The sequence below is a fragment of the Pelodiscus sinensis genome, chromosome 13, assembly GCF_052426305.1.
Source record: "Pelodiscus sinensis isolate ZL-2025 chromosome 13, ASM5242630v1, whole genome shotgun sequence".
NCBI classification, from domain to species: Eukaryota; Metazoa; Chordata; order Testudines; family Trionychidae; genus Pelodiscus; species Pelodiscus sinensis.
In genome coordinates, this window is record NC_143064.1 from 9,715,239 (window position 1) to 9,787,327 (window position 72,089).

The following is a 72,089-nucleotide window of genomic DNA, read 5'->3' on the forward strand; positions in this document are numbered from 1 at the left end:
TACACGACTGATGGAGATAACTTCTCATGACAACAAACATTTTAGTTGTCTGTTCCTTTTTCTTTTTAATAAGGAACAGAAATAATCTAACAATTCTTACATCTAATGGTTACAGCAGAAAGGCTGAGAAAAGTCTATGGCCTACATAACAATATCCTGGACACATTTTAAATGAATTGTTCAGGTATTTTAGGAGCTCATTGTATTAAAAAAAACCAAACATTTATGTAGTACTGTGGAGTTATATGTAACTTCTTTTAAGAGGTATGCAAATGCACTGGCTTTTGTTATGCAAGAACTCAGCCTTTTGAATCATTACGTTGAAGGGGAGGCCACTGTTTGGCTGAATACTTATTTATAGCTTCCCCCAAGGTGGGTTATGGAGGGATTCATTGACTTGTTAGTGTGTTGCCTGAGCGTATGTCTACACTACCAAGTTTTGTTGCCAAAAACTGCCTTTTGGGGACAAAACAGTGGGAGGCATTCACACTGCAAGGAAATGTGTATCCGGAAAAACACCCAGTTTCAGTCACAATAAACTTCCACTCCCTGAGAGAGACTTTTTGTTTTCTTTTCCCCTCCCTTTATTGTTGATAAAGAGCCAATGGAGACACTGCTGTTTGTTTTTTCCAGAGAACTGGCTTCCACTAGTATCCCACAATGCCTGCCCTGATCCCTCTGCTTGGTGTTTTGATCTCTGAAGAGCTCACAGAGCTACTCATAATGCCACTCCCAGAAGCAGGGCTGGCCCACAACATTTTGGCACCTGAGGCGGGGAGCTTAAATGACGTCCCCATGTCTCCTCACTTGGGCCAAAACTTTGAAAGGTCTTAATTCTGCCTTCTTTCTATTCTATTTGGCTACGTCTACACTGGCATGATTTTTCCGAAAATGCTTTTAACGGAAAAGTTTTCCATTAAAAGCATTTTTGGAAAAGCACATCTAGATTGGCAGGATGCTTTTCTGCAAAAGCACTTTTTGCGGAAAAGCGTCCATGGCCAATCTAGACGCGGTTTTCCACAAAAAAGCCCCGATCGCCATTTTCGCGATTGGGGCTTTTTTGTGGAAAACAGTACTATGCTCTCTATACTGGCTCTCTTGCGCAAAAGTCTTTCAGAAAAAGACTTTTGCCCGAACGGGAGCAGCATAGTATTTCCGCAAGAACACAGACGATCTTACATGAGATCGTCGGTGTTCTTGAGGAAATTCAAGTGTAGACAGCTGGCAAGTATTTCTGCAAAATCAGATGATTTTTGCAGAAAAACTTGCCAGTCTAGACACAGCCCTTATCTCTTGCCAGTCTAGACACAGCTCTGCTACCTACATATGCACCAGCAGCAGACACAATTTTCTACATGCTGGCTCCTAGTGATGCCCCCCCCACAGTCTGGCATCTGAGGCGGCCGCTTCAGTTCACCTCATGGTAAGGCCAGCCCTGCCCAGAAGTTGAGAAGGCTGTGGGAGAGCTCCATCAGGAATCTCAAGTTGTCCAAGGATCAGCTCTTCCTCCCCACAACATGGCACTATGGGATACATATCCACAATGCACTGCTCAGACTGTTGATGATAGCAGCCCACAGTGGGGGAAATTATCTGTCAACAGCGGGACAAGTACAAATCCCCTCTGGCAATATTTGTTTTGTTTTGTCAACTTTTGGGTGTCAACCTAAGTTTTGTCAACAAAACATGGTAGTGTAGACATACCCTTTTTCTGAGCTGAAGCTATGATTAACTTGTAACCACAGCATAAGTGTTGGAAGTGGTTTCCATTGTACACAGAGTTTACAGTGTGGGTCAGTGGGTCTCAGTCCCCCTCTATTTGTGCGTCAAGTTTTTTTCAGATTTCTTTTACCTTAAGAACAAATATACTTGCATAAGAATGAACTGTGGGAACTTGACTGTGGTAATTCCATAGTTTACTGCCTCTTAGGAGAAAAGTAAAGCAGGCCTATTTAGGCAGCTTAAAAGAAGTTTATGAGGAAGAGAGATACTGATTTCTGCCAAGAGAGAAGATGAGTAGAGGAAGCAGGAGCTTAGAGTGGGTGTCTCTGCTGGACCATAGAGAGAGAATATAGGTGTAGTTTGACTTCTATATTGAGGGCCTGGGGGGGCAGCTTCATCCAGGCAAACAGGGCCACATGGTGGGTAAATTCCACATCTGTCTGAGGCCTGCATTTGTGGAAGGGCAATTGCCCCCAGGACTATGCCATGAATACAGTTACCCTGGACTCACACATCTACCAGCTGCCAAGGACTTGCATAGCTCTTCTTCAAGTACTCTGCGAGAACCTGCTATAGTACAGAAATCCAGTCCCCATCTGGTCACACACCACTAGCTATCACCTACCCTCCCACACTAGAACCCCTATGGAGCATCATTAAGCAATTACAATCCATACTGGATGGGGGGCCCTCTTGTGAAAGAAAGCGTTCCTGAACCCCCTCTTCTGGCCTTCAAAACATTTCCCCAACTATTGCAAGCTCTTGATGAGAAGCTAGCGTGCCAGAAACCAGCACATATCAATTCAAAACAGCACCAGTGCCTGCTAGAAGAGCAGATGCAAAAGCAGATACATCTCCACAGTTGCAATGATGTGCCCTCCCCACAATGCACTTTCACAGAGGTAGGGTGGTGGGGTGAGTTGTAGAGTGGCCTAGTAGATAGGGCAGTTGCCTAGGGAATGCAAGGTGGTGCGCTTCAGTCCTGCCTCCTCATCTCCACCAACACCAGTTTACCCTGGGATGGAGCAGGCTGTAGCATTACAAAGACAGGCTATAAGATACCCTGAAAACAGGGTCATGGGTTGGGTTCGGGAGTGGCATAATGGCTAGGTTATTCACCTGGGGAGCACTGAGTAGTAGGTTCAAGTCTTATGTATGCCTGTCACTGTATGGGCTGTGCCCACCCAGAGAACCAAATGTCCCAATAAAAATTATGGGGGTAAAACTTGGCAACCATATGAACTCCCACAGGAGAAAAAAAAACACTTCCTCCCAGAATGATCACTCTGTAGCTCCAACAATGTCCATCCTCAAAGGAAACCTGCACAACAATTCTAAAGACTCACCTGGAAGTTTAAATTCGTAACTCTGCTGTATGATAAAATCATAGTCTTAATAAAAATGCTGGCTGGATAGCTCAGTAACTCTCCTTTTAGCCTACTATAACAGTGGTGTCAACGGGCCTTTTCACCTTTCATGATGTCTTAGCCTTAGAAGAAATCCTAACTACTTATTCTAAACTGTTTGTATTTAACTGCAGCACTTCATCCATGTCTACACTTAAGAGCTTGTCTATGCTGGTACTTTAGTGCCCTGTAACTTTCTCCCTCAGGGGTGTAAAAAAACCACCGCCGAGTGCAGCAAGGTATAATGCTGTAAAGGCCAGTGTAAATAGGCTCCCAGTGCTGCGAACTGCTCCCCTCACAGAGGTGGCGAACGGCGAGCACTGGAAGAGCTCACTTCCATGTGTGCCATGACCACATTGGCATTTTAAAGCATGACCACAGCTGTGCTTTACACTTACGTGCAGACAAAGCCCTACAAGCTTACGCTGGCACAGCTGTGCCAACGCAACTGTGCCCATGTAAGCGCACTTATAAAATGATGTTCCATGGCTACAGCATCATAATAAAACCAGCAAAACAAGCGGCAGTAGCTGTGTTGGCGGCAGAGCATCGGGCACATACGCACGTGTGCCTGAAAAAATTCTGTGGCCGAGATCGACATGGTTTTGACCTGCCCAGAACTCTTCCCCAGGCCTGAGAAAGGTACTCAGCCCATATCGACACTCGCACTTACGTTGGCAACTTACATCTAGACTATCCTCGGCTTCCAAAAGAAGATATGCAAATTAGGCATGAATTTGTCTCTCTTCTTCCAATCCCTTTTTCGGAAGAGGTTTTTTTTTGGTTTGTTTTTTTTAAAAAGCAGGCTCGATGGGGTTTTTTTTGAAACCCCCCCCTTTTTTTTTGAAAGAACCCTTAGTGCTCAAAAAATGAAGCTTACAGGGTTCTTTCGAAAAAGGGTTTTTTTTGCATGAACACCCCCATCAAGACTGCTTATTTTTTTCTTCCAAAAGCTAGCCGAGGGCTGTGCTTAAAGGGTCCCGACCCCCACCCCGGACAGACAGTTCTCAGGGGTGTCCTGCTTGCAAAGCAGTCCTGGCTTGGATTACCCGGAGTACCCACACTGGGCACATCACAGCACTCGGCCGCAGGCTGCCATCTGAGGAGAGGGGGCAATTGGGGGGCTGCAGGAGAGCTTCCACCCCCAGAAGCCCGCAGAGCCAGCCCAGTCCTCCCCATCGGGGGTGCATACCCCACTCCTCCCTCACCTCCTTCCACTTACCCTTCCCTAGCCCCTCTTCTTGATGTACAAAATAAAGGACAATTGTGTTCAAAAATGGAATCTGTCTTTATTAAACAAAACTGGGGGAGACTGGGAAAAGGAGGTGGGAGAGGGGAAGAGAGAGGGGAGGGCAACTAAAATGATCAGGGGTTGGGAACAGGGCCCATATGAAGAGAGGCTAAAGAGACTGGGACTTTTCAGCTTAGAAAAGAGGAGACGGAGGGGGGACAGGATAGAGGTCTCTAAAAGCAGGAGTTGGGTGGAGAGGGTGCATCAAGAAAAGTTCTTCATTAGTTCCCATAAAGAAGGACTAGAGGACACCAAAGGAAAGGAATGGGTAGCAGGCTTCAAACTAGTAACAGAAAGTTGTTCTTCACAAAGCAAAGAGTCAACCTGTGGAACTCCTTGCTGCAGGAGGCTGTGAAGGCTACAACTAGAACAGAGTTTAAAGGGAAGTGAGATCAAGTCATGGAGGTTGGGTCCATGGAGTGCTATTAGCCAGGGGGTAGGAGTGGTGTCCCTGCCCAAGGTTTGTGGAAGGCTGGAGAGGGATGACACGAGACAAATGGCTTGGTCACTATCTTCGGTACATCCCCTCCAGGGTCCCTAGGATAGGTTGCTGTCAGCAGACAGGCTACTGAGCTAGATGGACCTTTGGTCTGACCCAGTATGGCCATTGTAAACTCAGGGTTCAATGCTCAGGGCAAGCTCCCGGGAGCCTCCAGCCTGGTCCCGGGAAGAGGGTGAGGGCTGGGGGGCATCCGGTGGGTGGCTCGATCCGTGCCAGGTGCAGGGTCTGCTGGCTGGGTGCTGGCAGGCTTGCACCTGGCACGGGCACCATAGCCAGCCCGTGCCCCTTTAAGGGGGCCGGGGCCGGGAGGGCAGACGAGTTTCCCTGGTGTTGGTCAGAGTGGCCACCAGGGAAAGCTGGGGAGGGCTAGCCTCCCACTAGTTCGAATTAAGGGGCTACACAGCCCTTAATTCGAACTAGCTAGTTCGAACTAGGCTTAATCCTCGTAAAATGAGGTTTTCCTAGTTCGAACTAAGCGCTCCGCTAGTTCGAGAGCGCTAGTGTAGCGCCTATTAAAGTTAGTTCGAACTAACGTCCGTTAGTTCGAACTAACTTTGTAGTGTAGACATACCCCATCTCTCTGTCACCAGAGAGGGGTAGTCTAGACATAGCCTTTGGGTTTGTGTGTTTGTTTTACTCTCTAGTGAAACAGCCACTAAATTTGTAACCACATGGATTCTAGGGATTTGGCTAATGCTTGATAGAACTGATTCCTGTAGCAGGAAAACACGGTGGAAAGAAAACGATCTCCCTTGACTGTGAAGAAGGGTCGCTAAAAGTACAACTTTTGGATGAGATATATTCATGGTAATTACTATTTTTCCTGGAGTCAGCAGTCTGGCAGTATATTTTTACATTAATTAAGTAAATATACGCTGGATCTTTTTGTACCATTTGCTGAACTAGCGCCAGGAGTGGCTGGTGGGCTATGTGAGGGTTAATGAGATCAAAATATACTCTCCTTGAAGAAGAAATAGCCAGTCCTGTAGTGTAATAAGAATACTCTGAAGGACAAAGCATCTAACGTGACAAATCAGACAGTGGTCACAGCATAGTGAGTGCCCTTTCAGGTGCACAAGGACCTTCCCAGCCTTCTCTCTAACATAACCCTATTTTCTCTGTGCTGCATAGCAACTCCTCCTGACGACAGCTGGTATAATTGTCCAAACAAGCTCCAGTGCAGAATGGGATTCAGTTACCATGAAATCAAAACAGATTTTCCAGTTTCCATGCATGCCAAAAGTGAGGTTATAGACATAAAGAGATTGCTCTTGCATGTGCAATTTTCTGAAGCATTTCCACCAATTATTATTATTATAAGGCCAAACCTACTGGGCTAGATGGACCTTTGGTCTGACCCAGTATGGCCATTGTAAACTCAGGGTTCAATGCTCAGGGCAAGCTCCCGGGAGCCTCCAGCCTGGTCCCGGGAAGAGGGTGAGGGCTGGGGGGCATCCGGTGGGTGGCTCGATCCGTGCCAGGTGCAGGGTCTGCTGGCTGGGTGCTGGCAGGCTTGCACCTGGCACGGGCACCATAGCCAGCCCGTGCCCCTTTAAGGGGTCCGGGGCCGGGAGGGCAGACGAGTTTCCCTGGTGTTGGTCAGAGTGGCCACCAGGGAAAGCTGGGGAGGGCTAGCCTCCCACTAGAAAACGATCTCCCTTGACTGTGAAGAAGGGTCGCTAAAAGTACAACTTTTGGATGAGATATATTCATGGTAATTACTATTGATTACTGACTGTTGTACGGTAAATCGAGGCAGTCCATGGTATCTTGCTGAGAACTGACAAACTCAAATCTGAAAGTATCAGGCCAAGCCTGAGAAGCATACAGTACAGCAGTTACTGTGACCCTGGTTCCCCTGGCAACTGCATTCCAAAAGGGCCTCACTTTGATAAGACCGGTACCAAACAACCAAACAACCGGGCGGGATTGTTTTTCATTGTCTGCTTTGTTCCTAGAAAATAAGCTTGGATCCCAAAGATCACGCCAAGGCAATACTACCCCCACAGTAGACGCATTATATTTTTGGCTGACAAAATGACCATCAACATGACTTTGTTTATGTTGGCTTATTTAGCTTGTTAGGAATAACTACCTGTATTATTGATATCATGTTTAATTGGCAATGGGCGGAGGTACTGTGTAACTGTTGTAGACCATTGGCTTATGTGCATATCTCACTTTCGCTGCTAGATCTATCAAATCACTTCTCCTCCGTCCATCTGCTACCTATATAATCTAATGTATGTTTTGTTTAAGTTAGTGCTCACTGGGTTAACCCCGATGAGTACTCCACCAGCTGTGTGAACCAATAAATCCTCTGCTTGTTTTCACCTGCACCCAGCGTGTCCAAGAAATTATTCCCTACAACTGTCCTATTTCATTCTCCACACTTTACCTATTCATGGACAGGAAATAGACACCCAGATCACCCCTTTGGAAGTGGCATGAGTGACTTGGTTGCCTAAGGATGATGTTTTCAAATCCATTAGTCGAGGGGCACATTTAGGCCCATGTTGGGGAACATTACCACCCTTGTAATATGCTGTATCTTCATACAATGTAAGAAATTACAAGGATCAATATGTGTTCCAGTCTGAGCATGAGCTTTTATGACTTAAGTCCTCTTTGCTAATCTCACTTCAGATGTACTTAGATACAAATTAATGTGATGCACAGTACTGTTCCCTTTCAGGCTTTTGGATTTTTTAAAAGCTTAGCGCTCATGAAAGGTGCCAGGTTGACACCTTTCTGCATCCTTTTTGTTGTTAACTGGCAGTAAATCCCTACTCTGGGTAAATCTAAAAGAGATGTTTGAGCTGGCAATGGTGCTCCCTGTAAGCTCCGGAAAAAAGTGCCAGTCTATTCCTTTTTTTAAGAGGAATAAGGGATCTTTCGGAAAAGGCTTTCTTTTCCGAAAGATCCCCGTCTAGACTGGCGCTTTTTTCCGGCAAAGCTCCAAGCCGGAAAAAAGCGGCAGCCATGTTTATGCAAATGAAGCGGGGGGAATTTAAATCCCCGCTTCATTTGCAATTGCAATGTGTCTAATTTGCATCCCTTTTACGGAAAAGGGATGCAGTCTAGACACAGCCATAGTGTGTGAAAAAAAATGAATCTTTATCTTTATTCAAGATGTACATGCAGCCAATGAAATTGAAAATACTTGTTTTCTAAAATAATCAGCCTGGAATTTTCTGAAGATACAGATTTAGCATACTGTGTGAGTTAAAAGAACACTGGAACTGTATATACTATATATCATAGTTGTATTTGCAGACCCAGCACATTGTCCTTTCACAATCTTTTCTAAGGATCTTTAGGGAAAATATACATTGATATTAATGATAGTGCCAATATCCCCCAGTTAGGGATCAGGAAATCATTGTGCTAGGTGTATAGAAGGAGAACAAAAGAAAGACATTCTGAATCAGAGACAGGGTTCCCGATAAGCTGAATGCGTGTGCGGCAACTTAGGAGGGATTCTAATGTCTCCCAGCTGATTAGCAGAGCATCCACAGCTGGATTTGTATTTCTAGTGGTGGTGCACACTCACACGTGCCTCAGTGCACATAAAATTTATTCCACACATGACTAGAAAAGATTAGAGGGAACATTGCCCAGAGACCTTAAAGCAGTGTTTCTTAAATTGTCATTTGTGGTCCACCGGTGTGCCGCAAGGCAGCTGGAGTTGTGCCACAGAAAACAGAATTCAAAATGGCTGCCCTTAAAGGGGCAGGCACCAGGCATCTCCCACACCTTTTTTTTTTTTTTTTTTTTTTTTTGCTCAACCAAAAATCCTTGGTGTTCCTCATTAAAAAAAATATTGTTTGGTGTTCTTCGGTCTTAAAAAGGTTAAGAAACACTGCCTTAAAGTCTAAGATTCTTTAGTTTCCAGTTACTTGATTGCTATCCTCGAGGGTGCTGAAACCAAGTGCCTGATTCTTATTCAGTTGTTGCCAGGTTGCTCTTGGTGACTTTTCAACAGGAGCAGAAGCAGGACAAAAAGGAGAACTTCTGGCAGTCTTAAGATACCAGTTCAAGTGTTTTCATTTTTATTTATTTCAAAATATCTCCACAATCAAGTCCTTTGTGTTGCCTTTATGAGTATTGACTACAGCCTACATAAAAGTATGGACTTAATGTAAATGGAAAACCGCTTTAGTTCTAAAGAAGAGATTTTCCCCACACAGTCTTTAAAATGTAAACCCCAATATGGGAAAAGAGATACAGTTACAACTTATACTATTACCCTTGCTGGATTTTAGTACAATTGTTTTATTTGTAACAGAAAACAGCTGCTGATTTTTTATTAGTGTGTGCCCAGTTTTTACCTGAGGCTGGCTAGGATGTAAAGCTCTGAAAAGCTATCACTTTAAAGAGTGAAAAACACACATTCCAGCGATTTTCTGATCCATTGGCTTAGCTAAATTCAGAGTCTACATCTCTGACTTGTGTTTCCTAAACCCTACAGTCAATGAACCAGATCATCAACTGATGTCTTTTTGTTACTCCACCAAAAGGCTATGCTTTTCACGCATCCCAGCTACCGGCTACCATATAGTGTATGTACAATAATATTTCTCAGACTTCCTGTTAATCACACAGTCAAAAAAGCAATTGTAAATAAATTGGATAATGTTCCTCTTTAAGCTGATTCAGTCTAACTTCAGTGTGGTTGTTACTAGTCTATAAAAGAAAAGAATTTGAACTGTAGCATTTTGTTCACGTGCTACCTACCACCAGTGTAAACTCCTTGGCTACATCTACACTGGCCCCTTTTCCGAAAGGGGCATGCTAATTTCACAGGTCGTAATAGGGAAATCCGCGGGGGATTTAAATATCCCCCGCGGCATTTAAATAAAAATGTCCGCCGCTTTTTTCCGGCTTTTAGAAAAGACCGTCTAAGTAGGAATAAGAGATCCTCCAGAAAAGGGCTTTTTTCCGGAGGATCGGGGCCAGTGTAGATGCTCTTTTCCGGCTTTTCTAAAAGCCAGAAAAAAGCGGCGGACATTTTTATTTAAATGCCGCGGGGGATATTTAAATCCCCCGCGGATTTCCCTATTACGACCTGTGAAATTAGCATGCCCCTTTCGGAAAAGGGGCCAGTGTAGACGAGCCCCTTATTTTCCATCCTGACACCTTGTTTGGGATAAACTAAACTAGACCGCCAATTTAGCACTTTCCTCTCTAAAAAAAATTGCACCACATCAGCATCATGGGAGTTCTGACCAAATGCATCAGACATATTCCTGATGCTCACATGTCTATACTGCACAGTTATTTTAAAATAAACTATTCCAGAATAGTTATTCCAAAATAGCTTATTTGGAAATGACACATCTACATTGCAGGGAAGCCTTGAAATTAGTCTGAGACTAGTCTGAGACAGACTTCCCTAATGTAGAGGTGCTATCTGCCCCAGGAAGAATTACTTACAATGGCCCTGGCGAGGGGCTAGTTCGAAATAGCAGAAGTGGAGCATCTACACGCGCCTTATTTTGAGATAGCTATTTCGGAATAGGCATTATTCTTCGTAGAATGAAGTTTACAGAAGTTGGAATAAGCCATTTGTTATTTAAAAATTATTTTGAAATAACGGAATTGCTGTATAGATGCTCGCAAAGTTATTTTGGAATAATGTCAATTATTCTGCAATAACTTTGCTGTGTAGACACACCCATAAAGATTTAAGGCCATTTTGAATAGACAGCTTGTTAAGAGAGTGTGATAACGAGTATTTTGGCCTGCCCACGATATTTTCATAAAGAATGTGAAATTGTTTGCCTGCCATAAAATGTGATTACGTTTAGAAGATTGCTCATTTTAGAAAATAACACTTTCTGCTTACAACAGTAAGAAATTGCTGTATAATTCCTCTAACTATTTCTAATGGTTAATGATGCAGGCTAATGTTACCTCAGTGCACTGTTCATCACCTCCATGATAGATCTTATTAACTGGGAAAGAAAATGTTCTGACTTAATACAATATAAATAGAATGCAACTCATGAAGTAAGATCCTTGAATATTCTAGGACGTATTTCACCAGGACCTAGTGACATCTAACTTGTCTAAGTAATTTTTAACTTGTTCTTTTCCTATTTTAGCCTCAGATCTTATTTCATTGTCACTGGAATTCACCGTGTTAGATGTCCAATCACTACTAACCTTTTTTTGGTGAAAACTGAAATAAAGTCATTTAGGACAATTGTCATGTCCACGTTTTCTGTTATTGGTTTTGTCCTCTCTCGTTGAATGACAGGCCTACCCTGTCCTTGGTCTTCCTCTTACTTCTAATGTATTTGTAGAATGTTTTCTTGTTACCCTTTGTTGCCTCTGGATAGTTTAATCTCATTTTGGGCCTTGGCCTTTCTAATATTGTCCCAACATATTTGTGTTTTTGTTTATATTTATGCTTTGCTCTAGTTTCCACATTTTGTAGGGCTCTTTTTTGAATTTCTGATCATTGAGATCATGATCAGTGTTCCCTGTAAGCTTAGAGGCCCCCCTGGAAAGATTCAAATGCCACCCAAGCTGATTAGAAGAGCACTCACAGCCAGCAGCATGTGTTTCTATGGGTAGTGCACATCCACACATACCTCAGTACACATACAAAATATATTCAGCACATGGATGAAAAGAAACAGAGGGAACTCTGGTCATGACTGTGAGGGAATACTAGCCAGGGATGTCAAAGCTGAGCAGTTTTAATGGGTTTCTTTCTCTTAAGTACCAAATAGAAGCGTAAAGAGGTAGGATGGGAAACAACAGCGCGTCTCAAAGAAGAATCTCAATGTCACATAGAAGTTTGTAAAGAGATAAAGAAATGCAGAAGTAGAACGGGAGCAGTGAACTGCTCTGTAGAGTTGTAATGCTAGACCCTAGCCTAATTCTCCATGAAAATAAGGGAACAGACCTACATGTTGAATTAAGTCAAAATGGCCAAGTATGTTGTTGTGGTGCGGGATTAGGTTTAAATTGTAAAACTGCCTGTTAAATTAAAACATAATTTACAAGATGAACATCATACCCTCATAATTTCTTTAGTGGTGATTAAGCAGGAGTGCCATTGTTCCAGAAAATAAGATATTGTGTGCTTTCATCAACATTCACCATTGCTTTTCTAGTTTTGTTTAAAACTAGAAAAAAATGCAACTCCTGTTGGAGATCATCCTTTATTCCTTGGCTTCCCACCACTTCAAAGGGTGGAAGAAATGAAGGGGAGATCCCAGCAAAAAACTAACGAGTTGCTTAGATGCTGTTGTGATACTGTTCTGTGCCTGAGATTAAAACAGAATGAGCGAATCCACAGCAATATTCAGACTTTTATTCCTTCCTCCATTTACATAGCTCGCTCTCTCTCTTATGAAGCTCTTGCTGAAAGTGGAGGTCTCTAAGGGTACATCTACACTTGCTCCCTAGTTCGAACTAGGGATGCAAATGTAGCCGACCGAAATTGCTAATGAAGTGGGGATTTAAATATCCCATGCTTCATTAGCATAATCTCGCCCATGCGCTAGTCCGCTCACCAGCTGATTCAAACCAGGAAGTGCACTCCGGGATGCGTTAGTTTGAATCAAATCCGTTGGTTCGAACTAACATTACTGCTCCCAAAAAATGCAGTCCCGGAGCACATTTCCTGGTTTGAAATCGGCTGGCGAGCAGAATAGCATGCGGGCGAGATTATGCTACTGAAGAGCAGGATAGTTAAATCCCCGCTTTGTTAGCAATTTCAGTCAGCTACATTTGCATCCCTAGTTCAAACTAGGGAGCAAGTGTAGATATAATACCCTTTGTTCCTAGACATTGACCTGTTGCAATGCTGTACCTCACCCTGTTGGGAAAGTATCTATCATCACCAATACTATGGTTCTGATCCCCCAGTTGGATCTCTGAAAGTGGTCCCTGGCACCTGTGAAGATCCCCACAGATTTGAATGTGTCTCTCTCTGCCTGGGTGTGATTATAGCCCCAAGACCAATATTTTTCCCCTTAGCCTTTGACGAGGGTTTTTTCTTCCACTGTGTTTAACCTTTGTGCTACTTTTGGGTGCCTCATTGATAAGCTCCTTGTTTGATGAACGCCCATGAGCAGATTGCAATGGTCTTTATTTTAGTCAGTACTCAGAGTGATGCTTCTGATAATCATCTCTCCATAGCTCATGCACAAGCAGGGCTCAGGAGGATTCAGGATTTGAAATGTGGGCTGTTTTTTGTTGGATGTAGTTATCACTTTTCATCCAGAGAGACACACTGGAATTTTTCCGAGAAGCCTATGGGTTAGGCCGTTTAGAAGAACGACTCACCAGCCACACCCTCGTGGCTAGATGTGACCTCACATGTTCTCCTTTGGCACCCCCTGCCGTCAGCCACTTTGCTTCTGTGGAAGGCAGCTGCTCCTATGACTTGCCTTCCCTTCTGGCGTGAGAGTCTAATCAAGCAATGGTCCAATGGCTCTACCGCTGATCTTCAGCCTGACTCACGCAGCTCAACAATCCTAGCACCTCTCATGTTAGGGGATTTTCACACCAAGCCTCAGTGGCTGCTTGATAAACCCAGGCCAGTCCTTCTTTCTAGTCTGGGTTCCAGTCCAACAGCCCCATAGCAAGCAGCTGTCTTCCTGGCCCATTTCTTACCCAAGTCTGCCTTTACGCTCTTTTTCTCTAGCCCCTTCTTGCACTCTGCAGTTATTTCCTACTGTTGTACCAAGAAAGTGCTCCCAAAACTTTCTCCCTGAAGACCCAACTCCTATCTTCTCCTTCAAATGCTTTCTGTGGGTCCATGTCTCTTCCCTCCAGAAATCCAACCCCCTGCCTGCCTCCCTGTGCTCTTCTGTCAAAGATCATCACTGCTTGCTCCCCACCAGACCTATGCTTCCCTAAGGCTCTTCTGGACCTTTCCAGAGTTCCTTTCTCAAAAGAAGATCCCAAGGCCTACCTTTCTTGAAGGTCTCCTACCTTCTTTCTACTGCCCTGAAGTCCTTCCTTTGTTAGTCACCACACTCCACCCAACTGGAACTCATTTTTATTTCAGCCACCTGTGTTCTCCCCATTTGGGCTTAGTCCTAAATTGGGCCTGGCTCAACCTGGATGCACTCATTGCTCTCCAGCTCCAGTTAACTTTTTCTCTGAGAATGGGGAATATGTGCTCTATCACAGGACCACTAGCCCCACTAAAATTCATTAAGTCTCTTTGAAAAATCAAATAGGTCCTGTTGAAAAGCCTTAGGACCTGTTTCTGTATTTGGACACAGGACAGAAAATATAAAGAAGAAAAATTATTTATATTTTCGATCAGAATGATTTGACCTGTCAACATTATTTTTTTTCAAAAGGTGGACTAAAAAAAAATATAACAGATTCATTGAGTGTGACACTTTTTCTGTCAAATATTTTGTATGTGAAATGTTTCAGTCAGCTGTAATATATACAAAGAAAGAAGCAGATTGTTCCAAAGAATACTGAATGTGAGCTGTTTGATCCTTGGTGCCAAACACTGGATATGACATAGTAAGTCACAAAAATTGTGAGATTTAAAAAAAAAAATTGTATTAGGTTTTCTGATGTTCTTCTTACAAGAGATACAGTGAAATTCTTCACTAATAAAAGTCACTTTTCGTCTCCCTGGGAGGACATAAGATTGAGTTTGTCTTTCTTACAGGTAGAATACTAAGAGGGTGAAGTAATATCAAGCTCACCGACGGGAGGAGGGGAGGGAGGAAGGTGAGGAGCAAAAAGGCAACTGTCCTGAAACCCAGTGATTCAAAAGGACCCGGGGATCCTCACCACTGCTACTGTGGGATTGGCAGCGGCCAGAGCCCCAGGCCTTTAAATCGTTGTCAGTGTCTCATGTTGGCAATTTCAGGCGGTGCTGAAGGCTGCCTGTGATAGGTGTGGCGTGCTACAGGTGGCGCTGAGGGACGGTGTGTGGGGAGGCACAGTGCCCTCCAGCCAATGCTGAGACTCCCTAGGGGAAGCTAGTCCAGCCCCGCCCCTTCTTCCTGGGGCCCTGCCCCTTCTGGGGTAGGAAGCCAGGCCATCCTCAGCCTTGCTTCAGGGGTGAGTCTGTCATCCCCGCTGGGGAATATCTTTTGTTGAACTTACTTCTGTTGGTGACAGAGATAAGCTTTTGTGTTTACACCGATGCACGGCTTTCAAGCTTACCCAGAGAAACTTGTTTCGCCAACAGAAGTTGGTCCATAAAATACAACACCTCACCCATCGTATCGCTCTAATATCCTCAGACTGGCATGGCTATTGCACTGCATATTTCTAGCTGTAGTCGCATTTAACTTTTGATCCATTTCTAGTCAAAGGCAGATGCTGCAACTATAATTGCATTGTACCTTTGTGTTTACAGAATACCAATTGCCAGACCTGAGGCTGTAGAAAAAAGGCACTAGATACAATGCACATAGTATGCGCAAACTTAAGTGCTATTGATAATAAATATCTTGCACACAACACAGCTAGGTATGATTACAAGACAAAATTTCAAGATGGTCACCCTATCTACAATAATCCCTACCTTAGAGAAAGGAGATTGGTTGTCAACCCTCTACTGGCAAGATGCTACTTTTATGCATTCATTCATCCTGCATACTGAAAATACCTTTGCTTTGTGGTGAACAACAAACATTTTCAATACAAGGTGCTCCACTTTGGACTCTCCACAGTACCACGGGTCTTTTCCAAAGTATTGGCCATCATGGCAGCATACTTCTGCACATGGAGATTCACCATTTTTCTGTATCTTGATGACTGAGTGCCTGTTAAAAGCACAGACATGTCAAGAGGCAGAAGCAGTCAACCTCACCATGTCAACGTTTCACAGTCTACGTTTACAGATAAATCAGCAGAAATGCAAACTAACACTGACACAAAAATTAGAGTTCATAGTAGCTCACCTGGACTGCACAGTGGTGATAGCCTCACTTCCACAACAAATGTGGTGCTAGTTCTGGGCACCACATTTCAAGAAAGATGTGGCGAAATTAGAGAAGGTCCAGAAAAAAGCAAAAAAAAAAAATGATTAAAGGTTTAGAACAGTGGTCCCCAACCTTTTTGGATGTCAGGTGCCACGCGAGGCTGCCGGGTCTCCCGGAGGCGGGGCTGCGTATGTGCCGCGCGCCCGGGGGTAGGGGCCACGCATGTGCCGTGCTCCCATGGGCGGCGCTAGGCAGGCACACATAAATGCCCCGGCAGGCGCCATGGCGCCCCCAGGCACCACGTTGGGGACCGCTGGTCTAGAAAACATGACCTATGAGGGAAAACAAAGACATGCTCCTGATAGGCAGAGGTATATGTTTGGCTAGAATCAGGCCTGACATGGACAAACAAGAAGAATATGATTGTGAAGCTGACATACTTCCATTAAATATTCATTCATTAATCCCTAAGGGGGAAACTCACCGCTGTGCAGGAAGCTAGGCATGTTCACAAGTGAAATGCCACTTAATCCTATTAGGGGATTTACACATATTTTGTGTGTGCAGGAGTGAGTTGCATCCATTGTTAAAACGTACCTCTTTACAGAACTAGGTTTTCTGTTTTCTTATGACTGGAATACTGATGTTGGCTGAACTAAACATAATTCTTCCTTCCTCTTCTCTCTTGCACTCCCTCCCCCGGAACCTGAGTCATGTTCATCCAGAGGATAAAAGAGCGGGTGTAGATGTAAGACGCATGTTATGACACATTATTTTAAGCAACATGTACTTGGCACGCAGAGCTGCGGAGGCAATTGCTTTCTGTAGAATCCTTTACTAGTATTCTGAAAAACAACAACAGAAAGAATTGTAGTTAACAGTAGTAAAATAAAAAACTTAAAAAACAACCAATAGTCTGGTAGCACTTTAAAGACTAACAAACAAAAAATATTCTTTCATATCCATCTTCCCATGTTGATCGTTACATATGCATTCATCTAAATCATACTGGAATGTCTCCATGTGGTGTGCAACTTTTTTTTAAAGGGCAGAACAATTTTCATGGTAATTATATGTCAGATTTGTGCGACTCATCTCAGGAACATCATGTTTGTGAAACATCTGAATCATGCACTTCATGACAGTGGAACAAAATCCAAAGCATTTAAGACATTAAAATAACAGGCTGTGACTTCACTCAGAGGCAAAGCTAAGTTTCCCATTCTGCTTGCATTCATTAATGAATATGGTTGGCTTCAGATCTGTGCAGGAGCGGATTCATCATGAGAGTATGTCTACACAGCAAAGTTATTTTGAAATAACTTTCCTAGCATCTACACAAACCAACTGCTATTTCGAAATTAATTCGAAATTGCGGAAGGCTTATTTTGAAATTGGTAAACCTCATTCCACGAGGAATAGCGCTAATTTTGAAATTGCTATTTCGAAATAAGTGCTGTGTAAATGCTTATTTCAAAATAGAGAGCCTCCAGCCTTTCTCAGGGTGTCCTGCTGGCCGCCCTGGCCACAAGGTAACTTCTGACCAGATGCCCTGCCGGAACCAGCATTCTGGCTGGCCTTAAATGCGATTCAGCATCCAATCAGTGTAGACACGCTATTTCGAAATAGCAGAAAGCTATTTCGAAATGCATTTTGTGTGTAGACACGTTATTTTGAAATAAGATATCTCAAAATAACGCTGTAATGTAGATACCCTTAAATCCAATGTTTGGGGGCACAGGGCTCCTGACGGGAGGGAGGGCCCCAAAGGTAGGAAAGTAGCAGAGCTCATGCAGATGGCCTGACTGCAAGCCCTGGCTGGTGGCTAAGTGCTGCTCCTGGAAGCAGCCAGCATGTCCTGGCAGGGGGACAGCTCCACATGCTGCCTCCTCTCCAGAGCAGGACAACTGTTGTCCTCCTACCCCGAAGGGGCATGAAGAAATGTGCTGGAAGCTGCTCTGCAGGGCTATGGCAGCTCCCTTCCCACTTTGGTTCCCTCCCTCCGCACTGCTCCCAGAAGCAGCCAGAGTGTCCCTTCAGAGCCTGTACTGAGGGGGCGTATCTGCGCATTGCCCCTACACTGACTCCACAGCTCCCATTGGCTGGTAACTGCAGCAAATGGGAGCTGCAGGGGTAGTGCCTATGGGAAGTGATGCACAGAGATGCCCTGGTTCCTGTCTCCTAGGAGCCACTGCCAGACACATGTGACATTCACTTTGGGAGCCATGTTGCCCAAGATAAGCTCCACCCCCCCCGATCTCCTCCTGCATTCCAACCCTCTGCCCCAGCCCAGAGCTTGCACTCTGCACCCAAACTTCCTCCCAGAAACTGAGTCATGCATCCTTTCCTGCACCCTAACTCCTTGCCCCAATAAAGGTGCCTCACTTTATTTTCATTTACCTAATATAGGAAGAGGATGGGGGAAAAATAATGAAAAATGGGGAAGATAAGAGAAAATGTTCTTTTTTTTGTCTGGATACCAAGTGCAGGCAGGCTGGTGCTAAAAATGAGAGCAGCACACAATATAAATATAATGGAGATTGCTTATCTCCTAGAACTGGAAGGGACCTTGAAAGGTCATCAAGTCCAGTCCCCTACCTTCTCAGCAGGACCAAGTACCATCCCTCATGGATTTTTGCCCCAAATGGCCTCTGCAAGGATTGAACTCACAATCGTGGGTTTAGCAGACCAATGCTCAAACCACTGAGCTATCCCTCCCCCAGCTTACACTAAATCTACTACTGGATCTGTGACTATATCTAGGTTTAGGTGAGAACTAACTGGTGGGGAAGTTTTGACCAGTTTCTCATTTTAAAAAAAATGAAACAAAACTCTTTACAAACCAGCATTAGTTTCAACAACTCTCCCAACATGAACAACTTTTTGCAAAAAGTTTCAAAATTGTCAACATGTTTTGCACTGACATTTTTAAATGAACATTTCCAGTTTGAAATGACTTTTTATTTTGAAATGTAAATTAATGAGACCGAAAATGAGACCGAAAAAAGAGAATACAAAGAAAACAGGTCAAACACTTTTCAAAATTATCGAAATGATACCTTGTGACTGTGCCCTTCTCTGAGTATTTGGTGTTTGGTTAAAAATTGGGACTTTCTTCCAGATTTTTGGATGGAAACATTTTTCAACTCTCAGAAATAGTCACAGGATGGGAAACTAAGGTCAGAGTTGAAAATTCTAAACTGTTGTGAACAATCTTGTACTTGTTGGGGGTATTTATTTCTCATCATAAACTTTCCCATTTCTATTCATATTTGTTGAGGGGAAAAATGCTAAAGAACATATGGTTAATTCATTTCTGAACAGCTCTCAGCTTCCTGAGCCAGATGGCCTCTTCACATTCTTCAACAATTACTAGTTATGGAATCATTCATTTCATGCAATGGAAGGTTGGTGGCACATTTTTGTCATTTGATTAGGAATGGAAAATGCGCCTTTTTGAGTCTTAGGCTACGTCTAAACTATGATCGTCTTGCAGAAGAGCAAATGCAAATGGAGGGCTCATTTACATATGTTGTGCTCTCATTTGCATTTCCTCTTCCTTTCCCTTTTGCGCAAATGGTTTTTGTGCAAAAAAGTGATGTATAGACTGTGCCTTTTTGCACAAAAACCCCCTTTTGCATAAGAGCTGTTCTTCCTCAAAAAATGAGGAAAAAGGGGTCTACACAGCACTTTTTTGTGCAAAAACTTCTTGCACAAAAGGGAAAGCAAGAGGAAATGCAAGTGAGAGCGTGACATATGCAAATGAGCGCTCCATTTGCATTTGCTCTTCCGCAAGAGGATCATAGTTTAGATGTAGCCTCTGATCAGACCCAGCAGAACAACTCATGGGACTGCAAAGTCAAACCCTAGAATGCAAATGCTTTCATGGTTTCAGTGTTCCAGTTTTGTTCCTTTTTTGGGTAATAATAAATTAGCAAAAGACCAACCTTGATTTTAGAGACCTGTGAGTTACAGCTTGAACTATTGTGCAAATGAGTTTTCATAAAAAACATGTATTTGTGTTATTTTTAATTGTTTCCATATACATTTCAGGTACATAGTCCATAGCTGGCATAGAGAGTCACATAGTTCAACTATTTCACCCAGGAAACTCTGCAGATCCTTGCCACTGAACTTGCATTTACAGATTTTGCAGGCAGTGCTTAGCTGTCACGGAGCTAAATGGAATATAAATATACTAAAACAAATAAATGTATGGTATTCGGCTATGTACAGGACAGCGCTCCAAAGAAAGCATTCTCATTATTCAACTCTGTATCTCAATTTTCTGCTCTGAGACAAATACAATTTTCTTTTCACGGACAAATGATGAAAATGATTTGAAAGGAGAACATGTCTGTCCCCAGTGCGTTGGAGAAACTCTTCCAGAACAATTCATCTTTATGTTAATCTTACCCATAATATTCTGCCAAGGTTACCTCAGTCAGATCTTGAATATGCAATTTGAGTGCAGATCATATAACACAAGTGAAAGCTTTGTGAGGGCATCTAATATTATCTAGATTTATATTCACCTGTGAAGGGGCAGCCTTCCATTATTTAAAAAAAAAAATCATTCCATTTTATATGTAACTTCTAAATGCCCATGTGAAAAAGTGTCTCCTTTAAACAATGAATAACCATCCTTGGTGAGTAATGCCAATTTCATGTAAATTCTGCAAAGTGGTTGGTTTACGTGATTTTCTCCAATACAATGATGCGTGAGTGCTGTCAGTTGTCTGAGAACACAGCCTTTGATTATTTTAATTGTGCTAGGAATTTTTAGAGGAAAAAATGCCGTAGTTAGAAATAAATGCTAGTCCTAAAAAAAAGTTACAATTCATATTTTCCATACAGTGAAGGTATGTCATAATTGGAGGGTTCAACTCATCTGCTTAAAACTCCCTTGAATATTATATTCAAATTCCTTAAACAACTAAAGCATAGGGCATCTTATATTGTCTATTTCAGTGTTTCCCAGTTTCGTTTGGCCACAGAACCCTTTTAAACTCAAAATAATTTTGTGGCACCCCTAATAACAGTCTTAGGTATGGAGCTGAAAAAGTAGACCACAAATAAGTGAGGATAATAATAAACAAATCCTAAACAAGGTCATGATATCTACTATTAGTTTAATTGCACATAATTAAAAACATAAATCACATTTAATGTGTACAAAAATATTATTTTTTAAATCATAAAACGTTATTGTAATGGAATTTTCTCATTATGTTTTCCCTTATGTTTACTTCGAGGAACCCCTGGGTTCCGCGGTATACCATTTGGGAAACACTGGTCTATTTAAATAACTTTCGATGCAGATCTCCAATCTCATGGATAGGATGCGAAAAAAAATATTTAAAAAACAATTAAACATCAAGCAATTAATCTATATAAAACTAGTAGCTCACAAACAGTGGGCTTTTTCAAAGCATACTTCCTAGCTGTACTGAATTCGCTAGATAACTGCTAAACTTTTAAAGACCTTTCTTCTTTCTTTTATGAAGAAATGCAGTAGACTGTATTGAAGACAGAGAGGGCAAGTGATAGCAAACAAGATTAAATTATTAATTCAGTGACATTATTTACTTTTGCAATGAAGCTGAATATTGAAGAAGAGAATTTCTAAACACGGCAGCTAAAATTGCATGTCCATAGGCAAAATACTTAAGTAGAGTTTCTACAAGCAAAAGATAATAATGCCTTCTGAGCTCTCCAAATCCTGATCTACACTAGGGTTTTATTTCGAAATAACCCCCCTTAAGTCGAATTGATAAATGGAGCATCCACACTATCAAGCCCATTATTTTGAAATATGGGGCTTCTTATTTTGAAATCTGTAGTCCTGCTTTTCTCGGGGAATAACACTAATTTTGAAATATTTATCCACTATAGTGTGGATGCTCCAGTGCCACTATTTCAAAATGACTACTCCCCAGAGTCATTCAAACTAATTACTCCCCAGTACTTTCTGGTGCTCTAAGGCAAGGTAGTGCATCTACGTTAATAGAGCCTGCCTTGGACCAATTTTGAGGTCCAATTGGGCCATGTCTACACTAGGACATTATTTCAAAATTACTAATTTTGACTTAACTCCCAAATTAACAAAATCGAACTAGTGTCTCCCACTACAGGACTATACTTCAGGTATCTGTTGGCAGAGAGTATGCTAATGAAGCACTCATGAGTATTTGTCGCGTTGTCATTTGCACATCTCTGCCGACGCTTTTTGCGCAAGAGGTTTTTGTGCAAAAACAAGCAGTGTAGACGGGTTAGTTTTGCGTAAAAAACCCTTTGCACAAGATCCCTTATGCCTCAAAAAAGGAGGCATACAGGATCTTGCGCAAAAGGGGTTTTTTTGGCCCAAAACGGCCCATTTTACACTGCTTGTTTTTGTGCAAAAACCTCTTGCGCAAAAAGCATCGGTACAGATATGCAAATGATAGTGCAACAAATGCTAATGAGTGCTTCATTAGCATATGCTCTGCTGGAAAAAAAAACAGTGTAGATGTAGCCTCAGTAAATCACTCAAGATCTGCCTGGACCAAAGAGCTCCTAATTCAAATTCACACATTACAAACAAACAAACAAACAAACAAACAAACAAACAAACACGGTCAAACCATCTCTGCAACTATCTATCTCCAGTCAAAGAAATGGTAACAGCAGACAGACATTCAGATATTCACCCCACCAGCTCACAACATAGCCCCCCCTCTGCTACTGCAGCACTCACCATAGGTCATCTCAGATGGTTCCCAGGCAAACTACCCCTGTCATCGGGTAGAAGAAGAAACATCATTTTTAAGACTCCACAGGTCTTAAATTAAATTAAAATACATTAAACTAAATTGGAACAGCATTAGGTCTACAACAGAAGTTGATGTGTCTTAGGCCTCATAAGCTGAAATATTTAGAGATGGTTTTAAAATATTAATTATGCAGACTCTTAACACTTGCTTCCTTCTAATACTGCATCATATCTTTCTTCGTCGGGCATCAAAAAGCCCATCATTCACTATGGCAACAGAGCGGGACTTCTATTTAGGATAGGATCTCTCAGAAAAGTATGATGGCTCCTAAAAATAGAGAAAAAAAAAAAAGAGAGAGAGAGGCTGATTCTCTTTTGTTCCGCATTCTTCTCAGCACAGAAATGGAGGGACTGTCAGAGAATTTGATTACGGAGCTGCCCTGGCCCTGGAATAAATTAGAACAGTTAATAGGCTGTTCTAATTTATGAAAGTTGGCTATGATACACCAAGGGTATACATGAGCTGCAGATTGACACAGGGTAACTATGCGCCCCACACCCTCAGCACATCCCATTCACTAGCATGCAACGGGGAGAAAAGGAGGAGACAGCACAGAATCTGGATTTTCCAACTTGATATAATCTGAGAGCTCTCTGATGGCTCAGGAAACTCATGGACGGATATTTGCAGTCAGATTTGGGCCCATTGTACTGCTCAGGAGGCAAAAAAGCTGACACACAGGTAAAGAATTGGTCACAAATTATGTTACTATAATGGCCTTATTTTAATTTAAATTTGCCTGTAATTTATACATTAAAACTAAGCTATATGACACCATAATCTTAACTTTAGTAATGCTCTGTTCTTTCTCTCAGCTTGTGAACATGAAAATGTACAAAATAGCAGAACCCACTGAGGAAATTACTGCTAAATTCACTGTAATTACTGCACAGATTTTAGAAATGCATTGGCAATAATTTACAGCAATACTTCTGGTTTGTGAGCCAATGTATCAAAATAAATCATATACTAATATTGATGAATATGAATCATGTATAGGTCTCTTAGCTGAAAATCTATACAAAAGGTCACGTTGACTCTGCCTAGCACGTAAAGACCCAACGATACTTTTCATGAGACTTGGAATCCTTTTCCAAAACTCTGTGACGAATTCTACCATTTGAGAACTAAGACTTGTAAAAACTAACCTGCTCGATTTCTGCACCATTAGACCCATGCTCTAATGGAGATCAACATGTTTTCTCCCCGATCCAATAGAAATATCATGCTTGAACATAATTTGATAGTTACACCACACTGATTCTCATACGCTTACTCATGCTTAATAGACTGCTTGAATTCATAACCTCATTGATTTTACTCACTAGTGAGTCAGTGACTTCTCATGGGCTGCGTCTAGACTGGCAAGATTTTGCACAAATACTTTTAACGGAAACATTTTTCCATTAAAAGTATTTACACAAGAGAGCATCTACACTGGCACAGACATCTTTTGTGCAAAAGCATCTGTGCCAGTGTAGACGCTCTCTTGAGCAAGAAAGCTCCGATAGCCATTTTAGCCATCGGGCTTTCTTGCACAAGAAATTAACTTGGATGTCTACGCTGCCCCTCTTGCGCAAGAATACTTGAGCAAGAGGGCTTATCCCTGAGTAGCAGCGTCGGAGTATTTGCACAAAAACCACTGATTTTGTACAGTACAAAGTCAGCGTTGCGCAAATACTTGCGGCCAGTGTAGACAGGCGGTAAGATTTGGCGCAAAAGCAAGCGCTTTTGCACCAAATCTTGCCAGTCTAGACACAGCCATGGAGTAAGGGACTATCTGATACGAGCAAGCCTTTCAGAATCTGGCTCAGTAAGAATAATCACTGCCACATGGCCAGTCTGTGTCATGAAAAGTCCTGAGTCTGCAAATCTACTTAAGAGATTGGTAATTAACAGCTCCAGAAATATTAACCTTCATTAATTGAGGAATTTCTCTTTTTTAGAATCAACAGGCAGATTTACCCAGAGTTGCTTGGGTCCTTAACTCATTTTTTTTTTAAATAAAAGGAAAATGTACATGCTTTATTGAAATGATTGTATTTTTTCCAAAAAATACAGAGCTATTTTTCTGAAGTTAATTTTAGTCAATATTTTTAAATGGTAATTCCATCACATGTATTTTTTTTCTTTATCCCCCTTATCATAGAATCAGAACACTAGAACTGGAAGGGACCTCGAGAGGTCATCGAGTCCAGTCCCCTACCCTCACGACAGGACTCAGTACCATCTAGACCATCCCTGATAGATGTCTATCTAACGCCTATTCCAAGTTCTTGGTATTTTTCTGGGTCATCTAACTTCAGTCTCTTTCAACATTTGCTCAGTTTTGTCAATTTTGAGGATTGTACTTGATTTGGTGATTCTGTCTCTCTTCTGTTTGGTTTTATGAGAAGCAATCCCATTCCAGGCACATCCCATTTCCCTGGCACAACCAAGCCCTTATGTCACTTTAAGTTATAAGAGGAAGCTGTAAACTGAATTTGGTGGTCCTGGCTCTTACCGTTAGGAGGAGTCCTTGATCAAACAAGCAAATAAACCAACCAACCCTCTAAAATATATCATAGATCAATCCTCGGTCTGGGACTACCAAGACACAGGCTAAATTTGACCAGTCTTTGACCTATACTTTTCAAAGCTCATATAAATTGTGTACCTACATGGTTTATCCATTCACTCAACTAGTCCGATTTAGAAGACCAGCTCCTCCACTTATATAGATTGACGTAGTTCCAGTTGAGGGACTGAGAGTTGACACAGAATGCAGTTACTGACTGTTATATGGTGCAACTTTCATGACAGGGGATAGAAAACTGGAGTAAAAGCAACCAGCAAGAAATTGTAAAATAAAGGGTTGCTTGAAACTGCTTGATCATCTCCTGTTGGCTGATTGCATGTCATTATTCCCTTCTTTTGTTTCCTCTGTATTGAAATCAGGCAATCTTAAATTAATGCTGGCATAGTGAAACACACTTTCCACCTTCTGTGTCTCCTCTCACTGCCTGGCATATCCAGATACAAAAAAGAGATCTCGCCATCATGTTTGAATGATATGCACTCCGGTATCCAGCTTATTGTGGATATCCAATGTCGTTTTTCCCAGAGGCCAGCAAGGAGCAAACTGTTCTACTGGCATCCCAAAGACGGCTGGAAGCAGAAAACATTTGTGCATCTTATTACTCAAGAGCTGCATATCATTCCCAGAGGCAAATGGGAGCATTCAAAGGAGACTACTGACCCGTGCACATGTACACTGAGCTTTCAGTAATGTGTTCAGAGCAATGTCAGCCTGGTGACAGGACCACTCATTCTTTGTATCTAGATTATGCTGCCGGCGTCCTAAAACCCCCCAAGCGTTAAGGGATTCTAGAATTATTTTATTTAGTTCCGTGTTATTTTTTCAGTGCATGTAATGTTACATTATCTCTGTGTGTAGGCATATTTATCCAGAACAGTGTTTCCCAAATAGTGCTCTGCCATTTTCAAGGGGCCGCTAGACACTGCAGTCTCAGGGGTGGGCCAGCTTTTTCTTTTATCTTGACAGTTTAACTTTTTTTTTTTTTGGTTAACCAGTTTCCTGGGCAGTTTTTTTTAAAGGGTTCCATGGCCAAATAAAATTGGGAAACACAGATCCAGGACATTACTTAGACTTAAACCTGTTTTTATAACACATAGAAATATGGCATGTGACATAGTCCAGAAGGCACCGACTCTGGCTTCAAGACATCTTAATTTCGAGGAAGCATTCCCAGAAAGCCAAAATAATGTTTTGAGTAGAACAAATTGGGAATTTTTTAGCAGATTTTATTTTTAGGGGGGAGGAGGAGAGTCTGAATATGTCAATTAATCACAACCTAAACTTTTCATAGAAATGTATCACTTTCAATGATGCTTTAGTCAGGAAACGTATGTCAGCTCCCGGATGGAATTTCAAGTGAAAACCAAGGCTGAGTCTAGACTGCAGGGTTTTTTTCGAAAAAAGTAGCCTTTTTTCGAAAAAACTTCACCTGTGTCTAGACTACAAACTAAATCGAAAGAACGCAGCTTTTCTTTCGACAGCGGTACTCCTCATTTCACGAGGAAGAACGCCTTTTTTTCGAAAGTGCTCTTTCGAAAAAAGGCATTCTTGAATGCAAACAGGGCTTTTTTGAAAGAGAGCATCCAGACTTCCTGGGTGCTCTCTTTCAAAAAAGCGGCTTGCTTTTTCGAAAGTACTGCTTACAGTCTAGATGCTCTTTTTCAAAAGAGGCTTTTTCGAAAGTATCTTTCGAAAAAGCCTCTTTCGAAAGAGGCTTGCAGTCTAGACGTAGCCCAAGAGAACAAGACAAAGGGACTGGGATAATTCTGTGGCTACTGTACTTGGGCTGTGGAAGAATGGTTCTAAATTAGGCTCCTATCTAAGGTGAGTAGCCTATCTGCATGTGTGTGTGTGTGTGTGTGTGTCTGTTAAAACTTGGAAAGGTCTTGTTTCATCCTGATGTGGAAAAAGAAAAATTTTCACAATCTCAAAAATTGGGGAAAACAATTTGCCGCCTAGATTCAGCTGTGAGCCTCACACTACACTCAATGCCTCATTGTGTAATTGTCATCTCTTTCTCTTTGCAAGCTCTGTGCCAATACCTATGCCCCCTCAGTGGAGAATGGAAATATCTTGCGATAAATAACCAATGTGTGTGAGCGTTCTGTGCTAGATGAACACAATAGGTTTTATGTTCTTAAGGTGCTTAGGCCTAGTCTACACAGAAAATTTGTTCTGATATCACTATTCAGTTAGGCTTGTGATTTTTTTTAATCCGTATAGTTCCTGCTATGGATGCAAATTACACAGGCATAAAGGTGCCTTGTGTAAATAAGCTTTGCAAATATAAACACACTAGAAGATTTACCTGGTGTTGCTTGGGTCCTTAACTCAAATAAGGTTTGTTTTCCTTCCTATAAAATCATTGTTCTGGGGTAGAGCTGGGGATGAGGGTTCAGGATGCAGGCTAACCCAGGGAGAAGGGGACAACCACAGCCCTCTCCCACCACAGCAGCTTGGGTCCACATGAGACGCGCCTCTCTGTGGCTGCTGCAGCTGCATTGGGCAGACATGGGGGAGGGGTGCGTGTTCCCCGCCTGGGAGACAGACAGACACACAGACAAAGAAACACACAAAGGCTGTATCTACACTGGCACCCTTTTCCGTAAAAGGGATGCTAATGAGACACTTCGGAATTGCAAATTCCGCGGGGGATTTAAATATCCCCCGCGGCATTTGCATGAACATGGCTTCCGCTTTTTTCCGGCTCGGGGCTTTGCCGGAGAAAAGCGCCAGTCTAGACGGGATCTTGCGGAAAATAAGCCCTTTTCCGGAAGATCCCTTATTCCTACTTTCAATAAGGGATCTTCTGGAAAAGGGCTTATTTTCCGCAAGATCCCGTCTAGACTGATGCTTTTCTCCAGCAAAGCCCCGAGCCGGAAAAAAGCGGCAGCCATGTTCATGCAAATGCCGTGGGGGATATTTAAATCCCCCGCGGAATTTGCAATTCCGAAGTGTCTCATTAGCATCCCTTTTACGGAAAAGGGTGCCAGTGTAGACACACCCAAAGAGACAAACCCTCTCAAATATATAGTAGATAGATGTCCCTATCTCCACCTCTGCCCTTGGCTGTCCTAAGGGGATCATAGCGGTCCTGGTACCCATCTCTGGCCACTAGCTGCCCCCCTGTTGTCATTCTATAGTAAAACTCCCTCCTGCTAGACCCCTCCCTTTCCATTTTATGAGAAAATCAAATTCCAGGCACATCCTGTTGTCCTGGCACAATCAAACCCTTATCTTGCTTTAAGTTATGTTAAGAGGAAGTGGCATATCAAATGCGGTGGTCCTAGCTTTTACTGTTTAGGAGGAGTTCTTGAACAAATGGACTCACAGATGTACGGACAGACAGACAGATGCACATTTCTAAATTATAAAGTAAGATTTATATTGTTATAACTGCATCCACAATTGTTACAGAAATGCATCAATGTACTGTAGGACAGTTTCCAAGGAGAAAACTGAGAATCCCAATTTCCAACCACTTTCTATTGTTCAATTGTCCAGTAAATCTCTACATTTTCAAAAACTGCACTAGTGTCACGGGAATTTGAAATACAGACTTTGAGTCCTTGGTTACCCTGCCAAAAAAAGTGATCTGCTTCTAAATGAACATGTGGCAAGATTTATATACTCTGAAATTTCCCTTTTACCCCCTCAAGGGGATATTTCCTGATGAATATGGGTTCAAATTTGGACACTGGGTAAGATTTTCTAAAACAAGGATTATCAATACATATGCCTGCCTGGTAAAACTGTGAAAGTGTTTACATCTATTTCACACATCTCTGGCGATCATCACCTTTTTTTTTTGGTGCCAGTGGCAGGCATCTAAATGAGCCTGACCTGAAAGCAGAGTGCATGGGGACAGAGTGGGGGGAGTCAGCAGGCATGTTCACGTCTTCAAGCTTAATCATGCAGGGCCTCACCAACCCACCTATACCCAACGTTCATTGAAATAAAAAGCTTCAGAGGAGATAGCTGAGTTATCAACTGGAAAAACCTAAAAAACAATTAATAGTCTAGCAGCACCTTAAAGACTAACAAAACATGTAGATGGTATCATGAACTTTCGTGGGCACAACCTGCTTCTTTAGGTGAATAGTTACTAAAGGTCCAGTTTCTAAATAAATAGGGATGGAGAGGCAGGGAACACAGAAGGAAAAAAAGGGAAAAGAAATAATCAGTCAGAGTATCCATGCTACATGAAGCTGATAGAGAAGGTATGAATTCATGGGGCATGAATAAAGACATTGGCTGGATGGCCCTCTACATTCCACATTCTAATGACATAAAACACAAAACAATGGGTACTTCATGTAGCATGGACACTCTAGGGGTATGTCAAGACTGCATCCCTCTGTCGGCAGAGGGATGCAGATTAGGCAGGTCGACATTGCAAATGAAGCAGGGATTTAAATATCCCGTGCTTAATTTGCATAAAAATGGCCTCCGCGTTTTGCTGACTTTGGTTTCTGAAGGGATTTTTATGTTCAAACCACTTGAAATCCTGCACAGAAATAGAAACACTGCTAAAATACTGTCATTGGCATTCCTGACCTAATTTATGTATATTGCAAAAAGCTTTTCCCACACTTGTTTGAGAATATCAATTTATAGCGCACAGAATTTGCCACCTCTTGATTGTAGGTTGATGGTAAAACAGGCTGCTCAGAATTCCCTTGTCATTTGCTAAGAAGGTGTAAAGTTACTAAAAATACCTATGTAGCCTCTTTAATAAATGATCTGCATTGTAATGGTAAAAAAATCTTGACTGTGTGGAAATCTGTGAACCAGTTTACCTGCACTACTGGATATAATCAAATCTTTATTCACCTTATAGACCAGGCTACTCAACAGGTGGCCCATAGGCCTCATGCGGCCTGTTTGTTTGCGGCCCGTGGTGCAGTTTGGGTTTACACGGGGAAAAACACGCAGCCTGCAGTTGAGAGCCAAAACAAAAAAGTAGTCAATATAATGGTGTTCTGTTGATATGCATTTTAGGGTGTGTCTACACACAATTTTTATTTCAGCAGAAGGATGCAAATAGCACCACACATTTGCATACTTCCTCTGGGTTTTTTTCGGAAGACGCTTTTCCGGTATTTACCCATATCTATACACGGCCGAATTTCGAAATAAACCCCTATTTCGAAAGATCCCTTATTCCTCCTACAATGAGGTTTACAAGGGTCTTTCAGAACAGGGATTTATTTCAAAATTCGGCCGCATGTAGATGCGGGTAAATACCGGAAGAACATCTCCCGGAAAAAATCCCGGAGGAAGTATGCAAATGTGCAACGCTATTTGCATCCTTCTCCTGAAACAAAAATTGTGTGTAGACATACTGTTAGTTAAATTCCTGGACTGTCATTGCTCTTTGAAAGTGCTGTCATGAGAGTGGAAATCGGGTAAAATGCATTTTAGTAATATCAGCAGAACTGACTCAAATGGGGCCTGCGTGTTGTGTAGTCTTGCCTTAATCTTTGTATTCATGCCTGTCAGTGTGAAAGAAGCTATTTGCATATATTTGTATGTATATGGAACCACACTTAAGCTGCGACCCTCGGCGTGCGCTGTGAGTATCACTGTGGACCCAGAGCTTCCGAAGTTGAGTAGCCCTGTTATAGACTTTAATATATTTTTTCAGAAACTTTAAAATGATCTTATTTAGCTCGCTGTGTTTTCAGAATCATGAGATGTTACAGTCATGTATGCAATGCCCTGTAATTATGTTTTAAATACATGCACTGTGCTCATCCATGCCAGAAATAAAACTACAAAAAGTAAAATGAGACATATACTCCCGCAATGCAGTAAGTACACGTACTTAGGTCCATATTGAGAAACAAAATTATTATTACTCCTAGCACCATTGGACACATCCTAGTGGTTACGCACTGACACCTTCACAGGACTTTTATCTAACATCAAAATATAGATCCTATACTTTAAGCATTAACCAACCTCAGACAGTGAAGTATGAAAAGTGAAGGTGTTAAGATCTTCCTAATTTTAAAATATACACTTTCCTCAGTGTGACAATCCCATTACTGAACTGTACAAGAAGTCTTTACTTTACTTCCCCCTTCCCTGAAATTGGCTAGAGAAGTGACACAATACATGGCTTTCTGAATACCCGCCTATGCTAACAAACATAAAGGTTAATAGAATATGAACATTGAGAAATGAGATTTAATTTAAAAGACTATGGTCTGTGAATATTAACTACTAACAAATTAAATCATTTAATGACAAATCACACCAGACTTCCACACAATATCAATAGATATTGTCATTATAATCTTTCTTCAGAACAGCAGGATGCAGGCAAACTCCATGCTGCTATTTTGGCTCAAGGTGTTCATTTGTAAATGAACAATTCATCATGTGAGCCAACAGGGAAATAGCTCCAGGTTTGTGTCAGATTGCTCTGATGTTAACGCCTGCTCTTCTATGTGACTTTGTCTAGACCTTATGCCTCCAGGAATAATAGAGAGGAGATTGCCCATTTAATTATTTGTGGTTGAATTGAACTTTCCAACTCCACTACTTACGTACTGCGTTCCTTGTGATATATATATATATCAATAACTTGTTAATGGAAAAAACTGCTTATGTTTGTTTTAAAACTTTCAAATATACCACCTGCCCAGAGGCATAGCAAGGGTGTTATGTGCCCAGGGACAAAGGCAAAATTTGCACCCCGCCCACCACTGCTGTGCAGTGGTGCCCTGAACCTGGCGCACAGCTGAGCCCGACCCTGTGGGAAGGGCAGGGGGAGCTTGTACCACGTCTTCCCCCGCCCCTTCCAGTTTGGGGCCGGGCCCCCACACACACTAACCTGAGATGGAGGAGGGTTGGGCTGGGGGTGGAGATGCGGGGAGGAGGCTCCAGCTGGCACCAGCCAGTGGAGGAGGAGCAGGTGAACCGAGGGATGACAGGAGGAGCGTAGAGGGACTAAATTGGTGCCCCCCTCCAGCGTGGCCCCCAGGGGCAATTGCCCCCCTGCTCCTCTCACCATGCCACTGCACCTGTCTACTCATGACATTTTAGAAGAATCTAGGCAATAATTTATACCATTTCTCATTTACATGTTTTTTCTTTTAAATCAGGATTGTTCAACTTCAAATCCCATTAAAGTCAGTGGGAGCCATTCCATCAATTTCAATGGATTTGGGATTAACGCCTATGAAGCATTGGTGACTGCTATTGAAGACAAATTATTCAGATGATGGTAGAAGAAAATTAATCTCTCAGTGGTAGACTGAGGGTTCATGGTGCACACGAGTATGAAAGACTAAGACGACATAATGTGGCCCCTTACTCCTTTATGTCATGTCTCAGGGCACATCTATACACCAGCATTATTTCAGAATAATGGATGTTATTCCAAAATAACATAGTGGCTGCGTCTAGACTGGCAAGTTTTTCCGCAAAAGCAGGTGCTTTTGCAGAAAAACGTGCCAGCTATCTACACTGGCCGCTTGAATTTCCGCAAAAACACTGACGATCTCATGTAAGATTGTCAGTGTTCTTGTGGAAATACTATGCTGCTCCCGTTCGGGCAAAAGCCCTCTTAAGCAAATGCAAGAGGGCCAGAGTAGACAACGTGGTATTGTTTTGCGCAAAAAAGCCCCGATTGCGAAAAAAGTGCTTTTGCAGAAAAGCATCCTTGCCAATCTAGACGCTCTTTTCCGCAAATGCTTTTAACGGAAAAACTTTTCCATTAAAAGCATTTGTGGAAAATCGTGCCAGTCTAGACATAGCCAGTGTGTGTCTAGACTACAAGCCTTTATTTTGGAATAATATCTATCTGGAGGACTTCTTACTCCAACTCATAGTAACCCTCATTTCACAAGGAGTAAGGGAAGTTGAAGGAAGTGTGTCCTTCCTTTGACTTCCTGCAGTGTAGACAGCACCAAAAACCGAATAAGCTATTTTGACTTAAGCTACGCAATTGACGTAGCTGAAGTTCTGTAGCTTAATTTGATGTTAGCCCTGCTGTGTAGACGTACCCTCAGAGAGGTAATTGTTTTAGTCAGTATCTGCATCTGATGAAGTAGGTTTTACCCACAAAAGCTTACACCCAAATCAACTTGTTAGTCTTTAAGGTACTACAGGACTCCACATTATCCATTGTTATGATGCACCTTACTGCTATTTCCTGCACCCGGGATTGATTTCAGGCTGACAGGTTTATAATTACCTGTCACAACACTGGCTTTCTTCCAATCTTCTGTAACTTTTCCAATGTTCCTGGACTTACCGAAATCAACATTAGTGTTTCAGCAAGCTCCTGAGATAACTCTTTCAAAACTCTGCAATTCAAGTTATTTGGACTTGCTGATTCAAAAATGTCAGACTTTAGTAGATTTTGTTTAACATCCTCCAGAGACATTAGTGTAATGGAAAATGTACCCATCATGATATGATGAGACTTGATCATCTGTTTTTCTGCAAAGACAGGAGAGAAATATTATAGGAATCCTTCTGCCTTTTCTGCATTATTACTGATAATGCTGCCATTTCCACCTAGTAATGGACCAACGCCATTATCAGGATTCATTTAATTCTATTATATTTTTTAAAACCCTCCTTTTTAGTGTCCTTAATGCTGCTGGCCATAGACTTCTCTTCGTGCCCCTTTGCTTCCCTTATTAATTTTCTACAACTCCAACCTTTGGATTGATATTCATTACTATCAATTTCCCTTCTTCACAGTCTTCTTCCTCAGTGGTAGGATTATAGCTCTTTGGGCATCTTGTTAGGTGTTCTTAAATGATTCCCAATTATCATTCACATTTTCTCTCATTAAATTCTTCCTCCCAGCTGATTTGGCTCAATCATTAGACAAACTCCACTCACGACTCTCCTCATCACATACAGTTTGTTCCATTTAACGTAATTCTTAGACCAAGCGAGTGAGGCACATCCACCCTGACAATATATAATTGCCTCAATAATTTCCGCTCCACGCATCTTACAAAATGTTTTCCCCACAGAAGCTTATGCCCAAATAAACCTGTTAGAAGCTTATGCCCAAATAAACCTGTTAGTCTTTAAAGTACCTCAGGACTCCTCATTGTTTTTGCAGGCTAACAGGTTTACCCCTCTGAGACTTCTCCCTCCTTGGGATTCACATCCTTGAGAACCTTATCTGAAGACAGCACCTATTTGTCTGTATCTTCATGAAAACCAAGGGCATCATTAGAAAACACGGAGTTAATCCTTTTACCTCTACAACATGACCCCCAAGTGTGACACCACTTTAACCAAAGGACGATTACCCTTACGCTCAGTGGCTAGTGCCATCTAGAGGAATTGAGGTGAACCATCGCAGTATTCTGACTATATTCAAGGAGAGGCCAGGCAGAGTCATCACAGCCCCATGATCAGGAACAAATCAAACAGCTGTGTTTAGTGATTGTACCATGTTACAACTAATACATCAGTTCTGGTGCCCTATGTATGTACCATTGAGCAATTCCACAATTTTGCATGTGATGTTTAAACAGAAATACTTTTAGGTGTAAATTGTCCTAACTCCATAGAGCAATTCCAATTCCTTTAGGGTGCTTCTACACAGCACCTGAAACTCAAAATAAGATATGCAATTTGTGCTATGCAATGCTTTAAATGCATAAACTCTTCCAAAATGTTCAGATACTCTGCAAATCAGGCCCTAGCAGTCAAGATGGGTGTCCAGCACCAAATATTAGTGGCCATTGTGCAAATGTTTGCCTTAATTTTTCCCCTCCCCATTTTCCCTCTCTAAACTGGGAATAATACATTTTCATTTCTTGGGGAGTCGAGCACTCTGGTGTTGCAGAGATGACACCATAGAAAAGCTCACTGCAAGTTCAGTGCAGGGTTTGGATGGTATGCAGTCAGTAAGATGTGTCTCATTGAATCAAGAGGATAAAAAAATACTGACTAGCTACCTGAATTAGGGCTCATCTGTACTACATGGAAGATGGATGCCATTGTGGTTGATCTTCTGGGGTTCCATTTAGCAGGTGTGGTATAGTCCTGCTAGATCAAACTCAAAAGGTGCCCCTATTGATGCTGGTACTCTTACTAGGAGTAAAGAGTACTCAGAAGGAGTAAGGGAATCCAATGGGAGCATTTGTTCTGATGTGTGAATGGCAATTTTAGATAGCACAGATGGAATTGATGTATTTACTGCCTATGTAGTGCAGACCAGGCCTTAGTGAGAATTTTCCATCCTGGATCTCAATGAGGCAAAGAGCCTGCAGAAAAAATAGTAGGTAGCCATGTAATTAAAGGCTGTATCATAATGCATATGCACAAAGTGGCTGATTTATGGTTGCCAGGGCAACCTTAATGCTATCGTTTCCAAAAGTTTGAGTGCTTGACTTTGCCACTGAAATACTTGTCTTTTAAAGGCATTCCATACCTGTGCTCTACATAGTGTTCTTTCAGATTTAGGATTATTCATTTTACAAACACCCTGCATACACAAATTATACCACAGTACTAAATGGCTGTTCCAATAGCTGGACTTTTCACACTTCGTAGTGATGACAGTTCCTTCCCAGTGAAGGCCAGATAGGTTGTTCAGCCAGCATGACCTTGCCTGTAGACTGAAAATCTTTCAGCCCTTGAGATTTTCTTTATTAAAAAACTACTCTCTTCAGTATAAACTTCAGGAAAACCAAGTGTGACTGCGGAGCTACTGGTATTTTAAAACTGAGAAAGCATTAATGATTAAATGTGTGTCACACAGGAGGCTTACTACCTACTAACACAACTACTAGTGATAAATCAAACCAGAATAATCCAGCAATAATCCAGAAAAGGGACAAGTCACTCAGTGTTTCCACCTAACAATCGACAAAAAGGATAACAGGAGCTCATCATTTCATTGCAATGTTTTTATTTTCCAGAGCAAGTGACAATTCACAGGAGGCTTCACTATTGCTTTCGAACACATATGTCTTCTTCATAGAAGCAGGTGGCATGCATTTTGCTACAAGCATAGTGCTACTTATCAAACGCTTTCCTCCTCAGCTGGGAATAATACTCAGTTCAATTTAGCCTACCCACACCTGACCCAAATGGGCCTGCTGGTATAAAATCCAGAGGGTTTTCAGTACTTAAACACACACACAACTGTCTTTACTTGTATCTTCTTCCTCACAGGGGCTCTTCAGTCTGATTGGCCAATTGGGTATATAAATAAATCAATCTGCTAAGAATTAACTGGAAGACGTTGGCAGATTTTTTTCCCCCTCAGTGTTATTAACAGCTCTGAAAAGACTTGTCTATCATTGCCCATTGCCGTGCAATACTGAGGAAAATTCAGATGAATGGGACCCTAGTTTTATTTGCTTCATTATTTTTGTTTCATCTCCCCAGTGTATTTTATTTTCCTTGTTGCCAGTGGCAGTAAGACTATCAGGCTTAAGTGTTTCCAGCTATAGCATGTTCAGTAACAGCTCCCTGCTACTAGCTTTTTGCCACCTCACACACTTTATTTTACAAAGAAGGCAGCAAACTACTACATGTAATTGACCCCAGAACTGATCTTTCAGGCAGGCAACAAAACAGATGTTTATTGGTGAGGCCAAGTTATTTATCTCGTTTAGTAAGACTGACCTTGGCATCTACATATTTAATATTTACCAAGAACTAAAACAAGCCTTATTCCCTGCTGCATCCAACCTGCACATATTTTTAATGTATGACAAACATACACGCTGATCGGTATTTTTTTTTTTTAATTCTCCACTATAGTCTCAGGTCAGAGTGATGTAGACAGAAGCCAGGCACTTGTATATTAATTATTAGTCATGGCATTTGGACACTCTCTCTTAATAGAAACTGACTATGACCGTAAATTTTACTTTTGTAACCCACAGTGATTTTCAATGCATTCTCACCATGTCGATTGCTCTCTTACCTCCATTACGAGGTACTTCAGTGATTCCTTCATGGTGCTCCTGACCAACCATAATTTTTTATCACGCTGCCAGCAGGTTATCATTCAGCTGGGAAGTCTTGTTTTCTCTCAAAAGCAGCCATTTTATTGCTGTACTTTCTTCATTCCTGGTCCAATGCCATGTGGTGGGAACATCTCAGAGTTTCCTCGATACGTCATAGGATTGTGATGTAAAGGTTGAATCTGCTCCAAAGCCCACTGAAGAAAAACAGAATGGCTCCAGGGGATTTCCATCAGCTTTGGATTAAGCAATTTGCATATATTTCCCACACTGCTGTTCTTTTTAAAGGAAGTTCTAGAAAGCTACAATTCCATTGCTTGTCATATTTCTTACCATGAACAGAAGTAGACTTCTGCAAGTCTGTTTAAAAATCTCTGTATAGTTGACAAATGTTGTTCGCTATCTTGCATAGGTCAATGAACCAACAAAGGTGTTTCTTGCTTCTCATGCTAATAAACATCCATGCCACAGCTTTGCAGTTGCCCCAGGAATGGATTTTTTTATTTGTTGAACCACAGATGGAAAAATTATGAGATTCCTCCAAGATTTCTTCCTGTACAGTCAAATGAACAATTGTTCCTCCTTCCTCTTGTGCTTTATCAAGGAAACACCATCTGTCACTGTGCTTAACCTGCTGAGAGCTCCACTCCATCTTTGCGCAAGCACCTGGTCCATTAGTCATCTCAAGCAACCTTGGCTCCAGTAAAAAGACTCTGATTCTCTTTCTCTGTTCCACTGTTCAAACAAGTGACTTAAACAACTTTTCCAGCTTCTGAGGTAACAACTACATTCCAATCAGCTCTGACAACTTCCTCCTTTTTTGGTCTTTCTATTAAAGTAGTAACGTGGGTTAGGCTGGTGTCTACACTGCCAAGTTGTGTTGCCAAAAGCTGCCTTTTGGCAACCAAACAGGGAGCGTGTCTGTAATCCACACATCTACGGGGTGCGGTTCGCTGTCCCATGTAGTGGCACTGAAACCACTTATAGAAAGAAACAGTAAGTTTTCTCTACAGCCTTAGCTGAGAACTAGCTGGCTTTATTGCTCAAGCCGTAGAGGCTCATGAACAACGTTCCAAATGTCCCAGGTTTAATTCTGTCTGTTGGTATTACTTGTACACACAGCAACGTGACTTTTGTCAGGCTAGCCAACCAGTCTTGGTGATTAAAAAAAACTTCCCCTCCTTTGAAAGACTTTCCTCCTTTCATTTGCTGTTGAAAAAAAAAAAGACAGTGTGGATACTGCAGGCATTCACCCCCTCCCCTTTCAAAACTCCAGGAAATATCTGACAGCTGAATGTGCTGCTTCATTTGGGGAACATTGGACTACTCCTGTTCTGCCTTGCACTATGAACACAGAGGCAAACAGATTTCTGCTGAAGGGCACTGGGGGGAGAGGGGAGAAATTGTTATGCTGCTTTGACATTCCTCGGTATGGATTGCTCACAGAGATACTCATGGTGTTGTTCCAGGCAGCTGAGGAGGTGGCGGGAGAATTCAGAAGGAATCCCAAAATTTGCAGTGATCAGCTCTGCCTTCCTGCAACCCTGCACTGAGGGATACATACCCACAATGCATTGCTAATAAGGTGGAGGATGGTGCCTCCCATATGGACATGATCTGTCAGCAGAGGGAACGAGTGTGAAGATGCTTTTGTGATTTTTCTTTTGCTGACTTTTGGGTGGTGCCCTAAATTTTGTTGACAAAACTTGGTAATGTAAACAAGGCCTTAGTCTCCTCAGCTTGATGCCTCTCTCACTTCTATTGCCATTTCAGCTTTCATCCCTTGGTCATTGTCTTTAACACTTGTCTCTTTAAACGTGCTGGTGAATAACTGAATTCTCATTACCTCCAATTAACTTGCAAGCCTCCAGTTTCCCTGAAACTTATCCTTCCTTTTGTTTTATCTAGCTTAAGCACCTCAGACAAACCTTGACAAAAACAACAATGCACATGATTGGGGGTCCCCCAAAAGATGCATTAGTGTGTGTTGTCCATATCCAGAAATGGGCAGAACTAGCACTGCCTAGGCAGCACTGCCATATACATGTATCTCTAGGACTCTGCATTCATATACAAGCAACATATGTAGTTATGGTAGTTCTGTCCATTTCTGGATACAGAAAACACAAATTGTAACTGTGCATTGTGACAGACCGAAGGCAGCTGGCTATACTAGCTTGGTGGAGGCCAAATATACAGGAAAATGGGCTAATAGTTTTCTGATCCCTGAGTGCACTGGCCAGCCACTGCTGTCAAGTAATCAAGGCAGGCAGGCACCTGGGGCCAATTAAGAGCTTGCCTGAGAGACTAATCAGGGCTCCTGCAGGCCATTAAGGCCTGTCAGTGTAAGTTTAAAAAGCTTCCCCTCAGGAAGGGCAGGCAGAAGCCAAGGACTGAGTGGGAGGAGGTGCACAGAGAGCTAGGGACAGGCGGTGGAGCAGCAGGAAGTATTGTGTAGGTACTAGATAAAGTACCGGGAGGGATCATTCAGGGAAGTGGCCCAGGGAAAGGCTACAAGACTGGGAGAAGAGGGAACGCTGCCAGTTGCCACTGCCTAAGGGTCTCTAGGCCAGAACCTGGAGTAGTGGGTAGGCCCGGGGTCCTGCCAAACCTCCCCATGATACTATAGACTTTGCCCGAGAGGAGGCGACCAGGGCTACAAAGGGATTTCCCCCCAAACTATGGACTATCTTATTATGTGGATAGCTCAGTAGGCTGTGACCTTGGCCTCTAGTAAAGGGCCAGAGGCTGTGTGGAGGGTCACAGTGACCCTCTAAGGCAAACATACACTGACAGGAAGTGTAGGGAGAGTGTCAATGGTGGTTCTGCCTCTCCTGTGTCAGAACTACAATTCACAACGTTGATTTTTTCCAAAGGAATCTTTCAGAGTTTCCACAGTCCTGGAAACACAGTTCCATGTTATCTACACCTTTCCTTTAGTTCATAGACTGGTTTATTTTCAATGGAAGGGTCATTCAAAGCTATGGCTAGCATGACTATGGATATGGCTCGATGGTTACAATGATTACCCCCTTGATCTATGAAGAGAAGGATTAGGGAACAGAGCACTAATTCCTCATAGAGCTCATGTGACCTCTGCACTCTTGGCTACGTCTACACTGGCATGATTTTCCAGAAATGCTTTTAGCGGAAAAGTTTTCCATTAAAAGCAATTTCGGAAAAGCGCGTCTAGATTGGCAGGACGCTTTTCCGGAAAAAGCACTTTTTCTGGAAAAGTGTCCGTGGCCAATCTAGACACGCTTTTCTGCAAAAAAGACCTGATCACCATTTTCGCGATCGGGGCTTTTTTGCGGAAAACAGTACTGTGCTGTCTACACTGGCCCTTTTGCGCAAAAGTCTTTGGGAAAAAGACTTTTGCCCGAATGGGAGCAGCATAGTATTTCCGGAAAATTACTGACGATCTTACATGAGATCATCAGTGCTTTTCCAGAAATTCAAGCGGCCAGTATAGACAGCGGGCAAGTTTTTCCGGAAAAGCCTTTGTGTTAGCCCCAGTGTTCCCTCTAAGCTGGGCGGCAGTGCAGCTTCACACGTAATTAATCAGGCCCACCCAGTCAGAGGCTCAGGGCTCCTTGCATGGAGATGACTGATTGGGCGGGGTTGATCATCACCCATGAAGCTGTGCTCCCATGCAACTTAGGGTATGTCTACACTGCAGAGTTTTTTTTGGAAAAACTGCTGTTTTTCTGAAAAAAAATCCAGTTACGTCTACATTGCAATTGCATACTTTTGAAAAAAAAAAATCAAAAGAACAAAGGGGTTTTTCCGACATTGGTAATCCTCTTTCTATGAGGAAGAAGCCTTTTTCTGAAAGAGATGTTTTGGAAAAAGGCATGTGTGGATGGGGAAGAGGGAGTTCTCTCAAAAGAAGAGGAAAAAGCACAGGTGCCTGGTGGCCATTCCATCTATAGTAATCACAGTTTAAATGCAAGATAATGGCAGTGTGGACACTATCTTTCAAAAAAGCAGATCGCTTTTTCTATGTGCTTTTGCAGTGTGGACGCTCTCTTTCGGAAGAAGTTTTTTTGGAAGATCTCTTCCAGAAAAGCTTCTTCCGAAGGAAGCCTGCAGTTTAGACACAGCCTTAGAGAGAATACTGGTTAGCACTTGTACTTTAGAACGTATTGCTTCAATATGCGATAATTTTAAAATATTGGAGTTCTTCTAACTCTTCTTACAAGTCAGAGATGAGTAAGTGAATGGTTTGTAATTTTCCGACTGATTATTAAGAGGCTATTATTTAATGGATATTAGTGGATACTGACATTTTGTTGCTGGAAATTGGGGACCATTCAGCATTTTAAAAATGGTCCCTATGGTGTATGCTGGTAACAACAACCATCATCCTAAAGCAAAATCATAACCAATCAGGAAGCAATGGATTTACACCTAGCTACAGATGCCTAACTATAGGAGAATCCATGTATTAATATATTGGACACAATTTAATCTGAAAACTTTACCAGGAATTGTAATGTGACTAGCTGATGTCTGGGATGGATTTCTTCCTGTGTATCTGCCTGTCACCTAGGGTCACTTTTTTCCTTTCCCCATTTGTCTCTGCCTTGCTCTAGTAATGATATAGTGATACATTGGATACCGGGCATCTACAGTCATGTGAAGTGTTTATTTACTGCTAAGGCTCGAGTTTTAAGTCTTGGAAATTTTTAACCGAGCTATTTTGAGGACTGGCTAAGGAGAGCTGAGAGGCATAAGGATCCAGCAATACAGCTGAACAGCTGCACAAGAGACAGCTCCAACAGCCACGGATGACGGAGCTCTTAGAAACCACACAAGACTTACTGAGGAAAGAGACGTTAGCTCCAAGTTGAGTCACAAGAAACACACACTATACCTTGCTAGGGACAGGCCTACATTCCTGAGCAATAACGGCGCAGCTGTGCCACTGTAGTGCATCTGGTGAAGACATTCTATGCCAATGGGAATGTGTTCTCCTGTCAGCATAATTAGTCCATGAGAGATGGAAATTATGCCAGCAGGAGACACTTTCCTGCTGAGAGAGCACGGTATGGCCACTGCAATGTATGTCATGTGGAGGGATGTTGGTTTCACACCCTTGAGTGAGGCAAGTTACACTGAGTTAGGCAGTAGTGGAGAACAGTCCCACATATGCAATATTGAATCCCTTATCCCTAGCTGATTTCAACTGACATAGTTAATGGACCTCTGCAGATTTGCTCCGGCTAGGCAGCTCGCTAAACTTCCCTGAATGGATTCCTTTTTCAAATTAAAGAGGATTTGAGTGGAGGCATGAATGGAGAAGGTTTTACTACTGAAGCACGGAGCACGTTTTAACATTCTGTACAAAGAGATAGTTGAAATGTGTTACTTTGGCTGTGTCTACACTACGAAGAAAAGTCGGGAAAAGATACGCAAATTGTGAACCGCAATTTGCGTTTCTTTTTCCGCTTTTCTTCCAAAAGAAATTCTACATGGGGCCAAATGTTGGAAAAAAACCCTCTTTTGGAAGATCCCTTCTTCCTCGTAAAATTAGGTTTACAGAGATGCTGAAAAAACACGTCTGCTTTCCGAATTTTTTTCCAGAAAAGCAGATGCATTCTTTGGACGCAGCAGAGCTTTTCCAGGATACCGGAGTATCCCGGAAAATCTCTGTAATCTAGACGTACTCTTTGGTTAAGTGGAGTGTAAGCTCTTCAGCGCAGAAGCCAACTTTGGGGTTTGTATTTGTACTGTGCCTTGCACAATGAGGCCTGATTCAGAGTCAGGGCCCCTAGGCACTACTGGAACATTAGTAACAATAACTAACCATGACAATAATAATACACTTCTCCAAGAAAAAAATCTGCAGAGTACAAACTGGACCATTTCTGAGAGCTTATATTCTTTTGTGTGCAATTTGCTGATTGACTTTTTTTCTTCCATTCTATAGTTTGTGATTTAGTCATTATTCATGTAGGATGAAATGCAACCATATGCAGACAGTCCACACGAGCGATATACCACACTGCCCTCCAAATGGGATTTCTGTGGGAGTAGAAAGGGACATAAACTTTGTGGGGACAATAGGCACATATTTAGACAGAGCCTTCAATCACTGTGCACTGGGTGTGACCATTTGACACTGTTCCATGATCTAGTCAATCAAATAGCGGGAAGGTTTTTTTCCCCCTGCTATTTAGCCTGACTTCCCCTTTACTTGAAATTGGCCTCTGCAGCCTAATTATGCCTCCCTAATTAATTCCTCTCTATTCCTAGCAGCCCTGACCTTGTCTCCTCACAAACTGTGCACTGATTTAACTGTCTACGTACTGTTTTGTGCATTGATTAAACTACACAGCTCTAAAACCCCATTTTGTCATTACATCACTGTACTCTGCCCTGAGCGCACACAAAACCCGCTCACGCCACAGGGTGAAAACTTCAGTCCGCTTAAGAGAGTCTTAGAACACTTCAGCACAAATTGATCGTTGACTTAACTCAGGGACGCTGCTGAGGATGGGGAGGCAAAAAGGGCAGCTACCACGGGGTCTCGTGATTTAAAAGGAGCAGGGGCACCTGGCCACTATGGCTAACTTGGCAGCAGTCAGAGTCCTGAGTAGTGCATATCTAGCAGTGATGAAGGCCTGTCTGGAGAAGATTAGCCCCCTTCCCTACCCATTCTACTTGAGGCCCCACCTCTTCTGTAGCTGGCCCCCCTTGAGCCTGGCAAAGTCTGTCCTCTACCCTGGCTTAACTCATTTAACACACTCATATATGCTTAGCAATGTCCACCCAGAAAGGTGCACTGGTTTAACCAAATAATTATTTATTTGCGTTGCCCAGTTATGGGCCCTAGTGTGCTCGGAGCTGTACAAGGACAAAACAAGCAGATGATCCCTGCCTCAAAAAGTTTCTAATTTCAGAAAAGAGAAAATAGGTGGCTGCACACAGACAGGAGGCGGCTAAGGAAACAATGAGACAATGTTTTTTTAGAATGAATGTCACACCTTTAGTTAATCCAGTGCAAATTTGTGAATAGATCAAGCCAAAGTCCATTCTACAAAGAACTTTCTTCCCTGCAGAGCAAAAAACTTCCTGAGTTAGAAACTTAATGGGCCATTTATTAGACAATTGCACAATTGCCACTGCACGTGTAAACAGCACACAATTGTGCATGCACTTCTGCATTGGTGTCAGACAGCTGACCTTTATAAAAACTGAGACTTTCAGTGTGCATTTTGGCACAATGATTCAATGTATTTTTCCATGGGATAACGCATATTTTAAATGTCTTCAAAAAAGGCTTTAAAAGGCTGTTTCAACATTCTCTAAGAATAGCAGGCTCCTTTCTCAAAGGAATAACCTTCAAAGAATATGATCCATTATTTTCTGAAAAATCAGATAGTCACTGCAGCTTTATTTATATTATTATATATCCCACCCAGCATGGTGCCATCTGTCATACATATCTGGCTGGGAAAGTTCTGTTCAAAGTACATCTAGAATTCTTTAGAATTTCTCATAGGGAATTAATTTACCTTTGCAATCATAACACTTAAACAGAGACAAAGCTGCATTTACTACACAAATGCAGAGGCAAACAAACTAACACACACCAAGAGATGGATTGTACGAGGTCAGGACACACCAAGGCTTTTTGCTAGTATACAATAAACTAAGTTTAAATGCAACAAGCTACAATGAATATTTTTATATGGAAAGACTCAAACTCAAACAGCAAATCTGGGCAAAAAATAAAATGGCAGATCCCTTCGGAAATATGCTTCAAAGAAAATGATCTCTTGCAATTATACGTGTGTTGTCAGTGTAAAATAAAGTCTGTGTTTTATTGCAGTGTTTGTGATATTATATTATTACTAAATCATTTCCACACAATTCAAATTAAGTGCCTCTCTGTGGACAATAGTTTCAAAATTAATAAACACAAAATAAACATATAGTAATGACTATTTACAACTTGCCTTCCTCCTTGGGGATTCCTGTTCAGAATTATCCTGTTCCCCCAAGATGTATATGGCAAAGAGCATACGTCTTGGATTTCAGATGGAATCTGTTTTCATTTAAATTATGGGAAAGTTCATTATGTACATGATGTAACAACAATCAGTGTCAAATCTAAGCAAGTGTATTTGGGGTGAAGGGATTTTCTTGTGTGTCATGTTTTTTAATAGGATATTTTTTGGATGAAATCTCTGTGAAGCTGTATTTCACTAAAACAACCAACAATGGAGTATTAACCATTTGTTACTTACAGGGGCAGCCCGTGACTATAGGCCGAATCGGCAGTCACTGAGGTCGCCACCTTCAACGGGGCGCCCAGGGTGCCCGATGATGACGTCACCCCATTGACGGCCATGCAGACAGGGGTGCCGATCACACGTTCCGTTCTGCCTGGGGCAACAGCTGCCGCAGGCGGCCTCGGGCCACTGCTGGTTACTTATTCAAATCCTATGTAGTTTTTTCTTTTTAATATATTTGAAATCAGAAGAGTTTTGGGAACTTAGTTCACCACATGCTTAGCCATTTTGCCATTTTTTTTTCTAAGCAGAGGACGTCAACAACATTTCACTCAGAAACTAAGGGTATGTCTACACAGCAGTGTTGTTTCGGAATAACTAACATTATTCCAAAATAACATAATCTGCTTGTAGTGTGGACATAGAATATGTCAAAATAATGTTGAGCTGGAGGTCTTCTTACTCTGACTCCTATACCCCTCATTTTACGAGGAGTAAGGGAAAAGTCCTTATGCCAAATTTCTTGTTCATCATCCCTCTTCTCTCATCTGAAGTAATTTAATAACCTTCCTTTCTGGTCTTCACATCTATTCCCTAGCTATCTCAACTCCAATTTGTCCAAAAGTAGCTCATCTTTCCATCCCTATCTGGAAACAGAACAAATTGCTAGAGTCCTGAAAATCCACAGATATCCATTTTATATCTGCGGGTATCCACATCCACAGATATCCGTGGCTCATTTTTGCCAATATGGATGCGGATACAAATTTTGTATCTAGAACCCTGCAAATGTGTAGGTATCTGCTTCTTCTCTGTGGCTTCAGAGTCAAAGCACTATGAGTTTCTATGCAGTTTTCTCTTAGCCCCCAGTTTTAACTTACAGGCAATTCGCCACTCGATTTGCACCTTATTCATCATAAAAAAGGCACACCGAGTCTCTTCTGACTATTATGAACTGAGTTGATTTGATAATGGACCATTCTAAAATTGCCTTTTACACAGCTCTTAATGATCAATGTCTTTCAACTGGGTGGTTTGCCACTGCCAATATGTCCCAGAAGGTTATAACAAAGATACTGGCACCTGTTAGTAATTTTGGGTTTAGGCGGAGTACCTGCACATGGACTCAACTATGGGCATCCAGAACCCGCAAAAAAAGTTTGAGGAACTAGTATGCCCCAAATCAGCACTTATTTTTATGTCATTTCAGTTTTGAAGCCATAACGGCCAATGTTAAAGGAAAAATAAATAGGTGATACATCTGAAAACTGGCATAATCTATTAACACAGTCATTTATTTTTGCACTGACATTTCTAATGTATTTCCCCAGAAAAACCTCACTACAAAAGACTGGCCTGTTGTATGTTAGCAAGAGTTGAATGTTAACTAGTGCTATTTTCTCCACGTAGCAGGATAACCAATCTCCAATGATGACTCTGATTTTTGCCACCGTTCTTCTCTTTAAGTGATTTAGTGTAGCTTAATATAGATAAGCAATATAAACATGGTTTGCCGGATGATAAAACCAAACTAATGTCTTTTTTGCAGCATATCAACCTTCACATTTACAACTAACATTCTTCACAGCAGAGCGGGAGGCTGTTGACCTTGTGCAAAGATTCGCAGTCGCTCGCAGACGGAAAGCGTTTTAAATGTGAAGCGCTCCCACTGGGCAGTTCGGAACCCCAGGCCAAAAATGGTCATTTTGCTCGTTCGTCCACTATATTTACAAACCCTTTATGCAAAAGTCAATAGTCTTATCTGAAAGTAATTCTGCAGCAGGGTGTTTCTAATGGATAGGCAGGCCATTTACATGTTGCCCCAGACTTAAAAACAACTGATGCTTGATAATGGATGGCTACACTTTTCTGGCAAAGAAGCCAGTGCAAGTGGGGAAAGGAATGCCATGCGTGTGGTCACTGCATTTTAGTGGAGGACTTCAGAGATGAAATCAGTTTGCACCATGAGGCAAAGGCCCTTCTTCTCATTGCCAGACTCTGTACTTCTCCCCTTAGGGCAAAGCACCCCCTACATACCATGTCTGGGTAGTCAGCCTTCCCTTTTGCAAAAGTTTGGGCTTGTCGTCTTCTTCCCCCATCCAGCCTCTCATCAGGGAGCTGCTCACTCCCCTGCTGTCTCTAGCTTAGTAGCCACTTGGGTGTATGTGACTCTCTTTCCTCCTTTCTCACGACAGGGGAGGTTTTAAAAAGTCTCAGGCAGCCCTGAAATGGAAACAGCTGATCCTAGTTGGTCCAAGGTAGCCCTGTTTCAGCTAATCCTAATCTGTCTGAGACCACCCCTTTTTAGCTGGTCCTGATTGGCCTGGAGTAACCCACTTCTAGTTAATAGGGAATTGGGCCTTTTAGCCTTCTAGTGCTGCCTTTTCCTCCTCTCTTGCAGCCCTCTGGCCTGACTTTGTCACAACCATTTGTATCGATCATTATAAATGTTGCAGAATAAAAGTGTTCCGTATGTATCCTAGAATCATTGACTCATAGGGTTGGAAGAGACCTCAAGGGGTCATTGGCCTTAAAATTAGGACCAATCCCAACTAAATCATTCCAGCCTGAGCTTTGCCAAGCTGGAACTTAAAAACCTCTATAGATGGAGATTCCACCCCCGCTCTAGGTTACCCATGCCAGTACTTTACCGCCCTCCTAGTGAAATAGTTTTTCCTAATATCCAACCTACATCTCCTCCACTGCATCTTGAGACATTGCTCCTCATTCTGTCATCTGTCACCACAGACCAGCCTCTCTTTATCCTCTCTGGAACGCCCTTCAGATAGTTGAAGGCTGCTATCAAATCCCCCTCACTCTTCTCTTCTGTAGACTAACTAAGTCCAAATCCCTCTGACTCTACTTTTAAATCATGTGCTCCAGCCCCCTAAGCATTTTCATTGCCCTCTTTTGGACTTTCTCCAATGCGTCCACAACCTTTCTGAAGTGGGGAGCCCAGAACTGGATGTGTTATACCAGATGTGTTGAATAAAGGTAAAGAATCACTTCCCCAGATCTGCTGACAATGCTCCTACCAATGCACCCCAACATGCCTTTAGCCTTCTTGGGTACCAGGGTACATTGTTGACTCGTATCTAGCTTCTCATACACTATAATCAGCAGGTCTTTTTCTGTTAAAAGGCTGCTTAGCCAAACGGTCCCCAGCCTGTAGCAGTGCTTGTGGTCCTTCCAGTGTATCCAGGTATCCAATAAAACCAGGCATAAACATTAGGGATTACCAGCAAGTACGACAAGTTCTAAAGTTTATTTATTCTGACAAAGGCTTGCCGCTTTACACACATGGAACAGTCTCCTTTAAAGATTGCATAAAATGTAGTTCAATTATCATCTTAGTACAAATTAAGAGAGATGGTTCTTTGTACTCACCCAGAGCTGTAATAATTACATTGGGTTCCCTAACTGCTTCTCATTGTAGGTTTGGGGTATTTTTAACTGACCACAGTGAATGAAAAGCTTTACTGCTCCATTATAACTCATGTTTAAAATTAAATCAGCCTTAATTCACATTGGGCTTCCATTCATAGTGCTGGATAGACTTTGTGAGTAGACTGTTGAGTCCAAGGAAGTTACTTCTGAAGTGTGCCACGGTATGGCACCAGGGAATGAAGGAGAGGGCTGTTTAGAAGGCATCTGATGATGAGTGTACCACAATATGGCCCTTAACATTCACTGAGACAAAATGCAACGGCTGAACATTAAAAATGATTATTTTTACTATTCACAGAACTTTGCTAATTATACCCACCTGGTTAACTCAAAAAACTGACTAAATGTCAGGCAATCCAATGCAATATATCCCACAGCTCCCGGCATATCTTGGCTTATTTTTATAAATCAGCACAGAAGATTAATATGGAAAACAGAGATTCATTACTATCGTAGGGTTTCTTTACACTATAAAGATCTTGGAGTAACAATTTTTGAAAGAAGACATTTGCAAAAACACATAGAGAAGCATTCTTCACATTATACTTCATATGTTACAGCCAATCAAATGGTAACTGGAAAATAATTCTTCATCAAATGCAGCAAATGCTTAATTTCTTTGTAAGTCATATTTGCTGTTGATGTTTCATTGCTCTGGATTGTGAAGGACACTGTTGTCCATTTGTCATGTAGCTCAGTTTAAGTGTATCTTACCATGATCCCAGTAGTTTCTCCTGTAGATAACCCCATTTGATTGGAGAGAGAGAGATGCAAAGGAATCTGCCAATAGCAGGGCGCTAGGAATTCTAAGAGTTCCTTTGTGTGTTGTTTCCATTGCATGCTCCAATCAGATCAGAGGGATGTGAACGGTCTATTTCCTTCAAGCCCATGAAGCCTGGAGATACATGGTGAATCCCAACCCCACTTCCACTGGCTGCCTGCCCAGAGTGATTTTCACTTGTTGACTTCCCAGCAGCTACACAGTATCGTGCTACAGGAGGAGCCATCAGGAGCTTGACACCTCTGTAACTCCCTCTTGCATATCCTTGCCAATATCTGTGCAGCTGACCTCTGGCTCCATCCCTTCCCAGTCCCACCCTAAATTCTCCTAAAGCCTTCCCGCCCCTCCCCCCACAAAGCTCACTGACGTTCTTCTGCTTGAAGTACCAGGCATCAGAGAAGAATGATGAAGAACTGGCATTCTCCCTTGCCTGTTCTGATCTCTTCACTGTCTGATTGTTTTTTTCTTTTTCTCATGCCTTTGTATCACAGTCATTGTCTTCTCTAGCATTGGATACATGATGTGGTTTGGTCTGTAGCTCTGGCAAGGTCTTCTGTGGTGAACTGTTTGTCTAGGACCCAGAAGTCCAACCGATGTTCATGATCTGTGTTTCATTGCACTCTCAGTATCTGAGTCATTGGAGTAGCCTTACTTCTGCATATTGACTTTTGACCTGCAAACTCTTAATTGGTAATGCATTAAACACCTTCTGGTTAACCAGTCCTTCTCCATGTCTGTGGGAAGGTTTTCGGCAACATCAATGTGGAGTTGGCCTCTTCATTGACTATTTTAACTGTGGGGCACACAGTTACAGTCATGTGGCTGTTGGTGATTTTTTATAAACAGTAGCTTGGAAACCTTGCCATGATTTCAGATGGCTGGCTGCAATAGCGTGGACATCTAGTGAATGTCTGGTATCTTTGACCTGTCGTTATTATTCCGTTTTGCCTGTGACTAGTCTCCTGATCTCCAGTGAAGCGATTACAGGAAGCACATAAAGGCTGTCCACCTTTGTGAATTTGACATCCTGTGTTATATTGGCAGCTGCCATTCAGAACCAGTTCCAGCTTCTTTTGCCTGAGCTGATTTTTCCAACATCAGACATGCATATTTTGCCATCAGATAGCAACGTGTCAGTGTGGTGGCTTTTAGTGTTGCTGGGTTGACGTCCCGTTTTGAAGTTGCAAGCTTCTTAAGTATGGTATTCTGGACTTTAATGTTGCCTTTTATCTTCTCCAGAGTGCAGTCATGTGTCCCTCCAAGGTAGACAGGATTCCAGCTCAAGACAAGTGTTACCCCATACCACATGATCTGAGTTGTCTATTGGTCTCACAGTTACAAAGATGGACGGACTACAGCTTGCTCTGGGAATAGATTCTTTTCAACAAGTGGTGATTGGTTGGCTCTAGCCCTTTTCTGATTGGGTCACAGTCTTCTACCAGGGCTGGGTTTAACCCTTATTTTCCCAGAGCAGAGTGACTTCCCTGCTATTGGATTCTATTCAATATTTTCATTAGTGGCTTGGATAATAGTGCAGAGAATATGTTCATAAACTGTATGGATGACACCAAGTTGGAAAGGCTTGAAAGCCCTTTGGATAACAAGGGTAGAATTTCAAGCCATCGTGACACATTAGAAAACTGTTCTGAACAAGATGAAATTAAGCCAAAGTACAACACGTAGGAAGGAAAAAATCAAAACAGCTAAAATATAGGGGATAACTGGGGAGGTGATAGTACTTCTGAAAAGGCCCTGTGGGCAATAGGGGATCATAATTTAAATGTGTGTACAAATATGATGTGACTGGGGAAGAGGCTAACGTTCTGGAGGTACAATTAACAGGAAGAGCATCTGTAAGACGTGGGAGACAATTATCCTGCTCAGCACTGATGATGCCTCAACTGGCGTACTACATCCAATTCTGGGTGCCACATGTTAGAAAAGATGCCGGAGGAGAGCAAGAAAAAAAAAAAGATTTAAAAAAAAAGGTAGAAATCTTGACCTGTCAGGAAAGGTTAAAAATACCTGGGCATCTCTCTTCTTTACAAGATTGCATTATCTAATGGGCTAAATGGCATAACAACGTGCACAAGAACCCCACTTCTTCTGCTGCTTCTGTAAGAGAGGGTATGTCTACACTTGCAGCCTCTTTCAAGAGAGGGATGCAAATGCAGACAAGCAAAATTGCAAATGAAGCACGGATTTGAATTTCCCGTGCTTCATTTGTATAGTTGTGGACTGCCGCTATTTCGAAATACCCTATTTCAAAATGACAAATGCTGTGTAGATGCAGTTATTTCGGGAGAAAACCCTTCTTCTGAAATAACCCTTATTCTTCATACAACGAGGTTTACCGGTTATTTCGGAAGAAGGGTTTTCTCCCGAAATAACCGCGAAATAGGGCATTTCGAAATAGCGGCAGTCCACAACTATGCAAATGAAACATGGGAAATTCAAATCCGCGCTTCATTTGCAATTTTGCTTGTCTGCATTTGCATCCCTCTCTTGAAAGAGGGTGCAAATGTAGACATACCCTTTAGAGAAAAGGGGTTGAGGGTAAATAATCTAGGCTGACATATGCAGTATCAGGACAACATATGAACTCACTGTATGGTGGGAAGAGACACACTGTTTATTCTACTCTGTGCAGAAGATGTTGTTGAGAAGTGACATATTTTCAGGAAATGACTTGATATCACATTACATGGCTTTCTGCACACAGCTTGCAGAAAGTGGCTCTTTCCACTGCACATAGGAGGGGGGAATTCACAATAATTTCCCCTCCACAGTGTTCTCAGTTTCTCCTTTGTATAGGAAATAGATAAGGACAAATGTAGCTCCCCCCATCCCGAGATGGATTTCGATGCCCATGGGTTGTAATACTGCATGCGCACAAGCAAGAATCCACTTCCCCAAGGCTCTGCTCTAGGCTAGGATATCTGAAGCTGGCGTGGGCCCTAGCTCTGTGGCTCAGAGCGGATGTGTAGGCCTTGTATTTAGCCCCTTTCCCGGTACCTTTTCTTTGTAGGTACACGTATCAGAGGGGTAGCCGTGTTAGTATGAATCTGCATCAATAATGAGAAGTCCTGTGGCACCTTATAGACTAACAGATTTATTGGCGCATATGCTTTCGTGGGCAAAGACCCACTTTGTCAGATGCATGTAGTGGAATTTCCACTACATGCATCTGACAAAGTGGGTCTCTGCCCACAAAAGCATATGCTCCAATAAATCTGTTAGTCTATAAGGTGCCACAGGACATCTCCTTGTATGATGAGGCTCTCCGAGGATGAATTTCACACCCTGAGACTTTTGCCCTTTGTATACACTTTTGGGTCTTCCTAAATAAAAACTAAACCATTTAAAACTGAGCAGTGTAGATCTAGATATCAGCTGGTTTGATGGGACCATATTACAGTACACTGCAGAACATGAGTTTTATGATGCACTACTGATCATGCCAAAGAACATAAGAAAAACCAGACTAACAGTGTGTCCAAACTATCAGAACTGTGCACTGTACTTTGTAGTAAAAAGATTCAGAAATCCACTGAATTTGATGACAATGTGCTGCAATGGCTAATTTGTACTGCAATGGGATATAGGACTGGATCTCCAGCCAACTTACAAACACTGGGGAATCTTAATAATTTTACTCTAGGCCGGACTGCTTTCTAATCATTCCCTGTGTCCCAGTAACACTTCTTGCACTCATTTCCCAGAGGAAGAAAATTCAAGTGAACTCAGGATAGACAATACTGCATTTGTATCTGAATCTTCCACATGACAATGCAGGAAAGAGAGACCCGAAATTCCATGAATACTTAGAGCATGCCGCAAGATCCTGGAGATGTAATGACAATAATCACTCTCATGCTCCAATTGCAAAAGAAATAGAGGGTTTGTGTCCTGCAACATGAAATTAACAATTCAACTGGCATCCTACAAGAGATGATGAAATACTAAGGGCTTTGTGGTATTACTCTGAATCTAATGATGCAGTCTTATTTTCCACTTTTATCAATCTGTGTCATATACCTTTTTCTATTTTCTTTTATTGTACTCATGCTGCACATTTGCCTTAGTACTTACACCATGTATATTCTCTTTTATTTATTCCATAAAAGAAGGGGATAGTAAAGTAGGCAGTAGAAGAAACTCCCAATTATTTTGACCAAACCAATGTAATTCCACGTATTGTTGGCAAATTGAGTTTGCTTCCTCTGGGAATGTGTTTAATTTCTAGGATCACCCTCCCCATCTGAAGTTAGCTTTAATTAACCAACTCTTTGTGGGCGTTTCCTCCTATTTTGATTGACATTTGCTGTATAAATTCCAAATTACTGTAACAACCCTACTAAATTTTCTAACTCCTCCAAAGATACAGAGAATCAGAATCATAATGCCCTCATTCTGTCATATTTGCTTGAAATGTGTATTTGTGTATTAGGTGGTTTTACCCTGACTAGATAAAATATAAAAAATAGAGCTACGGTTCCTCATTGTTCAGACAGCTCCATCCTATTAACACTTAAAAAGAAAAAAAAATAAAGCTAATAATGTCAAGAATGGAAATTGTCTCATATGTATGTGAATATTATTCTCCTTATCGTTCTGCTTAAAAGATATTCTATTTTATTGGCTTAATAAGACTTTTTATCCGTGTGTGCTAATGGAATTTTTATAAAAGGTTTAAAGCCTTTGAAATACAACTAAATAAATTGGAAATGATTGAATGATGGGAGCTGATAAATGGCTACCCTGCACATGGCTGTGTTACTGCTAAGCCGGGCAGGACAAGATTGGCACTGCATATGCCACAGCAGTAGGTCAGCAGCATATTAATTGTATGCCAAAAATACTGAAATGCAGCTCCTTGACTTTCAGAGGCAGAACTTAATGCAGGGTGTCCTGGCCTCCAGTTCAGAAGCAAATGATTCAAGATTGAGGTATGTTTTGCAGTACAGTGCGTCCTAACAGATCAACCCTATATTATTTGAACCATTCTTCCGTCAGGTTTACTTGTACGTTGAACATTGCATAGGAAAATAGGTGGGTGAAGTCATTTAACAGCAACAGGTTATGTAAGAAGTAATATGAGCACATTAGGGTTTTATACACATCCAGCCTCACCCATCTTCTAGAGCAGGGGTTTTCAAACTACGGGTCAAAACTCAGTACTGGGTTGTGGAACGTCAGGCACTGGGTCTCATTGCTGCAGAGGGATCCAGTGACCAATGGGAGCGCTAAAGCAGCTACCTGCCTGTCCTGGCATCTCAGACTATGCTGTGTCCTAGAAGCAGCTGGCCACAGGCCCTGCTTTTAGTTGTGTGGAGGGAGCACCAGTGGCCCGTGAGGCTAGGCGAGCTAGGCAGCTGCCTAGGGCGCCACTGGCCTGGACGCCCAATGATGACGTCACGGCCGTGCAGGCAGGGGCACCGATTGCGCCACCCTGCCTAGGGTGCCGGCTGCTGCAGCCGGCCTGGGACCACTCCTGGGAGGGAGAGCACACAGGGCTCTGTGCACTGCCCCTACCTTGAGCACTAGCACTGCACGCCAGTGGCCCAAGAACAACTCTGCGGCTGCTGTGTGGTTCAAGAAAAGAGTCTGTTCACTAGCTACCTACTGGGGAGGGAGGGAGGGGAAAAGGAGGCTCCTTGAGCCTGTCAGTGTTGGGGGAAGATTTTCACCAACATGCTTTTCTGTGATGGATCTCTGTGTATCTAAGGGCTTGATCCTGCTCCTGTTGAAGTCAGTGTCAAAATGTCACGGTGCAAGTGAGAAGGTGGGGGTTGGGCATCTCATAAGCTCAGCCATGGGCCCTCTCCACTGAAGTGAATTTGACCCTTTGTCAATATGGTGCTGGGTGCGAGAAGAACCTGCCAATGCTATGTTCAAAAGCAAGTCTGTTCCGAAATAGTGAATGTTCATTCACTTTCCATTTTAAACTGCATGGCAGACAACTGATGTGAAGTAAGAATGGACTAGTGTAAGAATACATTTTTACTATTCTATAGCTACTCCATTGGTTGTGTGTGTGTCTCACTCTTCTGTAATTTCTGACCAGAGATGGAGTTCAATAAAATGTGTAACAACGTCCCTAGGGCTATGCCTACACTATGAACTTTTTCCGGAAGAGGAAATTCAAATGGAGCGCTCATTTGCATATTTTCTTCCGATCCTTTTTGCAGAAGTGGTTTTTGCGCAAAAAAGTGCCAGTAGATGGCATCTTTTTGCACAACCCCCCCCCCCCGCGCAAGATCCTGTCTTCCTTTTTGCGGAAGAGGTTTTTGCCCCCCCCAAAATTGAGGATCGGAAGAGAATATGCAAATGACTGCAATATGCAAATGAGCACTCTATTTGCATTTCCTCTTCTGGAAAAAGTTCGTAGCATAGCTGTAGTCCTATAGATGTTAGCCACCTTTTCTGCAAAGAACGGAGTGACTTTTATAATGAATATGACTTATACACGGAGCGTTTAAAGAAATGCTTCAGGTTCTTAGCTATCTATATTGAAAGTCATGGCCATCAGAAGGAAATGAATGGTTTGCTTTCTTTTGTCCATTTACCAAATTCACTTGCTATTATTTAAAATTCCTGCAAGAATACAAATCAGCCACCTTATTTTCTTATTGTCCTTTCTACCATGCCAACAGACAAGATCAGATTGTGTTGTTTGTCATGAACTGCTATATTTGGGGGTCCATTTACGTCTGAATATGTCCTTTGGATAGAGCTTTGCTAAATATATACAACGTAAAGGGTTTATGTACTTGAAAAAAGTAGCATGGGAATATATAATGCTGAAGACAACTAATACTGTTGAAGGACACACACTTTATCTTTCTGTCTCCTTAATATAGAACAGGAGTCTAAAAAATATATCTTTATTATTACTTCTAGAGTGCCAACTAATTAAAAAGAATGATTACTTACCTGCTACAGACACTAATATCCACAGCTTTCTAAACAGATAAAGATTAATCATGCTGGCTCTATGACTAAGATATTAAATTGCTGATTTGGGAAAACAGTTGTGTTAAATATATTGGATTTTCACCAAGAAGGTTGGTGATGATTGGCCACCTAACATAGTGAGTGCCAGTGAAAACGGGGTAGGTTCAGAAGCTATAATAGGAAAAGAATGTGTTAAACATTACAGGCAGTACCCGAGTTACGCGGATCCGACTTATGTCGGATCCGCAGTTATGAACAGGGCCCGTCTCCCTGGTCTCCAGCAGACCAGGGAGAGGAAGCAAAGCGGCGGAGCACGCGTCTGGGCTGTCTGCTGCCCGTGTGTTCCGCGGCTTTGCTCCCCGTCCCCCTGGTCTGCAGACCAGAGAGATGGGGAGCAAAGCCAAGGAGCCCGAGGGCAGCAGGACAGCCATGGCGCGTCTGGGCTGTCCCGCTGCCCCCATGCTCCGCGGCTTTGCTGCGGACGCCTGTGGTACAGCAGCTGGGGTGCTGCTGGTTGGTCCCGTAGCGCCGCTCTGGGCACTACTGGACCAACCCGGCAGCATCCCAGATGCTCTGCCCCAGGAGTCCTGATTCAGCCACTGCTGGTCAGTTTCAGCAGCGGCTGAATCAGGACACCTGGGGCAGAGCAGCTTGGGTGCTGCTGGGTTGGTCCAGTAGCGCCAAGGAGCGGCGGCGCTACTGGACCAACCCAGCAGCACCCCAGCTGCTCTGCCCCAGGCATCCCCAAGTCAGCCGCTGCTGAAACTGACCAGTGGCTGCTGAAACTGACCAGTGGCTGACTATAGGAAGCCCCTGCCCCGGGCTTCCTCGAATCAGCCGCTGATCAGTTTCAGCAGCAGCTGACTTGGGGATGCCTGGGGTTCTTAAGTTGAATCTGCATGTAAGTCAGAACTGGCTGAAACTGATCAGTTTCAACAGCGGTTGAATCTGGATGCCAGTTCTGACTTACATGCAGATTCAACTTAAGAACCCCAGGCATCCCCAAGTCAGCTGCTGCTGAAACTGATCAGCGGCTGATTCGAGGAAGCCCGGGGCAGGGGCTTCCTATAGTCAGCCACTGGTCAGTTTCAGCAGCCACTGGTCAGTTTCAGCAGCGGCTGAATCCGGACGCCAGTTCCGACTTACATGCAGATTCAACTTAAGAACAAACCTACAGTCCCTATCTTGTACGTAACCCGGGGACTGCCTGTATTGAGACAAGCTGGATATCTTCAGGTCATTGGGGCCTGATGAAAGGCATCCTAGAACATTCAAGGAGCTGACTGCAGAGGTATCTGAGCCATTTGCTATGATCTTTGAAAAGTGATGGACTATAGGAGAGATTCCAGAAGACTGGAAAAGGATAAATATAATGGCAGAGTTCTGGCCGTGCCCCGTGGGTCTTGAGCTGCTGGCAGATAATGTTAGCCACAGAGACTTGCTGTAGTCCTATACACAGCCCCTTTTTCTTTACAGGAGGCAGGGTCCAAGGCTTAGCTAGCCAACTCAAAACAGTCCATGGTTTTGGGGGTAAAAACCTCTTGATAGTCCTGGTCTCCCTTCTTGGGACAGGCTCTGTGTTGGTGTGTGGGGAAGGTGGTTTTTTTTGGGGGGGGGGGGGAGGGGGGAGAGAGGAACCTGGGCCCACCTACTACTCCAGGTTTTGTCCCAGAGACCCTAAGGTATCTGCAGCAGTCAAGATTGTTTTTCCTTCATACTTGGCATTTTTTTCCCTGGGCCACTTCCCCAAACAACTCCTCCAAAATGTCTCCCTCCAGTACCTGTTAACCAGCTCTCAGCTCACACACTGCTTCTTCTTCTTCTTGTTGTTCCTCCCTTTTTTCCTTCCTGTCCATCACTCTTTGTCTTCCCTTCTTCTTACAGAGAGGAGACCTTTTAAAGCAACCCCACTGGCTGTAATTGACTGCAGGTGTTGAGTGACTTGCCTGAAGGAACAATCTAGTTAATTAGCCCTAGGTGTTTTCTTGCCTTCATTTTCTTGTAGTAGGCTCCAGTAGTTTACACTGGAAAGAGAAAATCGCTTATCCAGTGCCCTGTATACTTTTCTCCCATCAGAGTGGCAGGCTGATGGCTTAGGTCTGCCACACCATCTATAAAAAGGGAAATAAGGACAATCCAGGGAATGACAGACCAGTTGGCTTAATTTAGGTAGCAGGAAAGACAATGGAGCAAATAATTAAGGAATCTATTTGCGAACATCTAGAAGATAATACATTTATAACACAAAAGCCATTCCAGGGGTTAGGAGGCCTGATTTCCCCATTAGAAGGTGAATTTCACAGAGAATGCAATTAATTGCAATACAACCTTACAAATCCATGTACAGCAATGTTCACAGATCTGGTGTGATTGTTGACAGTCCCTTTCATAAATGTATAACTGAAAAGAGAACAATCCTTAACTATGGAGTCACAGGAAGGGAACTCTAATGTTTTACTTATAAGAACAACCACAAATCTGGAATCTGTCAAAATACCAAATGTCATTTATGCCTGGAAAACAGTGAGACTAATAATAATAATAATTAATAATAATATAATAAAACCTCATTAGAAAAAACTAGCACATACTATACTTTCTCATAACTCACTGAGAAAAAAATTAGCTGTTCATGCTTGGACTGCTAGGGTAAATTAGACAATCAAGAGTCCCTTACGAAGCTCTACCAAAGCCTGAGAAGATAATAAATCATTAGTACCCCAAAACACATATTTTTCCTTTCCTGGACTGCTATCTTAGAGGCACTTCATTGTCAGAGCACTCAGACAGACTCCAGCAAGCATCCTCATTATTCTGTTCCTTTAGAGAAAAGCTTATTAAAAGTGGAGTGATTTAGCTATGTGAGCAATTGCAAAGAGAATCCAACCTTTAAAAGTCCCACCTGAAAAATCATAAAACATTTGTTGGATGAGCAGCATAATCGTATATTCTTTTCCAGATACTCACAGTAACAGCACAGAGTGGGTATTGACTCAGTGATTGATGTTAAGGTTCGCATCACACAGTTGCTTCTCCCTCTAAATGCCAGGACATGCACTGGCAGCGTGGAAGCCTTCCAAATGACTTTCTTTCTCTGTTGAACATCTCATTCAGCAAGTTGAAAATAAATGTTCCCAGCATCATCTTTACCAGGATGGTCTAGGTGGTCTGATGCTGCTACTTTGGCAATCCATGCCACTGTACTGCATCTCCCACTTAACACTATTGTGATGGGGGAAGGACACACCCTCGGTTTGTTGAGTGGACTGCAAAGCTCAGCCCATGAGCCCGAAAGAATCCTTCTGCTCTGGTGGAGTGGCTGATGGCCCTATTCCTAGTGGTCTATGAGGGGTTCAGAACATTTGTTAGAAAGGAGGCCCATACTGAGGAGAGGAGGGAGTAGAACACAATGTGCTTGGGAATGGTATGTCTGGGGATGGGTATCTCCAAGGGGTGAGTGAGCGAGTGAGCGTGCATGCCTGTGTGCACGTGTATGTGAGAGAAAGAGAGAGAGAGACCAGAGCTCATGGGAGTAGGAATGGCCCTTTCACACTGATGGTGATCTGTGGAGTATTGGGTCCATTCTAGTAGCCCCCAATTAAGTGCTCAGAACACACAAAATAAGGTTATTTCCATATTCCTTCTAACCATCCCAATCTGGAAAAGATACGAAAAAGAATCCCCAAACTTAGAGTACGTCTGCACAGCAGGGAAAAAGTCGAATTCAGCTACTCAACTTCAGCTACATCAGTTGTGTAGTTGAGGTCGAAATAGCTTAACTCGGCTTTGGCGCTGTCTATACAGCAGGAAGTCAAAGGAAGAACACTCTTCATTATTTTCCCTTAACCCTCGTGAAATGAGGGTTACAAGAGTCAGAGTAAGAAGCCCTCCAACTCGACATTATTTCAGAATAAAGGCTTGTAGTGCAGACGTGCGCTATAAAGGGCTGTAGTATAGATGTGCCAATAATGTCAGTTGTTCTGAAATAATGCTGCTGTGTATACCTCAGAGAAACAAGCTGGGGTGAAGGCAGGTGGTGTAAATGTCTAGCAAGTTCCATAGGATTGTATCTGATCTTTGGGTTTTCAAAGACATGGAAAGGCAGTATATCTACTGCAGGTAGACTGCAATGGCCCTCGGCTCCCTGTCACTTGCTGGAAGAATGGCTAGCGGCAAAAGAGATTAGCCTGGGAGAAAGAAATGAAAGAAAGGAGAATCTCCCATCAATCTCAACTTATTTGGGCTCTTCTTCAAGATTCATGCCACAATTGCAGAACAAGAACATTCCCTGCTCTGCTCTGCTGCTAACATCTCGCTCCCCTGCCAGACTTCTTCTCATCCCTCCTCCACAACATGGTGGCAGCAGCATTTCAGGATACACAGTTCCATTATAACGTAAGAGTTCAGGCTACGGCGGCTGTGGAGTGGATTCTCAGTAGACTGGATGAGCTGGATTTATGGCCTTTTTATGCCTTTGGAGCAGCACAAAGGGACCCAGAATCTGGCCTGTAATTGTTAGCACTATGTAAGTTATGAACATACGGACATAAGGAGGGCTTGCTACAAGCCCAGCTATGGTGAGATATCTCTCTCCACAATACGCATATAAAATCTGTCCAAGTCATGCCAGAGCACAGAGTTGAAGAATGGCAGAGTAGCAGTAATATTCATCCTTCTGAGGCTAATGTCAGGTTTTTGCCACACACAGCTGCACCTGTGCCTTAGAGCCACAGAATTCATTTCACAAACACAATGAGTTCCAAAAGCGGTTCAATTTCTGGAACCAAAGCAGGCTGGATAGCTTAGAAGCTCTTTGAGTGATACAATTTCAGAAACTGTTCTGCCGTGTGCTCCACCCCCAGGGTGTGCGTCTGTAATTATCAGAGGCAGGGGAAAATTTTTAATAGAAAGGAAAAGGGCGGGGGACGGAGAAAGTCTGTATTACTTTGTAAGGCCTTGATCCCTCAAAAAAAAAAAAAACCCAGAATCTCACGCTTTACATGTTGGGAGCAGCCTTGTTAAAGTCAATAGGTTCCTCGCAATACCCAGGAATTATATGGGTCCAGAGGCTCCAATCCCACAAAAGCTTACGAACGTTCTCAAAGAGCAAAGCTCCATCACCAAAAACCAATTACGTGCGCACAGACATTGAACCAGCCAAAAATGTAACACATACAGAGTTTTGCCACTTCTATAAATTGCTCTCTAAACATTACTAGCTGAAATGTGTGTCTTTGAGGCATACCTTACAACATGTGTACCTCTTGCAGCTCCTCTGGGTAGCAGATCTGTGAAGCTGTAATATCTGGGCCAAGCAATTGACAGTCCCACTGGATCACAGAAGAGGCGGGGGGCTGGGAGACTAAGTGAAAATATGAGATCAGCTGGATTCTGACGCCACTGGACACAAGCATCTTGGGTCCTTTGGGAGAAGGGAAGGCACTGTAAAAGTACAAGTGGCCAAAGAAAAAGGGACAATGGGTATGTGTCCACTGGAAGAAAAGACTCATGGCAGTGAGTCGGGGAGCCTGGGTCAAATGACTCAGCCACACATGATGGAGCCAAAAATAGCAATGTAGACATTATGGCTCTGAAACCTAGCAAGTTTGGGGAAGGGGAGTCTAACAGGCTGGGTTCTGGCCTCAGATCGAATGATATTTTTAATCCCATATTGCAAAATCAGTGAGCGCCAGCTAATTGACTCACTTTTGAGAGGGTATGTCCAGACTGCAGAGGTATCCCGGAAAAACTCTGCTGCATCCAATGAACGCATCTGCTCTTCCGAAATGCTTTTCGGAAGAGCAGACGTGTTTTTTCGGCAACCCTGTAAACCTCATTTTATGAGGAAAAAGGGCCATTCTGAAAAAGTTTGTTTTTCATGACATTTGGCCCAGTGTAGATGGGCTTGAAAAAAAGGCCTTAAAGACTTTACTCCTTGCACTATATTTGTATGCGCCTATATCTGTGTGTGTGAGTAAACAATGATTTGGCCCGAAACTAAAATGCAGCCAATTCTATGTGATACATTAACAAATATTTAACAGCACAGAGCAACATCGTACAACATTTTTATAATAGGGGGTGAAGAATTGTAATTTTTATGTTAGCTACTCTTATACAATAATATATATTATAATATGAAGTTATGTTATCCAAATGCAATTCAGTTCATCCACATCCATTATTCCACAACATTTTCCAAAACTAAGTCTGCTTTGGCATTAGAGAACAGGAAGCATGTCAAAGCCAAGAACATGAATGGCATGTCCTAGGCCAGGTTGGGTTATAACTCTAAGCCCAACTGGTGTGTGGTGTATCCTAGGCCAGGTCAGGATGTAACTCTATGGCTAACTGGTGTGGATTTTTGTATCCAAACCAGCATGGGTGCCGGGTGAAGGCCCAGGTGGGGAAGGCAAACCCCAGCCCTGTCCCGCCCCTTCTGCCTGAGGCCCATCCCTGGAGCCAAGCCCTGCCCATCACCAGCCTGATCCTGGCCACATAGAGGGCCGGATCTGCCATGTTGTGGCTCCAGTCCTAGCCTTCCCCCATGGCCAGGGCACGTAGGCAGTTTTGGGAAGGCTGTGCCTTCACTTGCCTACTTTACTGGCCACCTATGGAAACCAGAGAGAAGAAAAGCAGAGAACAGAACAAGCCAAGGAATTGTTACAAACTACTATAGCAGTTTGGGTGTTAGTGACACATAAAGAGTTTTGTAAGTTGCAAAATCGTACTATAAATACGACCAGCTGAAATGTGTGTCTTTGAAGCATACCTTCAGCATACGATGAACACACTGGGAGAATTTACCTTCCAGGAGGGCATGTAGGCCTCCTTTTTATATTCTACTGCTTTGTCCTTAGGCAATCCATTTGACTGAGTTCAGTTACTTGATCTCTTGAACATTTTAAAGAATGAAGTGTGAGTATAGTCAAACAACTGCCAATACCTTTTAGTCTGCATTACGACAGCGTGTGAGGGCTGACCAACTGCCTGATGTTAGCCGACCACTGGGCTAACATATAAGACAATCCTGACCCTAAAGAGCTTACAATCTAAACAGACAGGGCAGATGAAGGTTACTGGCTAAATTGTGGAGCATCTTCTTCTGTAGCACTTACCTTTCCCCCTAGATATAGCCCAACCAAATGTGTGCTTGGCTCAACTCTGTGCTCATCTTGGAAGACAGTGGGTTGAGGCATGGTTGTATGTGAGGTTGGTTAGGTAAACAAAGAAATAACCTCCCCCCCCAAAAAAATCTGTCTCATTCACTTAATAGAACAACCTTCTTTTTAAGAACTCATCCCATTTGCTTTGCTTAGGGCGTGGGGGGTGTGGAAGAGTCTGTGGCAGGGGTGGAGTGAAGAATTATTGCGTTTGCAAGAGTGACTAAAAAGACAGATACCAGAAGAGGAGGAACAGAAGGGAAAGGGGTAAACCAGTAAGATGCAGGAACAAAGAAAAAAGTCAGAGAGTGCAGCCTGTTTTTTAAAACAGCTTTAGGAGGCAAAGTACGCCCCAATGACAGAATGCAGGGATTAGCAAAGGACTCCAAATAGATTTAAGTTCCCATTTGGCTTAGGTGCCTTTGAAAATTCCACTACTAATGCATATGCACATAGAGGAAATGCCTGGAGATCCAGCCATTCCTACAGGAGACTTAGACTTATTTTAACCCCACTTACTTTCTGAAGGCAGGTGTGGGGAGGATCCTCAATTGGATGAAGGAGCATCTACACAACATACTAGACAGGAAGGCTTGCCTGTTTCCAGCTTAATCGCCCAAATATATGTCTCTCTCTGTCTTATTTTAATTTCTTTGTTTCATTGGTTGGGCAAATGAGTCTAACTACATATCGAGAGACATAGTGGATGACACTATTATTGAACCTGCTTTCAAACATACACAGAGCTGTTCTGCTTCCGGTCTGGGAAAGGTATGCAGTGTCACAACTAAATACAAAGGCGTAAGAAGTTAACACATGTTCCAAGTAGTGCTGTCAATTCACATGTGTTAACGCCTGTGATTAATGCAGGGCAGGATTAACATGTTCATTTTTTAATGAGTTAATCACAGGCATTAATGCTGCATTGCCCCTTTGAAGTGCCGCTCCAAGAACCCAGGATCAGCTGGGAGTCCCCAGCTGACCCCAGAACCCTGGGATCAGCTGGGCAGTCTCCAACTGACCCGAGGCTCCTGGGAGGCTATCCCTTTGAAATGCCAGAGGCAGTGTTTTAAAGGGGCAGCCACCAAACAGCTGATCCCCGGATCAAAGAGTGCTGCATGAAGCCTGGGTTCAACTGGGGCCTCCAGCTGATCCTGGGCTCCATGCAGCGCTGTCTCGTTGAAACACCAGGGTGGTGTTTCAAAGGGGATGTGCACGCAATTAATAGTGCAATTAATTGTGATAAAAATGTTTAATCACTTGACAGCCCTAGTTCCAAAAGACCATTCTGCGGCTGTGGAGAGTGGGTTAGTATTGTAATAAGGCATAATACATCTTATGTATTTTCTGAGTCCATAACTTTTAGTGTCCCAGCAAAAATGAATTCAAGCTCCCAGATCACCTTTTTGGAAGATAGTACTCCAGTTTCCTTTGAGAATGGGGAGATATAGAGTGCGCATCCACCTTGCTTCTCAAACAACCTGGGATCAACATAGCCACAACACTGAAAATCCAACTTTACATAATCATGATATAGTCTGGCAGCAAAGACAATTAAAATCAGTTGCTGAATGGCCAAAAAAAAAAAAAGTAAGAGGGAAATAAAACACCCACTGTCTGTGAACGTCTATGTAGACAGGCAGTCCTTCAATTTTATCAGCCCAATAACGCTTCGCTGTAATTGCAATAGTCTAATTTTCTTCCTGTTCTGTTACAGACAGTGTAAAACACTGCCCCATTGGGCCTAGAGAGCTCCAATTCTACTGGAAGCTAAACAGACCTTATTATATTACGGTTATCAAGCACAAATCAAGCATTGATTCCAGTGGGGAAGCTCTGCTTAAAAATTGATGGGGCAATAAGACCCACTTTATTCCAGGAGCAGGAATAATCCAGAGCTCTTTCCATCATTGAGATGCACTTCAGGAGACACGGAGTGAAGAAGATAGAACTCATCAGTTCTTTGAATCTTGCGGTCACCAGAGAGTCCCAGCTAAACAACTCAGATCTATAGGAATTTCCTGTTCATATATTTGGGACAAAGTGGACTTTCTCTCACACTAGACATGCCGGTTCTTTGAACATTCCCCTACCGAGTTCTGCAGACTAGATTTTTTTTTTCAGGTTTGTTTTGTTCTGTTTTGTTTTTTTACATAGGTCTGGCTTGATTTTGTGGGTGCTCTGGAGGAAATAAAGCCACTTTGGTCTAGGACACATTGTATGGGTGAATACGTTATAAACTCAACCCTGCGTCTCTGTGAAGCTGTAATCTCCAATCCTCCAAGGGAATTCACCTGCATGCCTGTCCCCAGCCATCCCCAGCCGCAGCAATGGAATGGTATACTTGTTTCCTTTACACCCTTCTCAGGGGGTATGTCTACACTACAAAGTGAATTCGAAATAACAGCAGTTATTTTGAATTAACGTCAATATACGTGCAAACCACTATTTCGAATTTGGTAAACCTCATTCTACAAGGAATAATGCTACATTTGAAATAGCTATTTTGAATTAAGTGCTGTGTAGACACTTAATTCAAAATAGGGGGGCCTCCAGCCCTTACAGTTTCCCCTGGTGGCCACTCTGGGCACAACCAGGAAAACTCTTCTGCTCTCCCCCAGCCCCGGGGCCCTTAAAGGGGTAGAGTCTGGCCACTGGGCACGTGCCAGAGCCAGGCCTGCCAGCAGCCACAGACCCTCACCCAATGGCCACACAATGGCAGACAGTGGTAGCCAGCCGTCCCCCGCCCAGTCCCCCCAGCGGCCAGCCAGGGACTGTAGAAGGCGCGTGTCCTCGTGGACCAGTGTGGAGATCATGGACCTCCTTGAGGCCCCCAATGTCCATGATCTCTGCACTAGTCAGAGGAACACGGCTGCCTATGGCCGCATAGCGACCACCATAGCCTGCAAGGGACACAGGCACACCCAGGAGCAGGTGCACCTCAAAATCAAGGAGCTGCAGCAGGAGTATGCCGGGGCAGGAGTATCAGGGGTGGTGCCGCAGCAGGGGCTGATACCTGACCCTACTTCCCTGCCCTCAACCAAATCCTCGGGGAGGGGGGCAGGGTGGTCTGCGCCAGCCCAGGGGGCAGCGAGCTGGGGGCTGAGGGCGCTGACCTGGGCACACCAGAGGGGCCACCATCGGCTGTTCTGGCACTGGAGTCGGCAGGGTCGTCCAAGGAGGCCATACCAGGTAAGTGCCAGCACTGTCCCCTACCCGGGTGAGATGCGAGGAGGGAGACCAGAGATCGCGTACGTGGGCCATGCCTCCCACAGATCACGCAGCCATGTGCTCATGTGGGCACGTGCCATACCACCCTTGGGCAGGTGGCTCCAGCTGCATGACACCCAGGGGCTGTGGCCTGATAGGCACATGTGTGTGTGAAGAGACCTGACACGCTCCTGACCCCGGGGCAGGACACAGCAGGATGCCCTCCCTTCACACACACCCTCTACACAGAGGCAGGGACATCTCCCCCCACCTCAGCCGCACTATACACAGCACAGGGGCCTGGGTGCGGTCTCGGGGCACCTCCCACTCCCAGGGATAACTGGACATTCCAAACATGGCCTTTGGGCAAGCACAACGGCTCTGATGGTGCAGGGAACAGTCATCCTCACCTTGCAGAGGGGGGCTGGGCTTCATCCACTGTGTCCCCAAAGAGAACTGACCACTTCTCTTCTTTCTCCACAGCCATACCACATGCACGTGCAGGGCGCACCACCCCACCCGGGACATGCTCTCACACCCGAGGGCTCCGCAGGACCACCGCAACATGGCAGGGGTACCATCAGCGGCACCTGGCGGCCCTGCAAGGCCAGACCTGCATCATGGAGCAGCAGGTGCAGGACGAACAGGAGTTCCAGCCAGAGCTGCTTGTCCAGGGTCGTGCCATCTGTCACCATCTGCAGGCTCTGGTGCAGAGTATGCTGCCTCGTGCCACTCCCGCGCCTGATGCTCCTCCCACTCTTTCTCCCCCTTCCGCCTCTCCCTCCTCATCCTCCACACCCCCCACCTCAACCTCCACACCCTCCATCCCATCCCCCCGGGGACGCCGAGGCCTCCGCACCCGCCGTGCTGGGAGACAAGTGGCCTGGCAAGACCCCCAACCATGAGCCCTGAGCTTCCCCTCCCCCTTTTCCCCTTGCTTCCCCCTTCCTGCTCCATCCTCCAAGTTTTCCCCCTCCCCTCTCCTACCCTCTCTCCTGCCCTCTCCCGCCTCCTTTTCCCAGTCTCCCCCGAGGTTCACCCCCCCCATTGTGTTAAATTAAGACAGTTTCTATTTTTGAAAATAGGTGTATTTTATTTGACATCAGGAAGAAGGGTTCGGGAGGGGTAAGTGGAAGGACATGAGGGAGGAATGAGGCACAAGCCCCCAGTGAGGCAGACCACGGAGACTGTTAGTGCTCCTCAGGGCGGAAGCTCTCCCGTAGAGCCCCCTAGGTACTGACAGCCCCCCCGATGGACCTCCCGGATGGCAGCCTGCAGAAAGTGCAACCAGGCTGATGGCAACACGTCCACAAGACACACCAGAGTGCCTAGGGGCAGCTCTGTCTCCATGTTGCAGAGTGCTAGGGTGTCCCGAGTGAGGACAAGCAGAGAACTCCAAGACACAAATGCTTTTCTGTTCCTCAGCGAGGTAGACCAGCAAGCAGAGAAACCTGAGAACTGTCCGTCCGGGATGGGGGGGTCGGTCCCTTTAAGCACAGACCTCGGATAGCCTGGGGCAGCATCCCCACACACTAAGTCCAACCCTGATGCCCTGCCAGCTCTGGTTCCGGCCAGCCTTACCTTCGATTCAGGGTCCACTCAATGTGGACGCGCTATTTCGAATTAGAAAATTCCTATTTCAATTTAGTTTTTGTCTAGATGCGTTAATTCGAATTAAGCTAATTTGAAATAACTATTTCAAATTCATAGTTTGAAGTATAGACATATCCAGGCATGCAGTCCAAGTAGCAATCCAGCCCTTACAGTAAATACTGGGCCAGATTTTGCCGCTCTTACTTGCTAAGAAATTTTTCATGAATGGTCTCACTGATTTTAGTGGCGATACTCATAGGCTACGTCTAGACTACATCCCTTTTTCGTAAAAGGGATGTAAATTAGACGTATCGCAATTGCTAATGAAGCGGGAATTTAAATCTCCCCCGCTTCACTAGCATAAAAATGGCTGCCGCTTTTTTTCGGCACGGAGCTTTGCCGGAAAAAAGCGCCAGTCTAGATGAGGATCTTGCAGAAAATAAAGCCTTTCCCGAAAGATCCCTTATTCCTAAGACCCATAAGGGATAAGGGATCTTTCAGAAAAGGCTTTATTTTCCGCAAAATCCACGTCTAGACTGGCGCTTTTTTCCGGCAAAGCTCTGTGCCGAAAAAAAGCGGCAGCCATTTTTATGCTAGTGAAGCGGGGAAGATTTAAATCCCCGCTGCATTAGCAATTGCGATACGTCTAATTTACATCTCTTTTACGAAAAAGGGATGTAGTCTAGACGCAGCCATAGTGTATAAAATCTGACTCAAACTGAGGAGTAGGGGCAGAAAACACTGCAGCCTAAATTGCGATCTTGTTGCTCTTCCTACTGGTCCAACAGCAACATCATCCAGAACTCTCAAGAGAAACAGCAGCCAGGCCATTCAGAGAACTGTAATCAGGCTGACAGTCCTTATCTCAGAAGCTCCACCTTTGGACACCTGCTTGGTTCCTCCTTTCTTTGGAGAGTTTCAACAGTTATCTTAATGTTTGCTCCTGCAGAAGGGTCTCTCATATATATTAGCTTTCCCACAGTAGCAATGACTGGCTATTCTGTAGAATAAACTAAATCAGGAGGATACCAGCAGATTTATAGTACTCTCTCTGGATGGGATATCTTGCACTCTTAAGAGTGCTGTTTACACCTGCTTTTTCTTTCTTTGCTGCAGTACTTCCCAGTTAGGCTAGAGGTCCTTAGCCCAATGCTTTTTACCAAGCTATCAGTTCTGCATTTAGATTAGCAGAGATAAATGGTCAGAAGGCATAAATCTACCTAATTCCATTGAAAATATCCCACAGGTTGCACCTCTATAAACTGGGAGTCTCTGGACAAGCAACATTCCCCCTAAGAACACTAGGCTAGGGAGAGAGATAGATACATTGGATACATTGGAGGGTTGGGTTAGGGATCCCTCTAGCACCATCTACACGGGGGAGGGTGGCAGGGGAGGTAGAGGTATAGTGGAGCACCCGTGCTAGTAGAGATCAAAGCAGCTCCGCTGGTGTAGGGTCCCCTGCTGCTGCGCCTCTCTCTTTGAAATGTACAAGAGTCCCAAGCAGCTCTTGTACATTTCAAAGACAGAGACACAGCAGAGTGCCCCCATTATCGAATAATCAAGTAGTCGATGGAATTTCGATAAACTGATTAATCGACATTTAACAACCTTAGCAGGGAGGCCAGTAATTACTTCCCCTAGTCCAGCAAAATCTCTTGTCTGGCACCAGTCAGGTTTTGTGGGTACCAGACCAGGGAGGTCCAACCTGTATTATACTGCCTTATAGATGTTGATAATCTGGCCCTGTGTTTTTTTCAATATTTACAAGTTCGTATTTATAAAGTGATACAATTTGTGAGGACATTATTCATTTGAAATCTCCACCAAGAGCGAAATGCCAGTAACACTATTCAGCCTCCTTGCAATGATGGCAAATGAGTGTTATTCAGCCTTCTCTGTGCGACTTTTGCTAATTTTGCAATGTTTACAACTTTCTCAGTTTTTTTGTGGTTTTTTCACAAAGCAAAACTCGGAAGATTAACACAGCCCTCGTCATGACACGCCGTGTTTACCAAGTTGGTTAAAGGGAGAAAAGTGGACTACTTCAAACTTTCATTTCAATGCTATTTAGGGAACAAGTATCTATTGGCAGGGTAAGAGCCTAGCAAGGAAGAAAAGAAGCTTTCTACACATTGTAAAATAAATCAAAAGCTTCCAGGGAAAGTCTTTTAGTGTTAGCAAAACTGCTTAATGTAGGATTTCAAGGGATGATCAAAACTATTTTCAATTATTCCTGACTTGTACTTGTATCATTCCAGAATGTGCAAAAGTCTTTCTTTCCCCCCCTTGGAACTTTGCTTTATTTAGAGGAAATAAAAAGAAAGAAGTTGATTTCAGTGATCAGCATCCCTACATGTGGGGAAGTATGACTCCAATTTTCCCTGTAGAAAGTACTGAATGGAGCCCCCCCCAAAAGTCAGCCAGTTCTTCACTAAGAAAAGGGAAGAAAAAACAACATAGAACATTTGCTAAAACTGGTGATCAGATGTGTTATCTGTAGGAATACAGACACACTATTCATTGTGAAAAGAGCAAGCCTGATTCTGTAACATGGTACAAATAGCTGCATGATATGAAGGCGATATGCTAGGTGCTCAAGACGGCTCCCTCGCTGACCACAAAACAGTAAGTTGTAACTAAGCTTGAATCCATGGAACTCTGAACATAACTCCACTCGTCCTGCACATCAGGCTCAGATTCCACTGCATGGTTCCTTTGAATGCATCTTTAGTGTCATAGATGGGGACAATATTCCACTAAAGAATCAGACCCCAAAGTAGAAGGGATGTGTTAAATACCTCAACTCTACAAATGTGAGCGTATAGCCCCAAATATACAACAAAAAGATATAACCTGCTCTCTTGCTAATATCTTGCAAGACCCTTTGAGAATGAATGACTTTTGTAAATAACCAAATGACAAAATGTATTGACAAGAGGCAATTTTAATGCTATAAACTACTTGCTTGTATCGTAAAAACAATTAGCTGCTGAGGATCCCAGGATTACCATTTTAGATGGCAGAGGCTCAAAGATCCAGAAGTCCTTGTAACCTTTCAGGGTTACAAACGACCAGCATACAAATGAATAACATTTCACTGCATTGCTAAGAATGTTGGTATGGCATTTATATAAATATTTAGTTACTTATAGGTAGGAGACTGGGCATCAAAGTATAAATTGCAAGTAGAAAGTGGGACAGATCTGGAGCTATTGTAAATTAGCAGTGAGTGAATGAAGTCAACTGGATTGAAGCTAGACTGAGTAAACAGCCTCTCTCTCTCTCTCTCTCTCTCTCTCTCTCTCTCTCTCACACACACACACACACACACACACACACAATTTTTGCCTGCACAGCAAATACAGCATTGGCTCTCTCTCACATTCTCAACCATGTCATACACACTTGTTATTTTAAGGCCTCAATCATGTTCGTATTAACGTCAAGGGGCCTTTTGCCCTTTACTATGATGACAGAAGGATTAGGAACAAATGTC

The 72,089-nt window shown here is 43.1% G+C and overlaps 1 long non-coding RNA gene across 1 annotated transcript; it reads right to left on the reverse strand.

Annotated features, from left to right (window-relative positions):
* Positions 1-13,549: 13,549 nt before the first annotated feature.
* Positions 13,550-58,486, reverse strand: LOC112543813 (uncharacterized). The gene is made up of 4 exons (XR_003087055.3): positions 58,406-58,486; positions 37,160-38,408; positions 16,444-16,691; positions 13,550-15,687 (listed from the first exon to the last, which is right to left on the reverse strand). It is a non-coding gene; the product is annotated as an uncharacterized LOC112543813 (long non-coding RNA).
* Positions 58,487-72,089: the final 13,603 nt, after the last annotated feature.